The sequence below is a fragment of the Solanum verrucosum genome, unplaced genomic scaffold, assembly GCF_900185275.1.
Source record: "Solanum verrucosum unplaced genomic scaffold, falcon-dt-bn FXZP01000281.1, whole genome shotgun sequence".
NCBI lineage: Eukaryota > Viridiplantae > Streptophyta > Magnoliopsida > Solanales > Solanaceae > Solanum > Solanum verrucosum.
The window spans coordinates 498102-570190 of record NW_026020554.1 but is presented as its reverse complement, the minus strand read 5'-3'; the positions used below and the strand labels follow the sequence as shown (position 1 = coordinate 570190).

Below are 72089 nucleotides of genomic sequence, written 5' to 3'. Positions count from 1 at the left end.
ATTGCAAAATAATGGATATTTAGCAGTAATTTGTATAAATGTATCATAGCCATTAGTGTGTATCAGATTACGTGTGATTGAAAAATTGCATATCTCATACAATTAAATTGCATATCTTATTCAAAGGAAATCAAATTGAAATCACTTGATGGGATTGAGAAATATTATCGATACATTATAGAGCTTGATATATGGAAAATGATACATTATACATTACTTATGTATCAAGTACGTTTGAATTGAACATGAAACTCACTAGTCGAAGTATCAACAACATTAGGTTATGTATCAGTATAATAAATATAAACATGATACATTGCATAGAATCCACTGGTCGAAGTATCAACAACATTATATTATGTATCAATATAATAACTATAAACATGATACATTGCATAAATCTCACTAGTCGAAGTATCTACAACATTAGGTTATATAAACATGGTACATTACATAAAACACAGTCATTGTTTCGGAAAACTAAATTACGAAATAAAATAAACGAGATACATTGAAAACTTGTACCTTTGATGGAGATGGACATGATAAGGTAGATTCGACTATTTTCTCTTTTTTTGAGCGTTTTTTCATAATAGATTTAGAATTCGAAATCCTTCTTCATGAATAAGACTGAACAAACATTAAAGAGTGCAGATACATAACACCCAATTGATTTTGGTACTGTTTATATATCCTTTTAAATTTGAATACGATTGAAGATACATTATAGAACTTGATACATTCGGTAGTGTTTATGTATCAAGTACATTTACATTGAACATGATAAACAAAATCGAAGATTCAATAATATTAGGGTTCTGTATCAATATCGTAAATATGAACATGATACATTGCATAACAACGAAAGTTATTGTAGCAGTGATGTATCAGATCAGTGATAACACTAACAAAGACTAATTTAATGTATCAGAAAGTTAAAACGAAGGCATTATACATAAATTTATGAATCAAAATCAACTAGATACATAAAAAATCTGAATCTTGGGTAGAGAAGGGTGTTGAAATGAAGGCATTATATATTAAATTATGAATCAAAATCAATTAGATACATTGAAATATGAAGCTTGGGTAGAGAAGAGTGTTTAGTAACCTATTCTACTTCCCCCTTTTTTTTGGAACCTTTCTCAATGGGTAATTTAGAACTTGGAATACATCTTTCATCGATTTCGAATCACAAACACGAGGGATGAGATCTTCCTTTTGTAAACTTAATTGGGTAAGACCAATATTAAACGATGGATCAGAATCCGTATGTAACTTTCCATCGCCGTATGACAAACAACTGATTCATCTCTTCTCTTCAGTTCCTTTTGCTTCGTATTGTTAGATAATTCTTTCTGAAGATCGCCCGTACATATCTCATCCATATATATAAGAAGTTTATAGATGAAAAAGCTAAAAAGAATTTAAAAAATCGATAATTGATTAATTAGAAAGAAAAAAGTGGACGAAGAAGAAGATTGGAGAACTGGAAAAGAAAAAAGAAGATTGGTGAGTTGGAAAAGAAAAACAAAAGATTTGAAATTCAAAAATGGAGTGATGAAGATAATTGGTGATACCATGGAGTGATTTTAGGCGTGAAAATAGAAAAAAAAATCGTGAGGGTGATTGTTTAGAGTGATGTATCTGAAAAAGTGAAAGATATTGAAGAAAAGAGGGATTTTTGTAATTTTTTAAAATGGTAGAGAATAATACAAAAATAGGGTAAAAAAATTGTATAGTTAGATAATTTATCCTTATAAATGTGCAATCGGAAGTTTGGATAAAAAAAAAATTCACTGTAATCAGTACATTAATCTTTATTGCTATATTGAGGTTTTAAAATTTTATCGGACCATTTTTTACTACTGAAGTAGTAAGTTTTGTGAAATAAAGTCAACAAAATAATTGACCAATTATTCGATTACGGTAGTCGACAACTTGCTAGTGAGGTATGTTGATTGAAATTCATAGTAGTGTGTACAAAACTTCTCATAATTTAAGAGTATTTACAACTAGCAGCTAAAAGTATATTTGTATATTTCACATAATTTAAGGATGTTTACGAGATCAACTATTAACTTTTTGCAATTACTGACAGTGCGGTGATATTAATAGTTATTGTGAGTTGGGCATAGAAAAAATTACAGGAGGGTTATGGGTAGGGATGATAAATGGGCAAATTAAGTATGGATCGAACGGAAATGAGTCAGATGAAAATAATCAAATTATTTAATTCGATTCATATTTCATATGAATAAAATGTATATTCATATTACTCGTTTTATCTATTGCTTTTTATTATGTAGAGAAATATGTACTTTCATTACAATTTTTTAAATTCTTTTTCTTCTTTTAGGATGTGTTTTGGTATGAAGAAAAATATTTTTCACGTTTTTCTAGAAAATATTTTTTGAAAAATGAGTGGTCTCAAATTGAGATCAAGAGGTCAAAATTCGAGTCTCAAATCAGGATCAGGAGTTGGGGCCAGAAGTTGGATCTCAATTCTGGGACTTGTTTTGGTGGTGAGGCTTAAGAAAAGTTTTGAAAAATATTTTCCTGATTTGATAAAAAATTTATCCCCCCCAAACCCCCCAACCCTATATATGGAAGTCATGTTTTTCTTTAAATTAGAGGAAAAAATATTTTTCAAAACATTTAAACCAATCAAATATGAGAAGAATGAAAAATATTTAATAAAATAATTTTTTTTCATATTAAATACACCTTTAATAAGTGTACTTTTAAAAAAATTCCTACATCCTTACATATATTAAGGAGAGTGTAATTTAAAATAAGTTAATCGAGCATATAATCATATAATCAATCCATTTTAGAATAAATTACTTGAGCATATGTATGAGAGGAAATTTCAGAAATAGCAAAGATAATAGATATAATAAGATTTTATAGCTATACTTTCGATAATTGCGCTTCATACGTTTGCTATGGAGGCTACGGTTTGTATATTTCGCTTGCAAATATCAAACATGGTAAGTATATACATATGGAGGCTCCGATTTGTATATTTCGCTAGCGAATATACAAATAGAAATATACAAATCGGGTAACTATATACAAATTCTGTATCTATACATTTAACAAATTTTTAGAATTTTGTTTGTGTATTTCACTTGCCAATATACAAACAAGATAATTTATTATGAATTTTTCATAAATCGTATACAAATAGTTATGGTAAACATATACAAACTCTAGATTTATCTAATCAGAAACCGAATTATACAATTTTTGAATTTATACAATCAAAGAACAAATTATACAAATGCTGAGTTTATACAATTATAAAACTGAATAACAAAATTTCGTGAAACTGTAACTACTACGATAAAAATAATCGAAACAATAGTTTTATTACATAATATACTGTAGATATTTATCATTTTGCGTAATTTTCCCCATATATAATTACTCCCTCTGTCCCAATTTATGTGACACATTTCGCTTTTCGAGAGTCAAACAGTTTAAATTTGACCGAGAATTTGCTCATGAAATTTTCAAATTTTTTAAAATGAAATTTCTATATTTGTAAATTACATAAAAAGTACTATAAGTCCCAATAATTGATAATTCAAAATATTTAAAAGATATATGAAAAATTTACAATTAAAGATAGACTTGTTTGAATCTCAAAATCTAAAATATGTTATATAAATTGGGACAAAAGAAGTATAATTAGGCCCATTTTAGTCACGTGGTTGCACCTAACCACGTACACCCTTATTTACAATTATTGCTTGTAATGATAATTCCCTTCCTTGTTTTAATTTGTTTATGTTTGATTTCCGAATATGAGTATTTGTACAAAAATATCTTTATATTATATCCTAAATTTAAATTATATTTTTAAATAGTTTTTTGATAAAATACATCCTTCAAGTATTTGAAAGTCAGTAATTTTCATCCTTTTGTTAAAGATTTTTTGGCCAAAAATTAAACATCCTTAAAGTATATCCTAAACTTAAACTACATTCTTAAAATATATGTTTTAGCAGAAAATATCCTTCAAGTATTTGAAAGTTAACAATTTTCATCCTCCTATTAGAGAGTTTTTGACCAAAAACGTCCTTAAACTATACCCTAAACTTAAACCACATCCTTAAAATATCTTTTTTCTCACAGAAAACATCCTTTCAATATTCAAAAGTTAACAATTTTCATCATTCGACTAGATATCGTCCAAAAATACTACTCCTTCCGTTTCAAAAAGAGTGACCTGGTTTGACTTGGAACGAAGTTTTAGAAAATAAAGAATACTTTTGAATCTTGTGGTCCTAAATTAAAGTTATGTCAAATGTACTAAATCAGAGGCGTATCCAGAATTTCGGTTAGATGGGTGCACGATTACGAAAAAATATATCTTAAATATAAATTTGATCGATTTGACTTTTAGTTCGTAAGATGAACCATTAAAGTTTAAAAATTATAGGTCCAAAATATATTATACTACTAGTTTTAAATTTTAATATACACATTTGATGTAATTATATAAAAAATTTACAATGCTAAATTTTTTAGGAATTGTCAATGTAACACACTTGAATTTTTTTTGAAAGAATACAGGAAAAAACAAAAGAAAAATTAGTTGAAACGACAAAAGTGTAACTGATAACCACTTGGAAAAGTGTTACTCAAAGAGACAAGACAAATATAAGATTTAAATTTCTATCTGTGACGTAGAGAAGTGCACCCAATCATTATCGCATTATTATATGATACTTCGAACATGGATTCACACATCTATAGTTAAATATTTTTTAAAAAATATAACACTACTATATATGATCTAGAGGGGGGAGCATGGGTTCACATGAACCCACGACACCCCCTCTAGATACGCCTCTGTACTAAATTGCCCTTCAATCTTGTGGCTTTAAACATGCCACGTGGAAAGCTGAAATTAAAATGTTAGCAAAAAATGAAAGAGGTTATTCTTTTTGAAACAGACTAAAAAGAAAAGGAGGTCATTCTTTTTTAAACGGAGTAAGTATATATTAATTGACCGGTGGTCCTTGGCAATACACATGTATAAGTTGTGTGGATGATAGGCAATTGATTTTAAAATTAGAAAAAAATGGTTTTTTGTTTGAGTAAAATTGCCTTCATTATCTTTTTGGTTTTTTTAAATCCCATTGAAGGTCGACGATTAATATCACTACGATGCTTCAACTCTATTATTAGTTTCGGCGATTCGCTAACTGATACTGGAAATGAATTTTATCTAACTCGATACAGAAATCCTTCTCCCTATTTCGCTCGCTTACCTTATGGAGAAACCTTCTTTCATCGTCCCACTGATCGTTTTTCCAATGGTCGTCTAATTATCGATTTTATTGGTATGTACAATGTATATACAAAATTTTCAATTATGTATATACTTGTAATGATTCTGATCCAACTGTTATAAGGCTTAATTTTATACATTTGTTGTATTCGTAGCTGAGAGTTTGGGGATACCGTTAGTGCCAGCATATTTAGGAGGAAAAGATAATGTAAAATTCCCACAAGGTGTGAATTTTGCGGTAGGAGGATCAACGGCACTCGATCCTGCCTATTTGTCGAATAAGGGAGTAAAAACCACGACCAATGCGTCTTTGGTGGCTCAACTGGGTTGGTTTAAAGAAATGCTCTCATCCCATTGCAAATTTCCCTCAGGTAGTTTTTTTTTTTTTTCTCCTACAACACTTTTCACTTTAAAGAAATTAAAGTTTATATTTGATTAATTAATTTAATAGTCTGTTTGATTAAGTTTTTAAGAGGTGCAAATGTGGTTTTTTCTTCCTAAAAAAAATATTTATTATTCTAATAAAGTGAGATGTTTGGCCAAAACTGCTGAGTGAAAATAAGTGCTGTGGTTGGAAAGAAGCAAAATCTAACTTTCAAAAACTTTTTTTTTTTAAAAAATAATCTCGAAAAGTACTATTTTGGAAAATATTTTTGAAAAGAAGTGCACTTTTAAAAAGCTTGGTCAAAGATCAAAAATGTTTTAAGAATTTATATTGGTCAAACACAAACTGTTTCTCACCAAAAGTATTTTTTTTAAAAATAATTTGATTGTAAAAGTATTTAAACAACGATCAGTGTTTTGTCTAACTTTTAAAAAGTATTAGTTTCTGCTACTTCCAAAAACACTTATTTTGTACTCAAAGCTTAGCCAAACTCCTCAATTTTCTAAAATTTAACTCTCTTTGGATAAAACCTAAACATTTTTTACCAACAAACATGTGGTAATATTGGACAAAATCCTTACATGTTTTATATATGTTTAAATTGGTGAAATATTGTTTTATTATTAATAAAATGGGAAATGTTCACTATGTCAATGAAAAATATCATATCCTTAACTATATTTCAGACACTTATAATGTGTTGGTGTAAGGGCCCGTTTGGATTGACTTTTGACTTATGACTTGTAAGCCAAAAGCCATAAGTTAGGATTTCTAACTTATGACTTGTAAGCCAAAAGCCATAAGTTAGGATTTCTAACTTATGACTTTTGACTTATTTATGTCAATGAAAAATATCATATCCTTAACTATATTTCAAACACTTATAATGTGTTGGTGTAAGGGCCCGTTTGGATTGACTTTTGGCTTATGACTTGTAAGCCAAAAGCCATAAGTTAGGATTTCTAACTTATGACTTTTGACTTATTTTTGTTATTTTGACTTAAAAATAAGTGATTATAAGCACTTTTTAACTTTACCCAAACACTTCAAAACTGCTTAAAAGCTATTTTGGCTTAAAAACACCTAAAATAAGCCAATCCAAATGGACACTAAGTTTTATTCAACATTTTGTGTCGATTAATTTTTTTTATAATTCTGATCATAAACATTTCACATGTATAGAATGCAAGGAATTTCTACAAAATTCATTGATATTGGTGGGAGAAATTGGAGGAAATGATTTCATCTATGGTTTCTTTGGAAATAACACTAAAGAAAAGGTTGAATCATATGTTCCAGCAGTTATCAACTCTATTAGCTCAGCTATACAGGTAATTAACAACAATATCAATAATTAATAAATAAATAAATTTTGATACATTTTGCTAAAAATGAATTTTATTTTCAAAAGATACATTGCTTTTTATTATTGTTATGTTGTTGCTTTTTAAAACTTTTAAAATTTTATGATCTAAAGTTAATCTTAGACATTTTATATGTAGCTACACATTACTTCATTAAGATTAAAAGGGAAAATTTCAAATATAATTAGACCCTCTCTATAACAGTCATCCTTTATAATAATATTGTAATATAATGTAATGCTATCATAATATTGTAATATAATGTAATGCTCTTGTTTTATGTGAAATCGATCTTCCATGTTATAACTTATAACATATGTTATTTATAATAACATTTCACTATAATTGTCATTTTCATGTTTTTTTGTGAAACTGATATTATATATATAGAGGGGAGTAGCTATAGCCATCCAGGGTGTCCGACCAGACATCTTCGTCAAAAATCACGTTGTATATATATGTCAAATTCTACATTAAAGGATATATATTTAACGTTGTGCACCCTTGACAAAAGCTATGTTTTTGGCACAGTGGTAATGAGTGTCCATTTGAATGAAGGAGTTTCGGGTTTGAACCCCAAATAACACAATATTGTTTTTTTATTTGGACAGCCACACACTAATATTTTTGAACACCCTTATTAAAATTTCTGGCTCCGCGCGTTTATGTTTTTTGTAACAATATTTTACTGCAGTAATCATAAATATACGACGTTGTTGGGATGCAGGAAGTAATTGAGTTTGGAGCAAGTAGAGTGGTAGTTCCAGGGAGTATGCCCCTTGGATGCTCAACAGCTCTTCTAACAATATTTATGGACTCAAATAAGGAAGACTATGATCCAATTACTGGTTGTATTAATTGGCTCAACCAATTTTCCAAGAATTACAATAAGCTTCTTCAAATGGAACTTCATCTTCTTAGACAGCTTCATCCTTCTGTTACAATCATCTATGCTGACTACTACAATGCTGCCATGCAATTTTATCTCTCTCCAAACACATATGGTATGTAACAATTACACTCTCGTTTCAATTTGTTTGTCTGATTTTGATTTGACGCGAAGGGAGTACATTTTTTGACCGATCAAAAGATAATAGCGTAGGTTTAAGTATAGAGTTAAGAGTCAAAAACACATCTAACTTATCAGACTTTATTTAGTTTCATACCTGAATTATTGAGTGTATGAGTTTCCTACCTGAACTATCACCCAGTGGTTAGCAAAACACACCTAGATGTTAACTAGACCAAATGTTTGTCTAGAAAAGCTTCTAGGCATGTTTGTCTATAAAATCTCCATCCACCTGACATATATAACAACTCTATTCATTGTTACATGACATAATATATTTTTAATCGACTTCTTTAAAACTTTAAACTTTCCCCTTTCAATTAGTTGGAGATATAAAAGTCACAACAGATATGAGACCACACCAAGGAAGATGGAGAAAGAGTCGGTGAATACCACAGTTGGAATAAATTAATTTATATTGTGATAATTTTGATCTTTAACCTAATATTAATTTACTATTATATTTGCCACATTGAAATTATTTTTTCACACGTGGCAAAAACTTTTAAACAAAAAAGAAAATGTAGTCACATCATCAAAAATTAATTGAGATGTGTTTCACTAACTATTGAGTGATAACTCAAATATAAAACTCAAAAAGTTAAAAAATAATTTAAAAATGTGTTTTTAGTATACATAATCATTGATCATTGTATATGTATTTTTTACAGGATTTACAAAAGGAGCCTTAGTTGCATGTTGTGGAGCAGGAGGGCCATATAACTATAAACTTTTTGAATTATGTGGGGATCCAACAGCAAGAAATATTTGCAGTGACCCTTCAATATATGCTAGTTGGGACGGAATGCATTTTACAGAAGCTGCCTATAAATTAATAGCCACAAGCCTTTTAGAGGGAAATTTCACTTTTCCTCCCCTGCCTAAAATATGTAGTACTAGTTTGAGTCCAAATGTAAACCATTCTGACTCTTAAGTATCTCCTCCGTATATTTTTATTCGTTACTGTTTGACTAGACACATCTATTCAGAAATAATTATTAATATATGTATTTTATCACACTACTTCTATTAATTGATGTTCAGTATTAACACTTGGAAAATTTTCAGATATTATCCTTCTAATTAATTCTTTTTGGAAGTGTTTACATTTGTTTATAAAATTTGCAAGAGGTTTTTAAGGGGTGAATTAGTAAAATTATCATCTTCTTTATGATTTCTTAATGTGCATGTTAAAAGGAAAATGATCAAATAATATGAGTCGGAGAGAATATTTAAAAACTATAAACATATAGCCTAAACTATTGACAATTTAAAACAATTTTAAATAATTCTCAAATACAAGCATAAAAAGAATACCTAACTAACAAATTTAGAATATTATATTGTTATTTCATATGAACTAGAGGTGTAGAACTATAATAGTCTGCATTGAACTCATACGCCACTGATCCACACCCTTCCATCACTTAACACTTGAAAATACAAAAAAGAATAAAATAATTAAGCCTAGACCGAGGTTCGAACTCGGATCGAAGGGTGAATTTGAACTCATACGCCACTGATCCACACCCTTCCATTATGTATAGAGTGGGTTCATTTCTTTGTATACACAACTTTACAAATAATTTATATATGTATAATACAAAATTTTTTGACGGATGTGAATTTAATTGAACCCACTTGAACCAATGTGAGTCTGCCCTTGATTATGGGTGGTTAGTACGTAGTAATTGTGATAAAAGATGATGTTTGTGGGTAATGGGTTGTAAGGGTTCGCAACATCACTGTTAGTTAATAAATATAATAAACGACGACAATAAGTGCATTGATGAGATTGTTGCATTGCCATCTACAGAAGATGTTGTTTGAGGGTGATGGGTAGTAAGTGACCGCAATGTCCTTGGTAGTTAATAAATATAATAGCCGACGGCATAACAATGCATTGATAAGATAGGTGAACTGGGACCTTGTAGATATCCTTGATAGATACTTCAATAATATGGGTGAAAATCATTTGCATACCTTCTTCAACTTTACTTTTAACCCCCCACCCCCCCAAATATATGTCAACTACTATTTTTGAATTCTTTTATTCTTACATTATTAGCTTTTGTCTTTTATTTTTAATTCATTAAAATTAGGATATTTCTAAATTTATGTAATAAATTTATCTATAAAAATAAATATATATATTAGTTTTCGAGATGAAAAGAAATGTGAGAATTGATAATTAATTATTTAAGTTAGTGATGTGAGAACTAATATTTTTTCTATGAAAAAAATAGATATAGTTTTTCTACCGAAAAAATAAAAGTGAAAAATCCTAATTGAGTTTTTCCAACTCCACTATAGTCAACCTCTAACCTCCTGATCACCGGTGCATCTGAAAATCTCCTCTTTACATGTATGAATCATCTCAAAAACCTTATTATGCAGGCTTATTTTACACTATGGAATTTAAGTAAAGTATACTTCTTTTTAGTATAACAAATCAACGTCAACAAGAAATAAACTTTGTTTAGAAAGTAATTCACATTAGTTTTACTATAAAATTGAAATTCTGAATTCGCATGTGTATGTATAGTATCAAGTATCAACTGAGTACCATTTTGTTAAGATTCTTTGCTAGTTGCTGCCCACAAAATACAAATTTTAGATTTTTTTATATATATATATATATAATTCTTTTTGTTTATCAATAAGGATTGTGCTGAAGTGACAAGTATTTTTCATCTTTAACAAAGAAAACTCGAGTTTGAGTCCCCTTGAATACAAAATCACCTTTGTTAGAGAGTGTTTCACTCCAATATAGAACTTTCCAGCGTAAATATATTATTTTTCTCTTTTTGGTACTAGACAAAAAACGGAATGGGGGTACACAGTATTAGTATTTTCTTAAGAAATTAGCAATATATAAGGTATTTACTTCCTCATTATAAGGAGAATTTCCTAAATGTAGAATAAAAAAACTAACATGTTCCTTTGTTGTTGGCCATTTCAAACATTTTAACATGATAAAAACATCCAATTAAATGGTTATGCTATTATGTTGGAGGTGATGGGCAGTAAGGGACCGCAACGTCACATGTAGTTAACAGATATAATAGGCGACGGCAATAACAATGCATTGATAAAAGGAAAACTAGAAGGGATAGGATGTTATTTAGTACTTATAATATGTGGTTCCTATAATTTATACTTGATAAAATTGATGAACTTCCACCTTGTAGATATACTTGATAGATATTTTATTAATATGATTGAAAATCATTTGCGTACCTTCTTCAACTTTACTTTAAAATATCCCTTCCCCTCCCCTCCCCTCCCCTCTTATATGTCAGTTATTATTTTGGATTTTTTTTTCTTACGTTATTAGCTTTTGTCTTTTATTTTTAATTCATTAAAATCATGATATATATTTCTATTTTTTTTTGAATTTATGTAATGAATTTTTCTATAACAATAAATATATATTAGTTTCGAGATGAAGAGATGTGAGAACTGATAATTAAATATTTAAGTTAGTGATGTTCTATAAATAAATAATCAGTATAAGAAAAAATAATTTTATTAATAATAATCAAAATTTTAGATTTATCTATTTGTGCAAACAAAAATTGTAAAGAGTAATAACTTTATAAGTATATTTTAATGCACATAATACAAAACAATTTGTAAAAATAGTGGTATATATTACAATAAAATTCTAAAGATTATCTTCTTATATTGCAAATAAACTTTAAAAAATATTTCATTAACGATAATCAAAACTCATTTATCTAAATAGTAGAAAAAAATAAAGAAAAAAAAGAAGATGAAACTTAAACAGACACACATATCCATGCATATACATACATATTTAATGCATATAATATTAAAACAAAATTCATAAGGAGTAGTACTTGATTTCTTAATCAATTCATAAATAGATTACTCTACTTATAATGTTAATCAACTTACATAAAAATTATGATTGTAATGACAGGTATTTTTGGAAAGTTTAAAAAATTTACCATTTTTTCCTTCCGTGATTGACCTCAAGTCTTTCATGATTGAGTTTGATAAGTTGGTTTTGAACTTTGAGTTAAAAGTTTAGAATTTGGTAAGTTTTGAGTTTGGAAGACATATATTGTTAAGAACGTGGATTTTGGGGTCTTTTGAAGTTTCGAGTGTCAGAATGAAATTCCGTTGATTCCATCAGTCCCGAAATGTGGAATTTGAGCTTTGAGAGTTGTTGGTCTCAAATTCCGAGTCTTTTATAAGATTTGAGGTCACATGTTGTGAATTTGTGGAAATTTAGCTTGGATTGACTTTGGTCAATATTTGGGGTTCGAATGCTCGGATTGGAGTTTCGAGAGTTCCGTTGGATTCGAAGAATGATTTTAGTCCCAAGTGAGGTCTTGGTTAATTTTTGAGAGGTCCCGAGCTTGTTTTGACCTTTTTAGGCGTGAGTTAGTTTCTTATGTTTTTCACGGATGTTGGGTCAAAGAGACCTCGAATTCATGTTTTGGCGGTTTCATTGAGTCCGAAACGTTGAATATAATTGATTTGCATATGTGATTTGTATTCAAGGGGTTCCGAACGAATCCCGAGGGTCCTTTCGATGTTTTGAGAGTTGGCTTTGTTTTGTGGTGCTGCAGGCCTCGTTTTTGTGAAGGTCATGTCGCTTAAGCGACCTCCACTAAAGGGAAGGATCTGTCGCTTAAGCGACCTTCGCTTTTGCGATGCCCGAGATTCTGTGGGCTGGTCGCTTTTGCGACACTTGAGAGGGTTTCTGGCTTGCCATTTTCGGGGTTAAGCCCTATTTTTCCATTTTTAAGCTTGGAAAACCCTTGGTGGTGATTTTGGAAAGGTTTTCTTGTGCTAAAGCATTTGGGTAAGCTTCTATAATCCTAAAGCTTCATTTCCCTTTGATTATTTATGGGTTGTAACATCAAAATATGAAACTTTGATTGGTGAATGATGAGTTTTTTCAAGAACTCAAGTTCTTAGCTAAAATAATGATTTTGAACTGATTTTAAGTCCTTTTTCAAAATTATTTTCCCCAATGAGTTCCTAAAGCCTTGAGTAATATTTTCAAGTATTAAATTTCAGATTCAACCTTAATTTTGGAATTGGGTTTTGAGTTGATCGACTTATTTCGATGAGTGATTGTGAATACTTGGTTGTTATAGATTATGTGGCTTTGGAAGTGATCCGGAAGGGAAGACTCAAGATTTAAGCAGGTGATCTCCTAAATCTTGAATTCTAGTAGAATTCATTTGCTTCCTTCGTTGCTTGTGTGTTGGGAGTAATGAGAATGAGATGAAGGGTTTAATTGTCCACTTGATGTATCTAAATGAATAAAAAAGGCTTGAAATGAAAAAGACTGTGATGAGCATGATGATGTGAATTGCCTTATTGTGACCCTCGTTGATTAATGAAATGCTCAAATGCATGAATGTAGACTTGAATTGTATAATGTCATTTCTTCTTTGTGGTGTGATATTGCTTGTGTGCATTGATTATTGATCACCGAGGTCATTTCCGACAAGTGCTATCATGCCGAGGTCTTTACATTCATGCGGTATTAGGCTGATGTAATTTTCGGCGAGTGTCCGACCCAAACTGTCCTGATTGGCATCCACCCTAATTCTGAGGTGGGAGAACCATTACTACAACCCAACTAAACAATACTAACCAAAAGACAAACATTTAAAGATGTGGAAACATGTTTAATTAATCAATTTAAAAGCTGAGTTCCCATGAACTCAGTAAGTTATCAAAAACAAACATAACTAAGCGGAAATTCAACCCATAAAACCTAAAAGTCATTGTACCAAAACTTCTAACTAAACGGTCTAAGATAAGGGGATGCAACCCAAAAACAAATAAACATAAAGTAAAAAATCTGAAAGGTCTAAGTCCGAAGGAAATGGACTAAGATCCTAGATGAATCTATGGTTAGCCTGAAGAAATTGACTCACCCTTGAATTCGAGAAGTCAGTTCTCGTAGTTGTGGTCTCTCAACAGCCGCCTGAAAATGTCCTATACTTGTAACGACCCGAAAAATTAGTAGGTTGAACTATAGCCTAAACGTATGGTAAAAATCAATAAAATGACCTCCCCAGATTAATAGACCATCTAAGCATGATATGGGGGTTTAAGAGTCAAGGCCTAAGGGAGAAGTGCCAAGCAAAAGGGGCAAGCCAAAGCCAAAGGCTGCCCCAAACTTGAAGACACTGTCTCAAGCTCCACGACCACCACCACCGCTTGTGGTCATTACCACGACCAGTGGGAGGCTTCGTGGAGTTGCCTTGGCCAAATGAAGGAAGCCTCCAAGTGTCTTAGACACTGCCCCAACCTTCACGAGGGGGACCACGAGTCGTGGTCCACTCCACGGCTCGTGAAGGTAGGCGTGAAGGTCACTTGGCCACCCAAAATACTAGCCACTGCCTTAAACTTCACGAAAAGGACCACGTACGGCTCGTGGTCTTGACCACGGCTCATTGAGCTCTTCGTGAAGGAGACTTGGGCATGAGGGCATGGGGGCATGGAGTAGCCTAGCTACTGCCTCACCCTCCACGAGCATAACCATGGGGAGTGGTCCACTTCACAGACCGTGAAGGTGCTCGTGAGGGTGCCTTAGGTGATAGAGCCTTGAGCTCTAAAAAGAGAGCTACTGCCTCAACTCCACGGGTAGGACCACGGGTCGTGGTCCTCACCACGTCTCATGGAGTGAATCGTGAGACCTGGACGGGGGTCAATTAATATAGGTCCTTAGGGTCATTTCCTTTTTAGTCCAATCTAAGTGGGGGTATTTTGGGTATTTTTAGGGGTAGTTTATATATTGTTTTTAAGTCAAATTTCATAAGACTTGGCCATTATTCACAAACACCTAATTGAAATAAAAAACCTCCATCCTCTCTAAAAAATTCTCTCTCTAGACTCAAGAAGAAGAAGAAGTCATTGGAGCTAGGGTTGCTAGATTTTCAAGGTTCTTCCCCAAACTTCTTGGAGACTCTTAGACAAGGTATGTATGCTTTTCATCCTTGGGTAGCTATCACCCAAAAAGCCTCTTCAAAGTGTATTTTTAAGACTTCCAAAACCAAGGGTTTTATTCTAGTCATGGGTCATCTTCCAAAACGATTTATATTGTTCAATTATGATCTAATATGATTAATTATGATGATTTATGGTTATATTATTGTAGTATTGATGGATTTTGATGAAAATCTCTCTTGGACCCATGATTTCCTTTTCTTCCTAAATTGTGAACTAATGTATGACTTGATTGGTCATGAAAGTTGATAATTGATTATGTTTATGTTTATTAAGTTGTTGAATCATGAAATCTCTCTATCTAATGATATAATTCTAGAAGTTAGGGTTGGTGTTGGTTCATGGCCTTGAAGGGCAATTGGCTAGGGTTGGTACATGTTGATGTTGATTGGATATGAATATGTGAGTTTTCTTAGATAATAATGATTCTATATCTATTGTGTGGTTGTGGTGTTGATGCAAGATCCTCCTTCCCTACACCCTTACTCTTGAATTATGCATGAAGCATGTATGTATGTTTATGGTAAGTTTGTTGTGTTGATTGAAAGGTCATGCTCATGAATACACTATTAGTAAGATGTGAAAGGTTTACTCACATGATTAATGGTTCAAAGGGTGAAAGGAAATTCTCACCAAATGAATCTTTGAGCTCTTATGATATTATGTTGTCTTGAATGCCTAGTGCATTCTCTTATGAATATGAATCTAAGCAAAGATTTAACATAACTCTCAAAGGGAATTATGCTTAGCACCGAGCATGTATGAACAATGAGATGGAAGCTTTTACGTTAGAAAGTCCGACTTCCAAATGTAAGTGATCTCATGAGATGAAAAACTTCTACGTTAGAAAGTCTTGGTTTCTTGTAGCAATCTCCTTTTCCCATAACTATGTGCCCACATAGGTCTTTAGCTAGTGGATCCATCTAAAAGGCTAAATATGTTAGTACTACCTTACGCAAGTAGGACACCTCTTTCGGTGTGGGGGTAAGACACCAGATTCCATGTAGCTCACATGGTCTATGTCAGTTAATGCTATTCTTCCCTATATGATATGAATATGAACTATGGTAAGAACATGGACTTTAATTGTGACTTCTTGAGAGGTACTACTTAGTATGACTGGGGTATGGGACTTCACTCATGCATTGCACAAGTAGACTTTAAGAGGGGTTATGGTGAGGTTCTCTTATGATTTTGATGACTTATGAAATATGTATGAAAGGTACGTATGAATGTTAAGGTTGGCTTCATTTATTATAAGCTATGTACATGAATGTCTCCTCTCTTATGTAAGTTGGTTATGACTATGGTAAAGTATGATATGTATGTTGATGGTAGCCTAATTGTGATACTTAGCATTTGGTAGGGTTATGGGATCTTACCTTTGCATTGCACTAGTGTGGCTTTAGGTTGCTTATATGTTGGTTTGACTTATGTTTCTTCATAAATGTGCATAATGGCTTTTAAACATGAAAAGGCATGATTTCAACTAAATGTCTCTTTTGAGCATTTTTAAGGATTTTTGTGCATGACTTCCATACTTAGTACAATTAATTGTGCTAACCCATATTTTCTACTTTACTATGAGTGTAGGTTCTAGTCGTTGAGACTACTACTACTTCTTCAAGTGAAGCTTGGGTCGACTATTCCCTAAGCTTGGTGAGTCCTCAAGTTCGAGGACAAGATGATGTCATTTCTTAGCTTTTCTTGTTTTGTCTACTTTTGAGACTATATTGATGTAAAGGGCTTTTGTCCCTATTTGTACTCTTATGTTCTAGATGGGGATTGAATCAAGTCTAGACACTATTTTCATATATGCAAAAGAATTTGACTTTGGTTGTAAAAGTTTCAAATTTTCCTCAATTATTATACGTCTTTATGTTATGATGACGCTAAGGGCTTGTACGAGACCCCTTCGGGGTCAAGTATGCCGTGTCACGTCTAATGGGTACTCTTGGGTCGTGACAGTACTCAACAAAGAAAACAAATGCAGTATCAGTACACAAAAAAATGATGTACTAGTAGGATCACACGATTATTCCAGTTAGTGAGACATATACAAGTAACTACAATATAGTAAACCACACATATACAGAAAGAATAACAATCTATCAGTTCATGCTCAATATATCAGTTTCACAATATCAATCTCAAATGCAATAATCAATGATGGTTCTCTCATGGAACCCACACTCAAACTGCTAGTGTGTCGGAACGCGACACCCGATCCAATAATATGTCAGAACGTGACACCCAATTCAATCAACTACAACCACAACACAATCAGCACCACAATGAATGATTTACACATTTGTATCGTGCAATTAAGTAACAAGTTCATTGCATGCTACAAAATCACAAATAGTCATTTTATTAGATTCATGTCATCTTTTCCTATTCACATACATGCATGAATACAATAAAGCAGTTAGCAGAAATATATAACACAAACGGGAAATCAAACCATCACCTACCTCGAAACCAAGCTGAATACTTTTAAGGAATTTAAGATTTACTTTTCCAGAGTCTCTCAGCTTGTTCATGGTCTAAAACAAGTAATAATGCTTAGAATCAATAATAGTGGCCTAGTTTACCCGAATTATATCCAAATACTAACTTTTAGCCAATTCCATGATCTTAACACCCAACTAGGACTTTTTCCACCATTAAATTCAGGCAAAACCCTCCCCTAAGGATAAATAGCTAGGATTCTCAATTCTAAGAATCGATTTACGAATTAGGGGAGTAATTGACTTACCCTTAGCGCAAGAATTAGTGAAAAACAAAAAGAAATAGCCCTAGGTCACCCTTTTGCTCTCCAAGAACGAAGTTTGCAGAAAAATAACGTTTTTGGAACTTTTTTCCATTTATACTCGCAACTGGCCTGCCATAGCAGCCTCGCCATGGCAGGAATAATCCCACCTTGGTGGGTTGCACGGAGACAGAGACCCGAGATTTGTGTTTCAAGTCCCCATTTCACAACATATCCTTAAACCTTGATGTTCTAAAACCACCCTTTCACAGTAAGCTCAATTACAGAAATTCTACCCTCCCAAATTTGATTCTGTAAAGCCGTACATGCTTCTTATTGTCTTGGCTATCTATTAAAATGAAAAAAATTCATAATCAAACCCCCCATCCATTACTGTATTACCCTAGACCTCACTTGACTCAGATTTCGTCCAAGTCTGGCCTAGGCTCGAAATTTCCAGGTTACTACCTAGAAGTTTTCTAGCTCAATTCAATCTTTATTGGCTTATCCATAACGGCAGAAACATGTTGTTACGATAGATACCAATTTACCCATAACTCATCCTTAAGTGACAAACTAGGAAAACTGGGCTAAGACAAGAATGTAGTAGTACCTGAATCGTCTAATAACTGGGGATACTTGTCTTGCATGTCCTTCTTGGTTTCCCAAGTAGCTTCCTCAACGAGACGATGCATCTATTGAACTTTCACTGACTTAATCTATTTGGTTCTCAACTTCCGGACATCACGATCAAGGATTGTAACTGGTTCCTTTTGATACAGAAGATATTTGATTAACAAAACTGAGTCTCACTTGATGATATAATCTCCATCCCCATGATATTTATTCAATATGGACACATGGAACTGGGTGAACTATAGATAGTCTAGGCGGTAAAACCAACCCACAAGCCACTGGCCCTACATAGTCAAGGATCTCAAATGGGCCAACATAGTGAGGACTGAGGTTGCCCTTCTTGCTGAACTCATCACATCCTTTATGAGTGACACTTTCAGAAGAGCTTGTTCATCAGCTTGAAACGCCATGTCCCTTACCTTACGATCTGCATACTCTTTTTGTTCACTATGAGAAGCTAGAAGTTTAACTTGGATACTCTTTACCTTATCAGGAGCATGCTTTACCAAAATCACCCCAAAGGTTCCACATATCCAGCTTCAAACCATCCTATGAGTGATCTACATCATTGTCATAAAGTGCTTCGAATGGTGCCATGTCAATGCTGGAATGATAACTATTGTTGTAAGAGAACTCACACAAAGGTAAGAATTTATCCCAATGCCCGCCAAAGTCAATTACACATGCTCTTAACATGTCTTCCAATACTTGAATTATTCTCTCCGACTTTCCATCAGTTGTAGATGAAAAGTTATGTTGAAAGTGAGTTGAGGGCCTAATTCTTCATGCAACTTCTCCCAAAACTTCGATGTAAATTGTGTACCACGGTCTAAGATAATAGAAATGGGAACTCCGTGCAACCTTACTATCTCCTTAACATAAATCTTTGCCAACTGCTAGGCATTATAGTCTACTCTGACTGGAATGAAGTGGGCTTACTTAGTCAGTTCGTCAACCACAACCCAAATGGAGTCAAACTTTCTCAAGGTCTTGGGAAGACTGACCACAAAGTCCATAACTATCCTTTTCCACTTCCATTCAGGGATTGGCATTCTCTGAAGCAAACTGACAGGCCTTTGATGCTCATACTTTTGGCACTCTGCCACAAACTCTTGCTTAAATCTCGGTTAAAACTCTTTCTCAAAACTATAATATATATATTGTTTAATTTAAAAAGAAAAAAAGTAATCAGACAAAACTATAATATTTCCTAACAAAAAAATATATAATGTATTTGACTACTAATAATGAGATTGAAATTGTTCACATATATTCAATTTAAAATGTTGAGAATTAATCTTATTAATAATAAGAATGTAGCAATTTTGAAAAATCATAAATAAAATAAGAAAATGATTTAGTATAATAAATAAATAAATAAAAACACACTAACCTGACCTTCGTGTATACCAAGGAATAATTCTTTTTTTTACACAACTTGATATTTTACAAAAGAATTTACACTAAAGTACAATTGGACATAAGGACTATCCTACTACTTTTCACAATCTTTCACTTTTCAACAACTTTGATAGCTCGATAAGATTTGTGTTATTCATGTATTATATAACTTATACGACGTTTGATAGGTAATTAAAAATATTTTATTTATATATAAAATTAATACGCTGATTGATTGACAATTTAAGAACCTGCAAAACTAATGTATGTATAAGTTGTAGGGGAATCTATGTATTATTTATGCAAGATAGCAGGTAGACTAACAATACATATATAACTAACACATAAACTAATTTCTTTGTAACAAATAACTACATAAAATAATACATAAATCTTCTCACATAATATCTACATTACTTATACTTAATAATTCTAATCAGCTATCAAATGACTCACAAAAGCACTTAAAAATCAAAACTATATATATATATATTATTATTGACAAAATTATTATTATTGCCACACTTATGTAATGCTATTACAGTTTTTTTAGGGAAAAGAGTTTGAAAAATACTCCAACTTTGGCTGAAATTACTGTTACGATACCAAACTTTGGAAATGACCTTTTACCCCCTGTACTATTTAATAGTGTATTTTAAAGGTATATATATGTGCCTACGTGGACATCATAAATATTGCATCATTTTAAATAGTAATGTGTCCATGTTGACACATATATACCTTTAAAATACACTATTAAATAATGCAGAAGGTCCTTCATAAAATTGATATCGTAATAACAATTTCGGCTAAAGTTAGAGTATTTTTCAGACCCTTTTTCCTTTTTTTAAAAAACAAACTTTGCTGACTCATTTTTAATCATGGTAGCTTGTTGACTCTACACTGGTTAACAAATTTCCCTTGTTTTTTTTCTCCAAATTCCATGGAAATATGCTAAAGAAATTCAATTTTATTTGAACTTGATTTTCTTATTTGTTTCAACCTTCACATGATTTCTCTTAATTTCAAATATCTTCCATTTTATGCTACTGTAGCAATATTTCTATGTCGAACTCACATTGATCCATGTGTTTAATTAACCCATATAAACCTAATATCTCAAAGATACTTGCACATAGAATCTTATAAGAAGGAACCCTATTCACTCTTTAATCTTATAAAAATAATGTAATCATTAAAGTTTACTAGTGAATTTTTTTAAAAAAGTCATTCGAAATTTATACAAGTAGAGACTGTGACCACCAAGTGAATATTTTAAGTTTTATTTTTTCCTCAAATGAAAGTCAAAGTATTACTATAAATACTTTTTATTTTTCTGAAAAGTAAAATATAAGTTTCTTCCATATCTGTGTTATTCATTCCTTAGAGGAAAGATTTGAAACTCTATAAATTGAAAATTTATATTCTCATACTAAACACAGTAGCCAAAATAGAGAAGCTTCACTCAAACGGGAATAACTTTTTACTTCGAGCTCGATATTTAGCAAACTTTGTGGCTTTGGAAAGAGGACTCAAAGACCTTCAATTTGATAGTTGATGGGCCTCCTAACTCTCTATGTGTTAAAATATATGACCGTTTGAAGTTGATCCGAAACTAAATATTGATGGATGACTTATACAAATTTCTCTTTAGTTCTTTTCGAAACCTCAAGTGTTACACCAACCTTTCGATATCATGTCCAAAGTAGCAGTGGCGTAGCCAGGAATCTTATGAAGGGGGTCCAAACTTTGAATAGTATTTAAAAAAAAACCCGATGATTTATAGAGATTCTATTTTTAATAATATTATGATATAATTTGGGTAAATGGGTCTCCTATTTGTAGGGAAAGAAAACATTATTCCAAAAGGAAAATGTATTAAAAATTTTAAAAAATCTTATTCCACAAAGAAAAAGGTATTAAAATATAAGGAAATCTTATTCCATAAGGAAAATGTATTAAAATTTAAGGATTTTTTTTCAATTAAAACCTTATTTCAAAAGGAAAATGTATTAAAATTTAAGAAAAAGGTATTAAAATATAAGGAAGTCCTATTCCACAAGGAAAATGTATTAAAATTTAAGGAAATAATTCAATTTTAATTTTAAAAAAATCTTTATTGGAGGTGAATTTGAACTTGGGTCACTTAAGACAAGCATGACACTATTTATCACCAAACTACTGCACATTTATGTTAAACTTACGCATGTTGATTTACTTACAAACTTCAAGAAGGCAAAATAATTATAAAAAAAAGAAAACGCTTATGCGGGGAATCGAACTAGGGCAGCTAGTGGGCTTCTGACAGCTCTTGCCATCTCCACTGCGGGTCACTTTGTTATTTTAGGGTGTCCAAAATACCATATGTGTTAATATAAGTTAAAACTTTGCGTGTATATAACGTATAATTTTTCGACGAAGGGTCTCCAATACAAGGTGGCTCCGCCCCTGCAAAGTAGTCCCCAATATAATATTGAATGTGAGAGATATTATGTGCAAGGATCTTTGGCAGTATTAATTTGTACAAAATAGTCACCATATAGGTTGGGCGAATCTAGCACGTGAAAAATTTATCATACGAAAGTCTGAGGATGACAATTTATTTAGGAGAGTAGTCACATCATATACTTAATTATAAGCGTGATTTTAAACAAAAAACTTTAATATATACCATGTGGGGGTGGACTACGCGAAGATTGTGATATTTAAGGGGGTCGTTTGGTAGCTGGATAAGAAATAAGTTCTTCATATATTAATTTTTGTATAACTTATTTAATGTTTAGTAGGTAGATAGGAAAAGTTATTCATGTATAAAATTAATATGATATTTCGTTGACAATTTAAAATCCCGCATAACTAATACATATGTAAGTTGTGAGGAAATCTATGTATTGTTTTATGCAGGATGAGAGATAAAATAGCTAATACATACATGAAATAATACATAGATTTACTCATAACTTATATGAGTAATATTTATAGGTTGAACTATTGGTGGCCCCTAAAGTTGGAACCAATTTTCACTTAGACACCTTAACTAAGCTTTGTTCATTTTAGACGATCATGTTGAGTCCACTGTGTCATTTTGACACTTACTAGTTTCTCCTAATTTGACACATTGGGTGTGTTGCACCCATTTTGAGCGCGTGAGGAGTGTTTTTAAAAAAAAATATATTTTTTACCTTTTTCTTCTTCCCTCTCTATCCCTACCACTTATTCCACCTTCCACCATGAAAAATCATGATGAAAAACCTTACAAAATATGAAAAAAAACATAAAAATTATCACACTATTTCAAAAATATTTGCAAGAACAAAATTTTAAAAATAATCACACTAATTTTGAAAACATTTATTCGAACAAAACACACTTTTTTTTTTCAAAAAAAATATATAAGAAGAATGTCATATTTGTCAGAACTCACCTCACTATCGATAAAATGGTTCTCAAAATCAAATTTACAACGAAAAATGAAATAAGAAAGATTAAAATCTAATGATTTTTTTGTTTTTAAAATGGAAGAATAACCAAAAAATGGTGGGAGGGTTGGGGAGGCAAAAATGACGGAAGTAAGGCTGATGGGGTGGGGTGATGTAAGGTGGGGGTGGAAGTGGTACAAAATCGGTAATTTTATTTATTTATTTTATTGAAAATAAGTATTGTTCGAGTTCGAGTCTCCTTGAGTACAAAGTCGCCTTTGTTATGAAGCACTTTACTAAATTCAGATTTAGTCGGGCTTCAAAATAAATATCGAACACTTGAAAAAAAAAAAAAGACAACAAGGACCAGACTTTCCCTGGCTGTCTCAAACTCATATAGTTAGATTCCATTCAACTCAACATTATTAACCTAATCTAACAGCTAGATAAAATATCGAATTTCAAGGCATGTTTATTTTAATATTAAAAATAATAAAAATTCCTTGTCCTAATCGAAAAGAAATAAAATATACTTACTATTAAAATATTAAAAAGGAGGGTGGTGCCATGTCATTCGCAAGTGTATTACACACTCTTCATAATTTTAGTTGATTGTCAAAAAAAGGTCAAAATGACACAGCGGACCCCTACTTGAGGTGTTTAAAATGAACAAAGCCTAGTTGAGGTGTTGTTGACACCAAATTTTGTCCCTCCTTTCTTCTAATTTATTTCGTTGAGCTTCTAAGTTGCTAATAAGTCGAATACTTTATAATTCGCTATTATTTTCCATTTTTCTCCACTGCTATCGTAGTCATCTATATTACTTTAACTTTTATTATTTTTATGATTATCATCTTTGTATTATCATTTTTACTATTTTAAAATTTTATATTTTATTTTCGACATTACTATTATTACTTTATTGTCTTCTTCTTTAAAATAGATTGTCGTTACTTTATTTCAAGTTCCGTCCTTACTAAAAATTTTATATAATGTATTTATACTAGTTAGAAGCTCAAAAGAATTAATATAAGAAAGAAAAGGACCATAAAATTGGGCCTAATCGAATTCCAATCGGACCAAATATTCAGCCCGTTTTTTCTGTCAAATCTGTCCAAAATAGGCCCAAATTCGCTAGCCCATTTAAAATATATCAGAAAATCTTCAACCCTAATATTATTCTAAACTCATCAGCAAGACTTCTCTCCAAAACGTCACTTTCTCCTTTTTCCATTTACGTGCAAAGCTCCATTTATCTTTCAACATGGACATATTTTGGTTTCTCTATTTTGGTGAAACTCTTCTCATTCTTTGTATTTTTTTTCAACATCTTTCTCTATCAAGGCAACTTTTTCTTTTTTGAGCACTCAAAAGATTTCAAATCCTTGGCCTATTATGAAATATGTAGACCTGGAATACAAAGAGATTTCAGCATCTCTTTGACTTTATTTTGGATTATTGTGAACGGTCATTTTGAATTCAAACAGCCATGTTCAAACTCCCGCTCAAACATATCTTAATCTGAATTTTGGCCTATAAATACATCTCAAACTCTCAGCTAAAGGAACCTTTGAACATTGAAAAATTTTCACCTTTCTCAAAGGCCTAAACACTTACAAGAACACCACCATATAAGATTGAAAAACTTACAATAACACTATAAAGCAAGAACTTACAGTGGTCTAGCATCTAACACTTTCATACAAGTTTAGCCTTCGCAAAGATTGTTCATCTTTGCTCCTTTTTTTTTTGGTGATATAGTGAGTTTGGGATCCTTGACCGACGCCCCTGCTTCACTGCTCCACAAGAGGTAAAATCCATTCCCTTTTTTTTACTTACATGTTTTCTTCTTCTCCTTCATCTACTTTGGTTTGAATAAGATATGTTAATATGCAGAGAAGGTGCACTTACCATAACTAAAGGTCTTGGACTATAATTTTTAATATAATAACAGCATTTAAACATATATTTATGGAGCATGCTTTGTATATACTTAATTTGTGTTAAGTACGTGAAATATTTAGTTTGGTTTAGATGAGAATACAACATGTTGTTAGAGTTATTAATATAACTTTCGATTAACAATTATCTTTTATATAGTACCAAGAACCAGTTTTCCTCATCTAACTCTTTTTCTCATGTTTATTTGGCATGAAAACCTGAGCCGGCGAGTCTCGTTTTGAAACTCAACGACACCGCTACAACATGGAGCTTGCATATCCCTCACATGGAATCGATCATATACATTTCTTTGACACTATACCTATTCACCTTTCCCTATTCTCTATTTTCAGAGACGTGTCCAGATAAAATGACACATTGTAGCTAATTAGTTGTTTAGTCTATTGCTTACCGTTATGTTTGCTTATTTGTTTGGTTTGTTGTGATGTTTCAGGAATGTGCACAAAGTGGGTCTTTGTTTAAATGCCTTAGTAATTTACTTCTAGATGACAGTTTAAAATCAATATGATTAGGTTCACAATTTTATCACACAAGATCAAACCATTTTGAATAAAAATAGTTACCTTCAGATTTTTATATAAAAACAAAAGAGGTAACCCACTTATATTCTTTTAAGCCTAACTAACAGATTGTTTATTTTATTTTTTATATTTTAGATTAGTCCATCATTTTCTGTCCCAATAACGTTATTTTACTTTTAATATTACTACTTTAGTTACTTAAATGATAATATATATTCATTCACTTAGCATTTCAACTTGTTTCTTACCTCTTTCACTTAGCCTAATTAATAAATTTAAGTTCGGTCGGTTAACCATTTTTAATGGATCTTAAAGGATGCCTAACTCCTTCCCTTTAGATTAATTGAACCCTTACCTAGAATCTTAAGTTTAGTAGACCTTCAAATGAAGTTAACTTTAGAAAATAACTTTAATCAATTTAGGTGTCCTAATTCACCGTAATAATTAGGTGGCGACTTCTTGACTTAGTTATTAACTTTAGAAATCTCCAAAATGTTGTACACTATTTTGACCCGGTTAAAATGGGGTATAACAGCTTGACGACTTCACTGGGGACTTAATAGGTTCTAACCACAACGAATTTAGTTTAACTAGGCTTTTATGTGCTTACTTTAATTACATTATTTGTTGTAAACTGTTTTTACATGCAACTGATTGTTTGTTTGCTTTGAATTATTTTCACATGATATAAATTATTCATTAGCTATAAATTATGTTTACATGCTATAAATTGTTTGTCTGTTATAAATGATTATGTGTTACTGCTTTTCTTAACTGTCATTTCGTTCATATTTCTCCACTTCTTGGAAATTCACACTATCACACGTACACGCGAGGTGTGTTTTGCGCACCCGCAAGTTTCTTTCAAAATTCCAAAATTTAGGAGAGTTGGCATATGCGCGGGGTGTCCGGATCTTTTTCTGTGTGACCGCGTAGCCTTCTCACTCGAGTAGTCCACTCGGGAACCTTGTGTCTAGTAAACTCACTCTTAGTTTACCTAGAGTAGAGCTAAACCAACACACTTTACAAGGAGCATTCATCATTTCATGACCTAAGAGACTTTATACCCTTGGTGTATTAAGTCCATTAGTCGACTTTACCTTAAATGTCCAAGTGGGTTTTCGACCCCAAGTGACGACCTATCATTATTTATGTGTATATTTGAGAAATATTTATGCCTAAATATGGACCATTTGCTCTAATTAATTAAACTTTAGGGATGGTATGACTAACCTTTCTGTGATAGATACGAAGACTTGACGATGAAATACAATAAGTGGTGATCTCGCCAAAAGGAACCAAGAAGGACGGACATACTAGAATTTCTTTTACTTTAGGAAGTGCTTTACGTTGTATCTATTAGACATGTAATAAATAATTTCATTATCTAGTACTTTATTTTTGGAGAAATAAAATTGTTTAATTAATCAAGAGCAGTGGGATGACATATTATGACAAATATACTTCTTAAATTTACGTTAGGCCAACCTCTGGCACAAAGAGGTCACAAGCATATTAGGACACATTTACATGTTATCTTTGCGATATATTTGACTTTACTTGATGACTTGTTTACATGTTATTCTTACAACTTATTTGACTCTACTTGATGACTTGCATGCCACGTGATTTATTTGAATTATGTGAACATAACTTTACTTTTTCATTTAAAACTAACATTATTTCTGTCTTATTATTATTTTTATTTTTTCCCTACAAAAGTTGATTCGTGTTGACAATCGAGCTGGCCGGCCATCCTTACTTCACAAGGTCCAAGTCATCGACATTACCTCGACGTAGTTGGGCTATTCAAGGAAGAAAAAATACTATGACTAATCCAACCGCATCTGATCCAATTGGTCCAGGACATATCATGGTTCCTAATGACTCTCCCGAGACTTCAGAAGATAGAACTACTATTCAACATGATGAACATATCGCTCGTTTGACTCAAGAGATTGAGGATTTACGTAGTGAACTAACTCGGGTTAGGGACTTGACCAATTTATCCATCACACTCCAAAGTCCACTTCATGAACCTAGAAGTACTGCACCAAATCCACCTCGTTTTCCATCACTTGATTCATCAATTCCTGAACACTTTCCTCCACAACAACCTCCGCCTACCAACAATAACCTTCCTTCAACTACCCCCACAAATCCATCAAATTTTCCACCCGTCTACACTCCTCCACAGAGTCAACCACCTACTTACACTACCTATGCTACTCCTCCTAATCCACCACTTGTCAACCCACAAAACCAACCTCCAACTCATACTCCTCATGTTTCTCTACCCACCAACACTTATCCACTACCTACAACTAATCATGTAAACCCATCAAATACACCACCTCCAATCCAAAATACGCCCATTATCCAAACTTATACAACTCAACATATACAAGGGGCACATATTGCCACTCCTTATGTGCAACATGTTCCTCCAGTATATGCGATGGAAACTCAAGCCTTTACCAACCCAATACCGGTCAAGTTTCAACCCGAGGTAGATCAATATGAGGAAATGGAGAAAGATGTCAAGGCAAAGACTGATGATGTGTTAGCTAGAGAGATTCGTGATCTTAAGGAAGCAATGAGAAACCTCCAAACTACTAGGGGAAACAAAAGCCTAGAATATGAGGATCTCTGTGTGCAACCTGACATTGATTTGCCTGTAGGGTACAAACTGCCAAAGTTTGATACTTTCAATGGAATTGGTGATCCTCATACACATCTAAGGGCGTATTGTGATAAACTGGTAGGAGTGGGGAGAGACGAGAGGGTCAGAATGAAGTTGTTCATAAGAAGTTTATCTGGTGAAGCTCTTGCTTGGTACACACAACAAGATCTCCATAAATGGCGTGGTTGGAGTGATATGGCACAAGATTTTATGGATCGATTCAAGTTCAATACCGACATCATACCAGATAGGTTCTACCTCACTAAGTTAAAGAAGAAGTCTACTGAGACATTTCGTGAGTATGCTCTACGTTGGAGGTCAGAAGCAGCTAGAGTCCAACCACCGATGAGTGAAAGTGAAATGACTGCTACCTTTATTGAATCCCAAGATAACAGTTTTTACTATGAGAAAATGATAACCATGATGGGACAAAAGTTCACAGAAATCATTAGAATGGGAGAAATCTTGGAAGAAGGGATCAAATCAGGAAGAATCCAAGACTTTACAGCCTTGCATGTTGCAAGCAAAGCAATTCAATATGGTTCTATCAATGGGAACAAAAAGAAAAAAGAAGATGTATCTGCTGTCATGATTGACCAAGGACGCATGCCAGGTCAAGTTCCTCTTTACCCAAATCAGCCACATCAACCCATTTACCCTTACCAATATGGTGAAGCCTCACATGCTCTCTACCATCCTCCATCAACTCCTTACCATGTCTACAACACCCAAGCGAACTACTATCAACCTCGAGCTCCTACTTATAATAAACCACATTCACACCAACCACTCCAAGCTTCACCTTTTCAAAATCGACCATATACCGCACCTAGAGCTCGTCCAAATCATGAAATCAAAACCACTCGCAACTACACAAAAATAGCTGAACCATTGGCTCAATTGTTCGAGAGGTTAAAGACAGCAGGTATGATACAACCGATTGAAGGGAAAATTCCTGATCCCATTCCAAAATGGTTTGACGGTTCCAAGCGTTGTGCCTATCATTCTGGCGTTGTTGGACACGACACCGAGGATTGCTATGGTCTCAAAAACAAGATTGAAGCTTTGATTAAAGAAGGAGCAATCCAACTTACTGGACCTCAGCCCAACGTGAACAACAATCCTCTGCCTAAACATGGAAATGCTGATGTGAACATGATAACTATAGAGGAAAATGTGGTGCTGAACGGAGACATCATGCCCATTGGAAGGGTGAAAAATAATACTTTATCGGCCTTTGATGCTCATATCATGACAACCCATGAACAAGCGTTGATATATATATATATTGTTTAATTTAAAAAGAAAAAAAGTAATCAGACAAAACTATAATATTTCCTAACAAAAAAATATATAATGTATTTGACTACTAATAATGAGATTGAAATTGTTCACATATATTCAATTTAAAATGTTGAGAATTAATCTTATTAATAATAAGAATGTAGCAATTTTGAAAAATCATAAATAAAATAAGAAAATGATTTAGTATAATAAATAAATAAATAAAAACACACTAACCTGACCTTCGTGTATACCAAGGAATAATTCTTTTTTTTACACAACTTGATATTTTACAAAAGAATTTACACTAAAGTACAATTGGACATAAGGACTATCCTACTACTTTTCACAATCTTTCACTTTTCAACAACTTTGATAGCTCGATAAGATTTGTGTTATTCATGTATTATATAACTTATACGACGTTTGATAGGTAATTAAAAATATTTTATTTATATATAAAATTAATACGCTGATTGATTGACAATTTAAGAACCTGCAAAACTAATGTATGTATAAGTTGTAGGGGAATCTATGTATTATTTATGCAAGATAGCAGGTAGACTAACAATACATATATAACTAACACATAAACTAATTTCTTTGTAACAAATAACTACATAAAATAATACATAAATCTTCTCACATAATATCTACATTACTTATACTTAATAATTCTAATCAGCTATCAAATGACTCACAAAAGCACTTAAAAATCAAAACTATATATATATATATTATTATTGACAAAATTATTATTATTGCCACACTTATGTAATGCTATTACAGTTTTTTTAGGGAAAAGAGTTTGAAAAATACTCCAACTTTGGCTGAAATTACTGTTACGATACCAAACTTTGGAAATGACCTTTTACCCCCTGTACTATTTAATAGTGTATTTTAAAGGTATATATATGTGCCTACGTGGACATCATAAATATTGCATCATTTTAAATAGTAATGTGTCCATGTTGACACATATATACCTTTAAAATACACTATTAAATAATGCAGAAGGTCCTTCATAAAATTGATATCGTAATAACAATTTCGGCTAAAGTTAGAGTATTTTTCAGACCCTTTTTCCTTTTTTTAAAAAACAAACTTTGCTGACTCATTTTTAATCATGGTAGCTTGTTGACTCTACACTGGTTAACAAATTTCCCTTGTTTTTTTTCTCCAAATTCCATGGAAATATGCTAAAGAAATTCAATTTTATTTGAACTTGATTTTCTTATTTGTTTCAACCTTCACATGATTTCTCTTAATTTCAAATATCTTCCATTTTATGCTACTGTAGCAATATTTCTATGTCGAACTCACATTGATCCATGTGTTTAATTAACCCATATAAACCTAATATCTCAAAGATACTTGCACATAGAATCTTATAAGAAGGAACCCTATTCACTCTTTAATCTTATAAAAATAATGTAATCATTAAAGTTTACTAGTGAATTTTTTTAAAAAAGTCATTCGAAATTTATACAAGTAGAGACTGTGACCACCAAGTGAATATTTTAAGTTTTATTTTTTCCTCAAATGAAAGTCAAAGTATTACTATAAATACTTTTTATTTTTCTGAAAAGTAAAATATAAGTTTCTTCCATATCTGTGTTATTCATTCCTTAGAGGAAAGATTTGAAACTCTATAAATTGAAAATTTATATTCTCATACTAAACACAGTAGCCAAAATAGAGAAGCTTCACTCAAACGGGAATAACTTTTTACTTCGAGCTCGATATTTAGCAAACTTTGTGGCTTTGGAAAGAGGACTCAAAGACCTTCAATTTGATAGTTGATGGGCCTCCTAACTCTCTATGTGTTAAAATATATGACCGTTTGAAGTTGATCCGAAACTAAATATTGATGGATGACTTATACAAATTTCTCTTTAGTTCTTTTCGAAACCTCAAGTGTTACACCAACCTTTCGATATCATGTCCAAAGTAGCAGTGGCGTAGCCAGGAATCTTATGAAGGGGGTCCAAACTTTGAATAGTATTTAAAAAAAAACCCGATGATTTATAGAGATTCTATTTTTAATAATATTATGATATAATTTGGGTAAATGGGTCTCCTATTTGTAGGGAAAGAAAACATTATTCCAAAAGGAAAATGTATTAAAAATTTTAAAAAATCTTATTCCACAAAGAAAAAGGTATTAAAATATAAGGAAATCTTATTCCATAAGGAAAATGTATTAAAATTTAAGGATTTTTTTTCAATTAAAACCTTATTTCAAAAGGAAAATGTATTAAAATTTAAGAAAAAGGTATTAAAATATAAGGAAGTCCTATTCCACAAGGAAAATGTATTAAAATTTAAGGAAATAATTCAATTTTAATTTTAAAAAAATCTTTATTGGAGGTGAATTTGAACTTGGGTCACTTAAGACAAGCATGACACTATTTATCACCAAACTACTGCACATTTATGTTAAACTTACGCATGTTGATTTACTTACAAACTTCAAGAAGGCAAAATAATTATAAAAAAAAGAAAACGCTTATGCGGGGAATCGAACTAGGGCAGCTAGTGGGCTTCTGACAGCTCTTGCCATCTCCACTGCGGGTCACTTTGTTATTTTAGGGTGTCCAAAATACCATATGTGTTAATATAAGTTAAAACTTTGCGTGTATATAACGTATAATTTTTCGACGAAGGGTCTCCAATACAAGGTGGCTCCGCCCCTGCAAAGTAGTCCCCAATATAATATTGAATGTGAGAGATATTATGTGCAAGGATCTTTGGCAGTATTAATTTGTACAAAATAGTCACCATATAGGTTGGGCGAATCTAGCACGTGAAAAATTTATCATACGAAAGTCTGAGGATGACAATTTATTTAGGAGAGTAGTCACATCATATACTTAATTATAAGCGTGATTTTAAACAAAAAACTTTAATATATACCATGTGGGGGTGGACTACGCGAAGATTGTGATATTTAAGGGGGTCGTTTGGTAGCTGGATAAGAAATAAGTTCTTCATATATTAATTTTTGTATAACTTATTTAATGTTTAGTAGGTAGATAGGAAAAGTTATTCATGTATAAAATTAATATGATATTTCGTTGACAATTTAAAATCCCGCATAACTAATACATATGTAAGTTGTGAGGAAATCTATGTATTGTTTTATGCAGGATGAGAGATAAAATAGCTAATACATACATGAAATAATACATAGATTTACTCATAACTTATATGAGTAATATTTATAGGTTGAACTATTGGTGGCCCCTAAAGTTGGAACCAATTTTCACTTAGACACCTTAACTAAGCTTTGTTCATTTTAGACGATCATGTTGAGTCCACTGTGTCATTTTGACACTTACTAGTTTCTCCTAATTTGACACATTGGGTGTGTTGCACCCATTTTGAGCGCGTGAGGAGTGTTTTTAAAAAAAATATATTTTTTACCTTTTTCTTCTTCCCTCTCTATCCCTACCACTTATTCCACCTTCCACCATGAAAAATCATGATGAAAAACCTTACAAAATATGAAAAAAAACATAAAAATTATCACACTATTTCAAAAATATTTGCAAGAACAAAATTTTAAAAATAATCACACTAATTTTGAAAACATTTATTCGAACAAAACACACTTTTTTTTTCAAAAAAAATATATAAGAAGAATGTCATATTTGTCAGAACTCACCTCACTATCGATAAAATGGTTCTCAAAATCAAATTTACAACGAAAAATGAAATAAGAAAGATTAAAATCTAATGATTTTTTTGTTTTTAAAATGGAAGAATAACCAAAAAATGGTGGGAGGGTTGGGGAGGCAAAAATGACGGAAGTAAGGCTGATGGGGTGGGGTGATGTAAGGTGGGGGTGGAAGTGGTACAAAATCGGTAATTTTATTTATTTATTTTATTGAAAATAAGTATTGTTCGAGTTCGAGTCTCCTTGAGTACAAAGTCGCCTTTGTTATGAAGCACTTTACTAAATTCAGATTTAGTCGGGCTTCAAAATAAATATCGAACACTTGAAAAAAAAAAAAGACAACAAGGACCAGACTTTCCCTGGCTGTCTCAAACTCATATAGTTAGATTCCATTCAACTCAACATTATTAACCTAATCTAACAGCTAGATAAAATATCGAATTTCAAGGCATGTTTATTTTAATATTAAAAATAATAAAAATTCCTTGTCCTAATCGAAAAGAAATAAAATATACTTACTATTAAAATATTAAAAAGGAGGGTGGTGCCATGTCATTCGCAAGTGTATTACACACTCTTCATAATTTTAGTTGATTGTCAAAAAAAGGTCAAAATGACACAGCGGACCCCTACTTGAGGTGTTTAAAATGAACAAAGCCTAGTTGAGGTGTCTAAGTGAAAATTGGTGCCAACTTTAAGGGGATGTCGATGAGTTCCGCCATATTTATATTACTAATATCTGTATAACTTTTATTGTTGGGTAGTTAATTTGCCATGAATTTCCTAGCATAATTAGGTTTTCCTTTTCCTAATAAAAAATATAAAGTCCCTATATTTGGCTAGTCCTTTTACTTGTAGGGAAAAACTTATGACTTTATAAATAGAGACATATTCTTTCTAACTTGGTAGCATTCACAATGTAGTCCTAGAGGCTTTGAGAGTTTTGTGTAAAGGGGAGAATTTGCGAGACACAAGTGTTACGTTAACACTTGTGTGAACCTCTTTTATATTCCGAGTGAATTGTAAAATGTGTGTACTCTCATATTTATATAGTGGATATTGCTCGTCTCCTGTTGTGGATGTAGGTTGATTGACCGAACCACGTTAAATATTTGTGTCTTCTGGTACATTTCTCGTTTGTTTTCTTACTCATGGTCTTAACTTCTGCATGACACCTAATTATTTCGATCCTAACGCTAATCAACTACCAAACGACCCCGTTAGTTGCCCCTGAATATTATAATGAAGTGGTATATAAAGTAACACTAGTTATCCTTAATTATATATGTATGTATATATATCTAAGTTCAAATGGCTTCTTCTCAACCCATTATAATTTACTTTATTGGATTGAGTTTTTTCTTATTGCTAGCTTGTGCTACTAGTTGTTACACATCCATTTTTGGATTTGGTGATTCACTTACTGATACTGGAAACTTAGTGCACCTCTATCCACATGGTAATAAACCTCACATGTATTTTCCTCCTTATGGAAAGACATACTTCCATCATCCCACTGGTCTTTGCTCTGATGGACGTCTTCTCATAGATCTCATTGGTCGGTATTATTTACTTTTTATTTTTATTTTTATTTTACCTTTGTTAAACCAATTAGAAAGGAAAGTAAGATAAACGATTGAAACAGAGGTATGCCATATATATATTGTACTCAAATTTTGTAGCACAACATTATGGACTTCCACTTCCACCACCTTCACTTGATGGAAGAAATGTTCAAAATGGAACAAATTTTGCAGTGGTGGGATCAAGAGTAATGGATGCACAATTCTATGAGAAGAGAGGAATTTATGAAATAGTAACAAATGTTTCTATGTGGGATCAATTGAATTGGTTTAAACAAATGCTTCCACATTTATGTCATAATTCTTCAGGTACCTTATTATATATATATTTTTTATGTGTGTGTGTTTATGTGCCACCTAGTGGGATTTCACTGGGTATGTTGTTGTTGTTGTTGTGTGTGTTTATGTGCTTAATTAATCAGAATAAATTATAATTTGAGTATCTAAATTAAGAGTATACATTGACAAGAAATTTACCTATTATATTCTGGTTGTTTTGGACAGGCTGCAAAGAGTTTTTAGAGAGCTCCTTATTTCTTCTTGGGGAATTTGGAGGCAATGATTATACACATGCACTTCTTTCACACAAAACTTTAAATGACATTCTTCCCATCATCCCTTTAGTTACCCAATCTATTGCCTCAGGTGCTCATGTAAGTCTAATTATTTATCTGATTTAAGTCCTCAGTATGGAAAAATTCTTGATACAGAGTATTTCTCCCTAAATGAGCTCTTATATGGCATGAATTCAGATTAATCGGGCTCTAATGTGGGTACGAGATATATGAGTATGAATCTCCCTTTGCAGAAAAAAATATACTCTCTCCATTTAAAAAAGAATGGTTTAGTTTGACTTGACACAAAATTTAAGAAAATAAAAAGATTTTTCAATCTTATAGTCCTAAATTAAAATTATGTCAAATGTATCTAAAAGATCCTTTAATCTTGCAGTTTTAAATATGTCAAAGGGAAAACTGAAATTAAAATGCTGCCAAAATTTCAACACTAGTCCCTCTTCAAAAATTTCAAATACTATTAGTAGATTTTATAAAAGTTTAGCTCATAAGTAACTTAATCCAACACTAGTCCCTCTTTATAATTAAATGTAATTTTTTTAACTTAATCCAACACTAGTCCCTCTTTATAATTAAATGTAAATTTTTTAACTTAATCCAACACTATTCCTTCTACCGGGTATACATATAATAACTGCATTGAAATTCACCTAATTTAAATTGTCGGTTCTATGCGTTTCCCATCGAGTTAAGGCATCGAGTGTTGTCCGCCTTGGAGCATGACAAATTAAAACTTGATAGTTATCTATTTATTGAATGTAGGAGCTAGTGGAGCTTGGGGTAAAGACAATAATAGTGCCAAGTGTGTTACCACTTGGATGTACTTCATCCTATTTGACAAATTTTGAGAGCTTGAATGAAGAAGACTATGATGAATTAGGTTGTCTCATTTGGCCAAATGAATTTGCTTCCTATCATAATGAACTTCTTCAAAAGGAATTACATCGACTTAGAGAGCTTCATCCTCATGTCAATATTATCTATGCTGATTATTACAATGCTTCTATGCAACTTTATCGAGCTCCTCGAAAATATGGTAAGTTTACTTTATAGTTGTTATAATCAGAGGCAGAGTCAAGACTTTCATTAAAGATTGCGTTCAAAATATGAAGAAGTATATATATAAACCATGTATAAGAGGGTGTTTAGATTGACTTATTTTCAAGTGTTTTTTAGTGTTTGGGAAAGTAAAATATGTTTTTAAACACTTATTTAAGTAAAAAATAATAGAAAAATAAGCTAAAAGCTAAAACTTGGGTATCATGACCAACTTATGACTTTTAGCTTATAAACTTTTTTTGAAAAGTTAATCCAAACACCCTCTAAATAGTGTAATTTTCAGCTAAATGGGGGTTCGAATAAACCCATCGTCCCTATTTGACTCCACCTCTGAATGCCACTCAATGTTGTCGCGACAGGGAAAATATTCTCCATTTTTTATCAAAGGTCCGATCCATGGTTTAAGCCCCAAAAATAAAAACTACCTCTAGAAGCTAAGTGAGTGTGTTACTCTATGAAAGAGTGACTTTCTGGTGAGAATTCGGATTAATTGATCCTCAAAACATATGTTGAACATCAGTGAAAAACAAATGAATGATAGACACAATCAGTGCAATTTAATATTGGTACAGTATGGAGATAAGTATTCTTGTATCCTTAAATAGAGGTATCCTTAGAAAATAAACTTTCTTTAGTAGGAAATATTTCATCCTCTAAAGTAAAACGTTCTGACATGGATCCAAGTTAGTTGACCCTCAAAGTGTATACCGAATATTGGATAAAAATAATAATTGTGCAAACAAAGTTTTACACAACCAGCAATTCAATTTGTTGTAGAAGGTTACTCACCTTAATTTTTTACAAGTTATAAGTTTCACTAATTATAGACATTACTTTTGTTTGACATGATATGATAGAGAAAAAAATTAAATAAATTGTATAGAAGTCCGGCTACTTTTTTACACGTACCGTTGAAAAATATATAGCAAGAACACAAATTTATAGGAAGAAGAACACTAAGATAAAGGTTTGATAATATGAAGAAGGCTTGAAATATGTGTGAAATGCTTTCCTAAAAATGATATTTGCTCTCTCTCATCGGCGAGATTGCTATGGGATATATGACAATTCTATGAATTTCTACACTAAGAAAATAGTGAAGAAATCCTATTGAAAAAAAAGGGAAAATGCATAAGTACCCCCAACCTATGCTCGAAATCTCAGAGACACACCTAACATTTACTAAGGTCCTATTATCCCTTCCCCCCCCCCCCTCCCCGAACTTATTTTATATATAATTTTCTACCCCTTTTCTATAGCGCGTGTTGACAAATTTTTCAAGGATAGTGCCACGTAGGCCGAAAAGGATAGAAAATTATATATAAAATAAGTTCGGGGGGGTAATAGGACCTTAGTAAATGTTAGGCTGGGGGGTACTTATGCATTTTCCCTGAAAAAAAAGATATTTTTGATTAAAGAACTTGTGCTAACCAAAGAATGAAAGGACACACCTTTTCATTTAAAAGATTCTAACTAAAGAATAAAAAGACACACAACGACTTCTACATTTAAATTGCTTATTGTTAATAAAAGTACACACGTTAACGAAGACATGTGTGCTTGTACATATAATTTTATAACCATGTGTTATATTTTGTAGGATTTTTTAAGGGTGTACTAATAGCATGTTGTGGAGGTGGAGGTCCTTATAATTTCAATATTTCTGCTCAATGTGGCACTTCTCAAGCAACAAGTTGTGAGGATCCTAACCAATATGTGAATTGGGATGGATATCACTTTACAGAGGCTGCTTATAGATGGATGACAAAAAGTTTATTGGAAGGCCCATTCACTTATCCTCCTATGAAGAATTTGTGTCTTTTTGATGTTATTGAGGCCCGAGTTTCCCAAATTTAAAAGGCCCCAAAATAGATCCCTTTAAAACATAAATAAAAAAGAGAAAATTAGGCGGATAAACAAACATATGCTAGTTAATTAATAGTTAACATAGCTATAGTTTGAATTAATTATTATTCGCCACTTATTTATGGGCATTTATGCGGCCACATCTGAATTGTATAACTGTGTAGTTTTCGTAATTTATATAATATAACTTGTATAGCTTTTGTATAATGTAATTTGTGTAATATAATTTGTATAACTTTTTAAAGTTTAGATGTTTGTGTTTGTATAAATTCTATCGAATTTTTGAGTTTTTATCATATTTGTATAATTCTGAAATTTGAATTACTCCGAAAACAGATCCAATTTTAGACGATCTACTATTGTATCCACATTTGTATAAATCTGTAATTGTATATTCTAATTGTATATTTCTTTATTTTACTTATACAAAATATATAAGTACAAAATTTTACCAACAAAATTATACTTATACAAAATATATAAGTACAAATTAGTTGTTACGACTCACATAAAAAAAATAGCTCTATATATGTGAGTTGTTTTGTTCCTTATAAAACTTTATCATTTGAATTGCATATGTTCATTCTCTTATTCTATTTACAGTAAAAAGTGGTAACAAAACCCTAGTATAAATCCAAACATTATATTCTTGAGTGATGGGAGCCTTAACCGTTACAAAAATGGCATACAAATTACAATACCCTTTTATTAACTTATTGATCATTAGTGGGATGTGATTAACATTCGACCAATTAAACTAATACTTGAATTTGTCGCATGTCCCTAACCTTGATTCATGACTATTAATGAAAGACATTTTTATATTATTTTACAAAGTATAGATTATGTAACACCCCGAAAATTTCTAAGTTAAGATTCAAACCATTCTTCATTTACTTGTAGGGTCATATCGGGTGATTCATCAATTACCCATATGTATAAAGGTAAATTTTTTAGTGTGGGAATGATTTGGATATGAATTAAGATCACTAAAATCCCCTAGCACAAAGTAGAGTCGAAAGTTTCCTTATCAATTTAAGTTTTGATGTAAGATTCTACTTTGGTAAACTTCAAACGACCATATCTCTTAGAATATAAAGAGTTACGTGACCCATAACCTATCAAATTAAAGGTATTTGAATCTACTTTCCAATGCCACCAATTTTGCGTCAATACAATTTCTGAGTAAAAAGTTATGACCATTTTAGTAACTGATACAGTGCAGTGACAAATTAGCCGACGGGAAAACATTAAAAAAGATCTTTTTATTTTTTTACCTCCAAGGAAAACCTAAACGAATTTTTGACTAGTATAAGGCTCAAAACAATCAGATTTTCATCTTTTAATCCATCATTCTCGTCTCTCTCAAACCCTAGGGCAAAACCCTAAGGAAAAAAATCAAAGTAGAAGACTTCATTCAAGATTCTTTCAAATTTTTTCAAGATTCTTCTTCAAGGTAAGTCTTTATCCAAGAATTCCATTCTTTTCAACTCAAATTCCTCCATACATTATGAATCACTAATGAAAATCATGATTCTTGGCCTTAGAGATTTCAAGAAACTAATTCAAGAATCTTAAGAAAGGTTTTCTTGATTGTTCTCCTTCAAGCTAGGGTTTCAAGGCTTCTAATCAAGTTCTTCTTCAAGATTATTCAAGAATATTGTTCTTTCAGGTATGTAAGACTATCATAGTGTTGGACTAGTTCGTCCTCATGCCCTACATTTACTTTCAAATCAGTAAAAGGGAAACCTAGGATTCTACCCCTAGATTTGAGGATTATTGAGATGAGTTGATTTTGAGTTCTTGAGTTCATGTTTATTTTTGAAATTCTATTCCTAATTATTAAATTGCTATATGTTATGCATTAAGATTCTTGAGTAGATTCGTTCATGTCTATAATTCAGCATGAACCCTATTTTGAGTTATAAATCTTGAGAAGCTTTTTAAAGCCAACACTTGAGTTTTAAACTGAGTTTTTGAAGAAGTAAAGATGAGTTTTGAGAAAGAGTTGTATTCACAAGTTTCTATATGGTTATTGAGGTCCTCGAGTTGAGTCGTTCATACCCATAATTCTACATGAACCCTACGAATTGAGTTATAAGTTTTGAGAGTTTTTGAAAGTCAATCATTGTGTTTCAAACTGAGTTTTGAGAAAAAGTTTAAAGGTTCTATTTCATAAAGTCTTAAGATTTTCTAATGTTATTTTATTCATATATACAAGAAGTTCATTCTTGGTAATGGGTGAATTGAGCAAAAAGTTAAATTAATTATTTTGGGAGTAGTATCGAGCACTAAGTCTATTATGATTCAGAAGTCCCACAAAACTACGTAACAAGATAAGATATCATTGATTCTTCATGCGACTCATCACCGCCTCTGAGAAGGCATATAGCTGGATCCATAGTCACGATATCATCATATACCCCCGGCAAGGTATATGATGGATCCTTACAATGTGTGGCGGGACGTTGTATCATTGCTAGGCATATGGTAATGGTTGTCGGTTAGAGAAACTCCCCACAAGTAAAGTATATTATTTTCATGTTGCTTTCATTGTATATTTTATTGTAAAGCTTAAATGTTTTTCACTTCATGTTCATGTATTGATTCAGATGAGTGAGTTGCTTCTAGTAATTCAGTTCAATTATTTGTTTACTCAGCCATATTACATACTCATACATTCCATGTACTGATATCATTTGACCTGCATCTTTTTATGATGTAGATATAGGTGTTTGTGATTATCAACATGCGCTTTGTTAAGATCACTCTACACTCCAGTTAGCTTTGGTGAGTCTCCTTGTATTCCAGAGCACTTCACAGTTACTTTCCAGTTAGTAGTTTTGAGGTGTCATGGGTCTTGTCCCGACATCCTTTCTTAATAGTAGAAACTTCATAGATAGACAGTTTTGGAGAGTCTTTCAGTTTCAGATATTTTATTTAAAACTTATGTTTCATACTCAGTATATTCACAGAGTTTTGAGATTCAGTAAACTGTTTTTAAACACTTCTTCCAATTTGATGATTATGTATGCTTGAGTTCGTCTTCCGCTTGTAGTCAGTCAAGATGAGGGTTCGCTTGAGTGCCAGCAATGGTTCTCGAGTGTCGGCCACATCCAGGGTGTAGGCTCGGATCGTGATAGATTATGCGCAACTTTGACAATATTTTTATCTTTTCCTTTCACTGACTATGTTGCATCCTCCAAAAACATCCTTATAGAACCACCTTCTCACTAGAAAATCTTTCTCGATCGTAAAATACTTTGAGAAGAAAAAAAGAAGAATGATATTTACATGCTATCAAAAGTTTACATAATTGTCTCAGATATTTATATTAAATCAATAAAGATAAGACATATGTCTTGTGTATATATACAATTTTTTGACATTTAACTATGATTAAGTGATACACATTTTGATAGTCGTAAACTCGCGCCTTTCGTAATAGAAGATTAGATTATGTAAAACAATTACTTGTTAATTAATTCTTGAAAACTACTTATTTAGTTTGATGTAAATACTAAATACTCAGTAGAAGTAAGTATTGTGATGGGCTTCTCTTTTGTTTTCCAGCCCCTTTATTAATGAAAAACTACCTTATTAGACATATATATATATATATATATATATATATATATATATATATTAATATATATATATATATATATATATTAATTTTACCTATATTATTGAGAAAGAGTACACCTAAATATATTAAAACATGGAGAGAGGCGCGTGACACGTTGTTGACAGCCAATTTTGGACCTCCACAATATATATTAATCATCGAGCTTCTTAAATTCCAAACTATTTGAAATAATTAACTTTATAAAATTCAATATAGTTTTCAAGTTATTTTAAATAGTTTTGTCACTTTTTAATATTTTTTAAATAGTATATATGTTTTAAATAATCATGTATATAATTAGTATATTTTATGAATATTCGAAATTGTATCAAAAAGATTTTAGTTTTAGTTAAATATTTTGTCAATTAGTTTGGTTTAGGTAATAGTTTATATTTTTAAATTAATTAGTTTATAATGAGGTTAATTATTTTATTTTGTTAAGATGAGAAGCTCATAAATTAATTATACTATTTCATCTTATTTATGTTTAACCGAATTTTGCAAATGAGTTCAATTTGATTAGGTTCGTAATCTCAATTGGCCAATTACAATTCAATTTGACCAAATTAGTAATTCACTTGGCCATATCAAAAGAATAAAGTTTTGGACCCTACTTCTAATTTCCAGCAGCCCATATTTTCAATCTGCTCAGCCCATTTGTCCATTTTTCCTCATTCCATTTTATTTCCCAACCAACAATACGTACAACAGTCCAACTTATCAAAGATTCTCAGCCCAACATACCAAATACCCATCAACAACAATACAGTATTCCCACCATCCCACCGTCCCTTAACCCGACCCCACCCCCGCGTTTTCTTTCTGGTGAAACCAGCGAAGTACAGCAAACCCAAAAAATGGACCAGTCCAGCGATCCAGCTAATCGTAGCCCAGACCCGAGCCCAGCTCGCGCGTCTGTCTCCCTCTCTTCCTTATCCTCATCCGTTTGAAGAATTTTCCAGGTGTCGTAATCTCATTTCGATTTCGTCCTTGCACCAAATCGGACAGCTATCTTCAAAATCCGTTGGAAATTTGTACTCATTCGATTCAGCAACCTTATCCTCTTGAGATTTCAATTTTCATCAAAATTTCATACGGTTTCCCCCTCCCCCCCAAAACAACTCTAATTTTCCCGTGTAAATACTCTCCCCTTATTCTTGGTAAAAGGTCGGAAAAAAGGTTGGAAAAAGAGTCTACATTAGAGACAAAAAATACAACAAATTACTAATCAAACATCGCCATATACATACTTAGGAAATAGGTTTCGAAAGAGACTTAAAAAATCCAGATTTTACTTAGTCCCATCCTCATTCACCTCTGCTCGTTTCGTCCAAATTTTTGAAATCACATTTTTTGTGGTGCAATCGTCCTGCTCATTGGTCTCAGATCGCTGCCTCGGAAAAGGTAATCTCTTTCTTTTTCTTTTAATTTTGTGAACATGTTACTGTTGTTGGTTTTCTGATTTCCTTAGTGGTGATATTGAGTTTTTGTTTTAGTATTTCAATATAGCTGAGTGTCACTCCTCTTGCTGATAAAATATCTTATTGTGTTATTGATCTAGTTTAAGTTATGTTCGGATCAAATCTTCCCTGTTTAATCGAAGATTGTTTATTGTTTGAATATTTTGGTGTTGTAGGGCTTTTTCTTTTATTTTTTCATTATATATTCTTTGATGATTTTTGAGCTTGGTTAAGGTTTCATCGAGTTCTCTTCCTAGTGAATTTGAGTCAAACCTTCGTTGGATGTAATACATTGATTAGTTTCTATCTTATATGATTTTATGCTTTGTTGGTTCATATTGTGTCCACATTCCACATAGTTAGTTTAATTACATATTAATTTAGGGATATATACATGAAACTTGAGAATCCATGAAGCTAGAATATGCTCATGGTTTGTGTTCTTTGTTTGAGTGACATATGTATAGTTTGTTCTCTCTTGAAGGTTAAATAGTATTTGTGAGTATGTATTAAAACAATATATTTGTCCCTCTTCTCACCGTACCTAGTAAAGTGTAATTTCGAAGTCATTTGAGTTATTTGATTAGTCCATAATATTTTTATTGATAAATAATTGTCGGGTTGAGTTTAGTAATCTTAATAGTGTTGATTTTTTAGAATAAAATGTGTTAGAAGAGTATTGTCCTATGCTAATATGATTTTATCTTTCTTTTGTATGTGTCACTTGCAATGAGTTCATGTGAACTCTTCCTATCATTGGCATTTCGAGTCAGGATAAAATCCAACTTGTGTTCTACTTTACCGAGACGGCCTTCATCATTGATTGTTCGAGTTTTGGAAGCTGAAACACAATTGGAAGCTGATATACAGGAACAAAGTTTATATGAGTTTGCATACTTTGATATACATTTACTGTATACAGTTGATACAGTAAGAGAAAGGAGGTAAAAGCCAAAAATCCCCAAGTGCAGCAGCCCAAAATTTTTGCTTTAACAGGTTCAGGTCCAAGAGAACGGGCCCAAGATCATGCTGGGAATTTTTAGTATTAGGACAAGTTACTAAAGTTGGACCAAAAGACCAAATTTGATATATTTTCTCCTTTGCTCTTTATTTGTTTATTATGTAGACTAACCATTTATTTGGTTATGGTTTAATTTAATTAAATACCCATAGATAGCCATTTCAACCTATCATATTTAAATTAAAAATATTTATAGCTCTATATTTTTTATTTAGTCTTGTCATTTGAACTATTCCCCTTTAGAAATTTCCCTTTAGTTCATCTACCCTTAAGATAATTAAAAATGTAATAAAAAATAAATAAATATAATAAAGGAAAAATTGTATATAATAGAAAACTATTAATTCAAATTAAATGCTATAAATATAGTTTGATTTAATTGTACCCATAGTAAACTATTGCTATTTAACCTTTCTCTTGGTGAATCTCGCTCGCCACTCTCGTTCTCTCCCTCGCCTCTCTCGTTTTTTATACAAACGCAAGTGTATAAAGTGCGTTTGTGTTTGTATAAAGCGAGAGAAAATTTTATATATACATATATTTTCGTTCCCCTCTCTCCCCTCTTCCAGATCTCGCTCGCCACTCTCCCAAATCTCGCTCTCTCACTCGTCTCTCTCACTTTATACAAAAACCGCAAATTGTATAAAATGCGTTTGTGTTTGTATAAAGCGAGAGAAAATTGTATATATACATATATTTTCGTTCTTCTCTCTCCCCTCTCCTAGATCTCGCTCGCCACTCTCCAGATCTCGCTCTCTCACTTCCCTCTCTCACTTTATACAAAAACGCAAATGTATAAAATGCGTCAAAATTGTATATATACATATATTTTCATTCTCCTCTCTCCCCTCTCCCAGATCTCACTCGCCACTCTCCCAAATCTCACTCGCCACTCTCCCAGATCTCGCTCGCTCACTCGTCTCTCTCACTTTATACAATTGATCTTTTTGTATATGTATACCAAAACAGATTATACAACTGCTTTCTTTTGTATATGTATAGCGAAATATACATATTTATGTTTGCTATGGAGCGCAATTATGCAAAGTTTGCTATAACATACAAATATGAATTTTGTGTTTGCTATATGTGAAAGTTGCTCTATAATAAATGAGTTTTTTTACTTAGCTAAAATTTTAAAAAATTAGTCAAAATCTTTTTAGTCAAATCGTCGGTCAACCGCAAGTTAGCGGACATTTCGAGGGCCTAATACCTTCTCGGAATGTACATTGAACTTCGAACCATTTTATTTTCAATTGATTTTATCTGTTTAAATCTTTTGAAAACCTCATTTTTTCTTTATTTTTTATTAAAATTAAGTGGCGACTCTGTTCTTTTGAAAATTCGATTTCTCTTAAATCATGAGTTTAATCGATTTTTTGAAAACTTAGTTATCTTTCTTTCATTTATATTTTTTGAGTAAAACAGAAATAACGACTCTGTTGAGGACTTAATTAAGTTCTAACCATAAGATTTGACTTATTTGATTGATTGTTATTAACTGTTGAATTGATTATTTGCGCTAAATGTGTTTAAATTTTTTATAACTGTCATTGCATTTCATAGCATATTCTCTTGTATGCATAGTATATTAAGGACGATTTCTGCATAATCACAACCGAACTTTTTATACTCAACCCTTTTTCGGAAGGATCGGCGATTTATTGGTACGTCATGCGTCCAATAGTTGTCGTGAATTCCAGCCTAAGTTGTCCACTTGGGTTCCCAGTCTTTCAAAGCCACTCTTAGTCAACTAGCGTATGCGAAACCAAATCCCAAATTTAGTGCATTTTGAACTAAGTCGACCAACACCCAAGGCGTGTTGGGCCCATTAGATGCCCACCTTGTGTTTATTTGACCCATTTTGGTCAATAAAAGACAATCATGCTTATTTGTTTAAATTTGAAGGATATATACGTTATTTGAAAAATCATTGTCCTCTAGGGTAAGAGGTAGATTATAGCTTAGTCTAGCCAAATGAATAGCTTCACAAGCTACTAGTCCATCTAAAGGAGTCGACACTCGAAGATGACAAGAAGTTTAAGAACGAAGGTCCTTCCATTGAAGCATAGTTTAAGATTGTACCCCTACGTGGGACTGATTATTTTGTATCTCATTTTCCCTACTATGTATCCCCATTAAGTTTATTTACAAAGCATGTATAAATTTAAGTTTTTGGGGCAATGGAATATTTCAAATGATGTATGCATCCCTCAAATCATTAGGCCTACCCTTGGCACAAAGGGTCACATATTTGTTTAAAATGCGCAATAACTGTTTATGTGTTATAATTGTTTGTGTGATTATGTTGCTTTATTTGGAGATGTTCTAGCCTACTTTTTTGGAAATTTTCTAGAAACCCCTAAGCACAAATATCAAGTCACTATAAAAAATGTATCAAAATACTCTTCGAGTCTATAGTTTCCCAACAAAATTTGAACTTCACTTTTCAAATGTTACTCTCTCATATCAAAAAAAAATTCACCGTCTCAAATCGAAAAGAGATTCAAAGGTCAAACTACGTAGGACCTGAATTCTTCTCCGAGAGATACGTAGGCAATCATTCAAGGTTCGGTCCCCATTTTGAAAAATTATATCTCTCTCAACTCTTGCAATGAGATTTGAATTTCATCTCAATCGAAAATCAAAAGTATGTCAATGAAAGATGCAAAAAATCTTGGCTCGACTGAAGTCTATCTTTCTGTCACTAATCCCAAAGTTAAATAGACAATTTTTTGTGTATTAGCCATTTTTTCTATATCTGTAGGCAAGTCTATCTTCGAATGAAGCAATCATTGTCTGTTTGCATCAATGTGTGATATCTTACACTATTTATCACATTCAGACACTAACACGTTTACCTTTTGAGTAATTTTTCTTCTGTCAGGTGCTTAGAACTGATCTGTGTTGATAAACTAGCTGGTCATCCTTATTTCACAAGATCTAAGGCCCCCAAAGATTTCTTCCCCATTCAAAGTTTGCACAAAGGAAAGGTAATAATGGGTGATAACAATGACGAGATTAGCTTGACTGATGTTGTCGTGGCTCAGCCCGCCACCACTGATAAAAATGAATTTATTATACAGTTGATGCAATAGATCACCGAGATGAGGGTCAAAAAGCAAAGAATGCAAGATTTGCCTAATCCGATTTTTGCTTTTAATACTCCAGGAGATGGGAGACCTCCACTCTACTTTCCTCATTCGAACGCGGGACAGGCTCAGAACCCTCCCTCCAATTTCGCTCAAAATCCCCCAATCATCGACTTAACCACCCCAAATCCCCATTATGCATCTGTCTCTTACCAAGCGCCACATCCTCCTCAAGGTACCAACCCCCAAACCTTCTTTCCTCATCAAAATGTCAACCCGCAAGCTCGCCTTTCCACTCAAAATCAAAATGTTAACAATTCCCAAACTTCCCATCACAAAAATCAGTATACCAACCCCCAGACTTTTCCCCAAAATTACCAAGCCACTCAAAATACCCAGAATCCTTCAATTGCTCCGCCATTGAGGTCAAAATACTACTTTTCAAATTCCAATCCCATGAGACAAAACAATGATCTAGCTGGAATGCACTAGCTAAAGATTTCATTGAACGGTTCGCCTATAATGTGGAGATCGTTTCTGATCGTTATTCTTTGGAGAGAATTAAGAAGAAATCCACTGAAAGCTATCGTGAATATGCATATAGGTGGAGGAAAGAGGCCGCTCGAGTTCGACCTCCCATGTCTGAGAAGGAGATCGTTGAAGTGTTCATACGCATTCAAGAGCCAGAGTATTATGACAGGATAATGTTTCTTATTGGAGCAAAATTTGAGGAGATAGTCAAGGTAGGCGAGGCTATCGAAGATGGGATTAAAATCGAAAAGATTTCTCGCGTTACCGCCTCAACTAAATCTTCAGGATTGTTGAAAAAGAAGAGAGAAGATGTGTCTTCTATTTCCTGCACATCTGATGGAAAAGGACACTTCAGAAAATCCTCACCTTACAAAGGTTATCCTCGAGCTCCATAAAATTCATATCCAGCTTGTTGTACCCAATCAGGTTATCAAACTCCACCACCGAGTTACCAAATTCTACCTTCTAATTACCAAACTCCACCACCGAGTTACCAATTTCCACCTCTTGATTACCAAACTCCACTTCCACATTACCAAAATACCCATTCATATTACCTAGCTCTATCAATTAATTGTTCAAATATCCAATCAAGTTACCAAACTCCACCTCCACACTACCAAGACACCCCTCTTAGTTACCTAGCTCCACAATACCCAAATTTCCAAACGCATGCACAAACTCACCAAAATCCTCCAAACTACCGTCAAGTACCTTCATATCCAGGAAATAATTACTACCCTTCTCGCCGAAATCTTGAGAAGAAACTTTCTAGAGTCTTTACTCATTTGGTTAAGAGTTGAACACAACTTTTTGAGAGATTAAAATCAGTCGGCTTGATACAGACAATTGATCCAAAAAATATCAATGTCAACTCCAAGCTTTACAGACCCAATCTTCACTGTGCTTACCATTCAGGAGGTGTTGGACATATTACCAAGGATTGTATCAACTTGAAGCATAAAATTCAGGACTTAACAGATCAAAAGGTCAGCACTCTTCAAACTATCACTCCTAATGTCAATAGTAACCCCATGCCGAATTATGGAGGGGTAACTATTAATATGGTTGAAGTCGAAGAAGATTTGAATGTGAAGAAAGTTCTCAGCCAACCTTGAAAAGCTTGAGAAAGTTGTAGCCTCTCCAACCAAAAGAGAGAAATCCAAATTTGTGATCATGACACCTCATCAAGCTTTTGCTTTAGTGCCGAAGAAGGATCAGAACAAGCAGAAGTCCAATCAAGCTTTTCCAAAATCATTGCCTCACTTATATCAGTTTTTTCCAATGTAAAATAGTCTAGGGGAAGGAATCGAAAATTGGTTCAAAAAAGGTGATATTGTGCTTGAAGAGATGATCGAGACACCAGTCATACCATACAGTGAGTCAAAGGACAAAATGCCTAATTGGACATCCACTTCGCTCTTGATTCCTCGCTCGTTTTGGTAAAAATAGACAATTTTCTATGCTATTTCTAAAATCGGTGGTGTTCCGAATGAGGCTCGAGACCCATCATTTACTCTATTTTTGCCTCACTATTTTAATCTCCCTCCTAATATTTTGAAAAGGGCTAAATGATTTATCGTCATAGCCAAAGTTCTAATTTCCTTGTTTCAAATAAGAACCTCCTTTAATGCGAAAATTTGCTTTACTTGCCTTATATTTACTATTTAATAGTATCTATTTATGATTTCAGTGAAAATATTTTCAAATCTGCCAATAGCACGTCATGTCACAAGCTGAATGAACAAATAAGGGTAGATGCAGATGAATTTGAGGACTACAATGAGAAGATCATAGTACCCAAACACCTGATTGAGGAGTTCAGACAATTCAAAAGTCACGATAAGCCGAATTCAGAAGAGATCAGAATAATGAATCGGGAAAATGATAAACGCATCAAAGAAACCAAAATTGGTGCCTATCTGACAAAAACACAGGAAAGAGAACTCATCAGTTTGCTTGGAGAACACATCGATACATTTGTTTGATGACATCACTTGGTTGAGCATGAACATTGGATCTCACAAGTTATCGATCTACTTCAATGATGTCAAAAAATAACATGTTTGAAGACTCATTTTCTATCATTTCTTTGTAACCACATTTATTTGCTTGCAATTGTTTATGCTTAGAATTTATCCCTTTATATGAACTACGTCTGACCTGAATTCTCAAGAATGAGATAGGTAGGCGGCCTATGTCAGCCTTGGTCACCCATTTATCCCTTTTTAATGTTTTCCTTGTACTTGAACTACATTTGACTTGATTCCTGACTCAACGGAATACGTAGGCGCCACGACGGCTCGGTCATATCTCCTGTAAGATTTCTATTTTTCTTTACAATAGAAATTGGGACAGAATTTTTAAGAGGGACTCAAAAATTCTCCAGACTGAAGATACATTGAGAGTTGCAACTGGGACATAATTTTTGAGAGCCTAAAAAATTCTACAAGTCATATATCAACAATCGAGATACTCTAAGACATCTAATTGGGACAGAAATTTTTAGGATGCCCTAAAAAATTTCTTCAAGCATCACTAGAAGTTTGTAGTAAGTTTCAAATATTTCGAACATATTAGAAGTTTAAAGTTAACTTCAAATGATATCTGACATCGTTAAAGTTCATAGACAAGTTCAACAATCTCATGCATCGTTGAATTTCAAAATCAACTACAAAACTTTCCGATTATAATAGATTTCGGGAGAACCATGTCAGAAATTTCCAAAGCTTTATGGATTTTTGAATTCTCCAGAGCAAGCTATCGGACACACCAAAGTTTCGAACCAAGGACGATCATTTAAGCTTGACGTGACATGACACTTGGCAGTGACCTTTTTCAATTACAGATTTTTGAAAACGTTTTTCTTAAAGATTTTATCTTTATGTTTCAAATATTTTTGCATAAAAAGTTTTGTCTTGTCTATCGAGAAGCAAGAGATCAGAGTGGTCAACTGAAGATAGCAAGACAAAGAGCAAACGATTGAAGATGGATCAATATTGTCTTACCGACGAATCTTCATCATCATCATCCTATAGACGGATCTTTATTATCATCATTATATTAATTGATCTTCATCAGTATTATCCTATCAATGGATCATTGTCAATTATCATTTTATCGATTGATCATTATCATCCTATTGATGAAGTAGCATCATCATCATACCAATGGATCAACATCACTCTACCAATGGATCATCGTCATCCTATCAATTAAGCATCATTATCTTACCAATGGAGCATCAACATCATCATCATATCGATAGAGCAGTATTATCATCATATCGATGGAGCAACATTATTCTATCATCATCATTATATTATCAATGAAGCATCAACATCATCATCCTTTCGATGAAGCAGCAATATCCTATCGATGAAGCAACATCATCTTATCATTATCGTCATCTTACCAATGAAGAATCATCATCATTATTTTCTTTGCAAAAACGACATCAAGAGAATCATCAACAATGACATCAAGAAAATTGTCAACATATTACATCAGCATATTTTATTACTTTGACATCAAAGGAAGAACATATTGAAGATTATATTGCAAATATGAGACACAAGATTTATTTGTTTTACGTCAAACTCGATGGAGTTGACGTCATATATTCAAGAAGAGCAATTAAGTGTCAACACGGTAACATACACCATCTCCCATTTGAATTGCATTTTATGCTAATGAATTTTATCTCAATTTTTGTCGAGAGCATCCGAGAGGATGAATCATCAAAACAAACCATAGGTGTGGACGACATTAGAAAGGATGCAACACAACGTGGAACCTTTTCTTAGCAGCGAACTGGAACATAGTCCAAAGAGGAGTGTCAAACTCTTAGGACGCGAGCAAAGAAGTGACTTCCACCACAATCAAATCACACCCTGGTTAAAAGGCATGTGAGTTTTTCTTAGGTTTATCGATTTCAGTTTCGCATCCGAAATTTTTTGGGTTCACCGGAGGCATCTTTCCAATCCAAGTGATAATGCGCCGAGAGCTTTAAAAATTACGTTCGTGTAAGTTCTTAATTATGGGTGTGAAGCGCGCCACATTTAGGGCCAAGAAGTTGCAAGCCTCCTTTTCATACTCGATTTATTTTGTCGCTCTTCTTAAACCAAAGATTATCTTACATAATAGATTTATTTTTCAACCGATTGAGTCAAACTACAAGCAGCCTGATTCCCTGAGTTGACGGATATGTAGGCGGAATCGATGATGAAAACTCAGCTGTATTCCAACATTCACTCTCAAATCTTATTCCCGAGCATTTCAGTCCCTCTATAATTCGATATTAGGATGATTTCTGAATTCTTTTAAAATCGTGCATAAAATCAAGCGTATCGAACTACAAGTGGCCTGAATTCTCATATAGCCTGAGATATGCAGGAAACCCATTACCAACGGTTCGGCCATAATTTCTAAAAGTCCGTACCAAATCCTTTTTTCCAAAAAGATGAAGATGTAGTCAATCAAAATTGGATTAGTCAATTTATTTTCCTCGGATTTCATGCATCAATCCAAGAAAAATGAGGGACAACTGTTGACACCCAATTTTGGACCTCCACAATATATATTAATCATCGAGCTTCTTAAATTCCAAACGATTTGAAATAATTAACTTTATAAAATTCAGTATAGTTTTCAAGTTATTTTAAATAGTTTTGTCACTTTTAAATATTTTTTAAATAATATATATGTTTTAAATAATCATGTATATAATTAGTATATTTTATGAATATTCGAAATTGTATCAAAAAGATTTTAGTTTTAGTTAAATATTTTGTCAATTAGTTTGGTTTAAGTAATAGTTTATATTTTTAAATTAATTAGTTTATAATTAAGTTAATTATTTTATTTTGTTAAGATGAGAAGCTCATAAATTAATTATACTAATTCATCTTATTTATGTTTAACCGAATTTTGCAAATGAGTTCAATTTGATTAATTTCGTAATTTCAATTGGCCAATTAAAATTAGTAATTCACTTGACCATATCAAAAGACTAAAGTTTTGGACCCTACTTCTAATTTCCAACAGCCCATCTGTCCATTTTTCCTCATTCCATTTTATTTCCCAACCAACGATACGTACAACAATCCAACTTATCAAAGATTCTCAGCCCACCATACCAAATACCTATCAACAACAATACAATATTCCCACCAACCCACTGTCCTTAACCTGACCCCACCCCCGCGTCTTCTTCTTGGTGAAACCAACGAAGAACAACAAACCCAGAAAATAGACCAGTCTAGCGATCCAGCGAATCGCAGCCCAGACCTGAGCCCAGCTCATGCGTCTGTCTCCCTCTCTTACTTATCCTCATACGTTTGAAGAATTTTCCAGGTGTCATAATCTCATTTCGATTTCGTCCTTGCACCAAATCGAACGGCTATCTTCAAAATTCGTTGGAAATTTGTACTCATTCGAGTCAGCAACCTTATCCTCCCAAGATTTCAAATTCCATCAAAATTTCATCTGGTCCCCCCCCCCCCCTCCTCCCAAAACAACCTTAATTTTCCCATATAAATACTCTCCCCTTATTCTTGGTAAGAGCTTAGAAAAAATGTTGGAAAAAGAGTCTACATTAGAGACAAAAAATACAGCAAATTACTAGTCACACAACATCATATACATACTTTGGAAATAGGTTTCGAAAGAGACTTAAAAAATCCAGTTATTCCTTAGTCCCTTCCTCATTCACCTTTGCTCGTTTCGTCCAAATTTTTGGAATTGCATTTTTTGTGGTGGAATCATCATCTCTTGCTCGTTGGTCTCAAATCGCTGCCCCAAAAAAGGTAATCTCTTTCTTTTTCTTTTAATTTTGTGAACATGTTACTATTGTTGGTTTTCTGATTTCCTTAGTGGTGATATTGAGTTTTTGTTTTAGCATTTGAATAGAGCTGAGTGTCACTCCTCTTGCTGATAAAATATCTTGTTGTGTTATTGATCTAGTTTAAGCTATGTTCGGATCAAATCTTTCCTGTTTAATCGAAGATTGTTTATTGTTTGAATATTTTGGTGTTGTAGGGCTTTTTCTTTAATTTTTTCATTATATATTCTTTGATGATTTTTGAGCTTAGTTAATGTTTCGTCGAGTTTGTTGTGCCGTAATTGTCCTATCTTTAGAAAAATCACTTTTTTTGAAATATTCTAAGTATAAAACAATTGGAAAAGGATACTTAGAAAAGTGTCGTCACTTAATTTTTTAAAGAAATTAAGAAAACTTATAATTTTCAAAGATTTAAACCGAAAAAATCATTTGAAAATGCCCAAGGGGGTTCGGGGTTCAATTTACACTTCGAGACGGGTTTAAGCATTCGAAGTGTCCGCTAACATGCGGTTGACCTGCGACTTGACTAAAATATATTTGACTATTTTTAGAAAAATAATGATTTAACATAATAATAATAACTTACAATTTTTTATTAACTTTGAGAAAATAATTAAATGAATGACGCATTTTTATTTTATTTTTTTATTTTTTTTAGAGAAAGGGACCCAAAAATGAAACATTTGACTCGAAATACAAGTGATTAGAATATTGATAAAACTTAGACTAATATCGAGTGACCACCTCAATAGTTGGTGTCATTTCAACATCTACGAAGCGAAACACCATCCTCTCATCATCCCAAAATCGAGTGACCACCTCAATGAACTTAGGCCAGACTCTAAGATTCATTATCGACGGAAGGTGACCTAAGTGAATGAAAAGTTCTCTTTTCTGATATGCATTGAGATTGTACCACCATACACGGAGGAGGTTTGGCGTCTCAGTGACCATTTTGAAACTCAAGTGTTGCTTAGCCATCTACAAAAACATACAAATAATTAGATACCCCTCAAACCCAAGACACAACACTTTGTCAAATAGCGCATACATCCTTTAAACACGCAAGTATGAGCATCCGTTCGGGCCGTGGGCCCTTTGAACTCAAGGTGGTCTTTCTAATGGACCCGACACGCCTTGGGTATTGGGTTATCTTAGGCCAATGCGCTAAATTTCAGGGATTTGGTCTTGCTCTATCCTAGTATGACTAAGAGTGAGTTTTCTTTAAAGTGGATTGGTGACCCAAGCGGACTACTTGGGCTGAGACAATTAACGACCGTTGACTATCCAGTAGCCAACTACATTCGTCAGGGTGTCTCGAGAACAATTTGGTTAACGAACGACTGCGGCCCGCATAATCGTCCTTTAAGTGAAAAGAAAAAAAAGTCATTTGACGGAATAAATGATATGTATGCAATGACAGTTGAAATCACAATTTAAGCAAATAAGGCACATTTGAGGTAAAAGATTCAACAAATATTAGCAAATAGTCAAAGAGAGTCAAGTCATTATGGTTAGAACCTAATTGAATCCCCAGCGGGAGTCGCCATTTCTGTTGTGCCGTAATTGTCTTATCTTTAGAAAAATCACTTTTTTTGAAATATTCTAAGTATAAAACAATTGGAAAAGAATACTTAGAAAAGAGTCGCCACTTAATTTTTTAAAGAAATTAAGAAAACTTATAATTTTCAAAGATTTAAACAGAAAAAATCATTTGAAAATGCCCAAGGAGGTTCGGGGTTCAATTTACACTTCGAGACGGGTTTAAGCATTCGAAGTGCCCGCTAACATGCGGTTGACCTGCAACTTGACTAAAATATATTTGACTATTTTTAGAAAAATAATGATTTAACATAATAATAATAACTTACAATTTTTTATTAACTTTGAGAAAATAATTAAATGAATGACGCATTTTTATTTTATATTTTTATTTTTTTTAGAGAAAGGGACCCAAAAATGAAACATTTGACTCGAAATACAAGTGATTAGAATATTGATAAAACTTAGACTAATAAGATTTTATTTAGTTCATTTTAAAATAAATTAAACCAATTTAATAAATTAAAGTATAAAAGATCATTTTTGAATTAATTGACTAACCTTTTTGAGAAAATAACTAAGTAAGTATTATTTATTTATTTACACTATTAGATTAACTTTGAGAAAATAGTTAAACAAATAGCAAATTTTTATTTTTTAAGAAAATGGGACTTTAATTGAAACATTTGAATTAGAGACAAGTAATTAGAATTTAAACGAAACAAAATGAGTTGGTTTTTATTTGAGTCATTTTTGGTTTATGAAAAAAACTATTTTAAACTAATAAAAGAAAAAAAGAAAATTTTGACTAAAGATTATAAATGACAATACAAAAATTGATAAAATAAGTTTTGTTAGAAACAAAACAACTCAGATGAATAGTTCGTCTTTTGGAGAATTCAACTAAGTTAATTAAAAATTCTAAAGTTAGAGTTAAACAACAAATAATAAGTAATCGCAATTAAATAATTAAAGCGTAAAGGAGAAATTGAATTTGGGCCTTTCTTGGGCCAAATTCGCTACTTTTTGGGGGTTTAAACAAAACCCGTTTTTGGTATACAGCTCATGTATATCAGTGTATATGAGCATGTATATCAGCTCTTTTCATGTGTTTCTTGCTTCCAAACACTTGTATTTCACTCCAGCCCTGTATATTCACAGTTTTGGCCTATAATTCGCTGTACTGGACCTGTATACCAGTATACATTTATTGTATACAGGCTGTTCACAGCCTGCTTTTGCCACCCGAACAACTAGTTTTTTTTTAAAACTTCCAGCCCTTTGCACACCTGTTCGTCAGTGTCTTTTTTTTTATGCCGATCAGTTTGAAGGGGAATAGACTTGGACAAAATGAGTTTTGGGCCTTTACAACCCATTCGGAATGCAAAGGGAAGAAGGATGGAGTCCGAGATGAACTCGAGTTGATATCACATGTATCAAAATAAAGGGAAAAGATTAGGATCCATCTGTGACACAAAAATACAAGCATTAACTAACTATTCTAGCATTTTATAAACTCAAACAAAAGACAAAACTGAAATAAAAGAAGTAATATTTCTTTACTCCCACTGTAAAGAAGATAAAGGGAATACTTAGTACCACCCTAAGCTACTTGACCTCATAATCAAACACATTTGGACTAGAACAAATAATATTTCAAAGATACATAACTTTGATCCAAAAATAAAATCTTAGCAATAGCCATGTTAAAAGCTTGACAAACTTTGATGCATAATTTCCAAGGAAAAAACAATTTAACTCAAATAAACTGGATAAAATTCATATTGGGCTATATCTTAAGGAGAAGACAATGAAAAACCAAAGTTCAAATCAAGATATTGCTAATCTGTAAATCAAGAACAAACTATGACTTCAACATGTCAATTTAGCGGCAAAACTATGAGAAACACCATTCATTATCAATTCTTGATAAACTAAACTCAACCGTGAAGCTAGTAAGAATTCATATTAAAATCAATAGCGGAACGTTGGTCTAAAGCAAACCGAGAAAATACATGAAACAAATTGAAATGACATACAGTGAACAAGACACCATGGCTTCACTGTGTGGATGAGTGAATACATCCCAAATTCAGGCCAATATTCGTTACTTGGCAGACACCATGAAAAGAAGGATAAGACAGTAACTACAACTCACATGACTTACTAGCAAGATTATTGAAAACCTCCTTATTTTCGGATCGAAGAAAAAAAAAGACAACTGGATTTAGCAATTCGGATTCAAATTGGCAGAGAATGATACTATAGGGAAATCACCAAGACTTCAAGCAAAGAAAACAAAGAAACATTTGAATAGTAGACAAGGATACTACAATGAATCGCAACACTTGCAAATACCAACAATTAAACATCTCACAATGATCAACAAGCAGACAGTTCTCACATCAGTTTAGCAGAAAGATCACACAATCAGACCATAAAACTAAACTACTGTTGATTCACGACAAAGAGACTAAAATCATAAAAGGAGTGTTACCTTTTCGGGGGCAGCGATACTAGGATCAATACAAGCTTAAGAACAACTTCAACACCAACTTCAAACCTCGAGCAATAAAATCAAAATATTCAAACCAATCTTAGCCGAAGACCCTTTTAGAACCTAGGACTAAAAATGCATTCAAAATCTCTTAAGCGTAAAAGTCAATTGTTCAAGAAACTTTTTTTTTTTTTTCAAAAGTGATCATAAGAGAGCAATATATAGCTGGAAATTCGGAGGAAATCCTCGTGAAATTTCGAATTTTTTTTCGAATTTTCATTCTGCCCCTTTTCAATCCAACAGTGGTAAGCTTTTGAAAAAATCCCTAAAAATGGGGGAAAAGGGACGTGAGGGTGATGGGGGGTCTGCAGGGTATGGGTTTTGCAGAGAAGTTGGACGAGATTTTCGGATTTGCTGGGATTTTTCTGGGTTGCGTCTGGAGGAAGAAGAAGAGTATGGGCGGTGGGGTTCTGTTTTTGGATATGTACGCTACTGTATGTATTGAAATTAAAGGGAAAAATGGGTTGGGTCGGGTCAGTAGGTTAATGGGCTGGGATGATGTTTGGATCGCTGGGAGTTATTGTTTGGATAGGTTGTATGTGTATTTTGAATTGGAATTATGGGCTGGGCTGGAATATGGTTGTTGCATTGTTGTTGGGCTGGAAATTATTTCTTGTCCAGAAAATTGGAATTGGGCCTTTAGGAAATGGCCCAATATTATTCTTAAAAGATGGGATAAGCAATTGACTAAAAATTGTCATTAAATAGTGGATTTCAATTATTGCCGAATAGAATTTAATTGGTGAATTCGGCTAAAATTTAAACAAGACGAGTTAATACAAATTAATTAATGAGCTTCTTAATTTTAACGAAATAAAAAATAATTAACTTAATTATAAACTAATTAATTCAATTACAAAACTAATTAACTCAAAATTATAACTATAACTTAAAGTAAATTAATAAAATATTTAACTAAAATGTAAAATCTTTTGTGATGATTTTCAAATATTTATAAAATAACGTGATTGCAAAAATATACATATTTATTAAAAAAAATGACAAAATTACTTTAAACATAGCTTGGAAGTATTTAGAGTTTCATAAAACTCATTAATTCAAAATTATAACCATCCCTAATATTTAAAATATAAAATATTTTTTGAGACGATTTTCGAATAATCATAAAATATACTAATTATATACATAATTATGTAAAACATATATATCATCTAAGATTTATGAAAAGTGACAAACTATTTAAAAATCTTGCAAACTATATTATTATTATTATTATTATTATTATTATTATTATTAGTACCATTTATTTTTTTTGAAATTTATAAAAACTAATTATTTTAAATTGAAGAAACTCGAAATGATTAATCTATATTGTGGAGGGTCAAAATTCGGTGTCAACAGAGTTCTCTTCCTAGTGGATTTGATTCAAACCTTCGTTGGATGTAATACATTGCTTAGTTTCTATCTTATATGATTTTATGCTTTGTTGGTTCATATTGTGTCCACATTCCTCACAGTTAGTTTAATTACATATTAATTTAGGGATATATACATGAAACTTGAGAATCCATGAAGCTAGAATATGCTCATGGTTTGTGTTCTTTGTTTGAGTGACATATGTATAGTTTGTTCTCTCTTGAAGGTTAAATAGTATTTGTGAGTATGTATTAAAACAATATATTTGTCCCTCTTCTCACCGTACCTAGTAAAGTGTAATTTCGAAGTCATTTGAGTTATTTGATTAGTCCATAATATTTTTATTGATAAATAATTGTCGGGTTGAGTTTAGTAATCTTAATAGTGTTGATTTTTTAGAATAAAATGTGTTAGAACAGTATTGTCCTATGCTAATATGATTTTATCTTTCTTTTGTATGTGTCACTTGCAATGAGTTCGTGTGAACTCTTCCTATCATTGGCATTTCGAGTCAGGATAAAATCCAACTTGTGTTCTACTTTACCGAGACGGCCTTCATCATTGATTGTTCGAGTTTTGGAAGCTGAAACACAATTGGAAACTGATATACAGGAACAAAGCTTATATGAGTTTGTATACTTTGATATACATTTACCGTATACAATTGATACAGTAAGAGAAAGGGGGTAAAAGCCCAAAATCCCCAAGTGCAGCAGCCCAAAATTTTTGCTTTAACAGGTTCAGGTCCAAGAGAACGGGCCCAAGATCATGTTGGGAATTTTTAGTATTAGGACAGGTTTCTAAAGTTGGGCCAAAAGCCCAAATTTGATATATTTTCTCTTTTGCTCTTTATTTGTTTATTATGTTGACTAACCATTTATTTGATTATAGTTTAATTTAATTAAATCCCCATAGATAGCCATTTCAACCTTTTATCATATTTAAATTAAAAATATTTATAGCTCTATATTTTTTATTTAGTCTTGTCATTTGAACTATTCCCCTTTAGAAATTTCCCTTCTAGTTCATCTACCCTTAAGATAATTAAAAATGTAATAAAAAATAAATAAATAAAATAAATGAGTTCTTTTACTTAGCTAAAATTTTAAAAAATTAGTCAAAGTCTTTTTAGTCAAATCGCCGGTCAACCGCAAGTTAGCGGACATTCCGAGGGCCTAACACCTTCTCGGAATGTACATTGAACTTCAAACCATTTTATTTTCAATTGATTTTATCTATTTAAATCTTTTGAAAACCTCATTTTTTCTTGATTTTTTTTAAAAAAAATTAAGTGGCGACTCTGTTCTTTTGAAAATTGATTTCTTTAAATCATGAGTTTAATCGATTTTTTGAAAACTTAGTCATCTTTCTTTCATTTATATTTTTTGAGTAAAACACACATGGAGGGAGGCGAGCGAGAAAGTGATGTATCTCAAATACATGTGAATCACACTTGATACATGTAACTTTGTGATTCGCATGTTTCTAGAATATCATATACATAGGAGAGTGACGAACATGATGGGAAGGAGGTTAACAAGATATGTCTATGTATCCACATACAGTGGATACAATGTATCTATATATAACAAATTATATCTAATTTTGATCTCATGTATTCTGAGATACATATATCTGGATGCACCAAAATATAGTAAGATTCTTAATATTGCAAACTAGATTATATCTAAGTAATTAGCTTCTAAGCAAGTGAGAATTTTGTAAATTTGCCATTATTAATAGTAAGATCCCGTTAGAAATTAGGTTAATTTAAAGTTCTTTTTTTTTGGAAAAATTACCTAAATACACAACTTATTTTATCATTTTCTTAAAAATTCCCTACCATTTGAGAAAGTTACAAAATCCCTACTCTCTCCTATTCTCAGATACATCACTTTACGCGATGTATCGGGATGTTGAGTGATGTATTTGAAACGGAGATGTGATGTATCAGAACGTTGAGCGATGTATTCGAAACTGAGATGCGATGTATCAGAACGTTTTGGGATGTATCCGGATTCCACCAAATTTAAAGATTTTTTTGTAATTTGAAAAAAAGATAGGGATAAAATATAATTAGCTCTTAACACTATGAGATTTGTGTAAATTTTTTTTATTTTTTTTTTATTTTTTTTGTCAAACGCCTATTATAAAGAATTTATTTTGAGAGTTTTCTAGATGGATGATGTAATGTTCAAGAAAAATTTCACTCGAATTCCGGCCAAAACGTCACCACAAGACACCCTTCATAGTTGATTCATCGAATTTTATGTACTAATTATTTTGCCCAAATAATTGTTTTATTTATTTACAAGTTGTTCACAAAAAAAGTAGGTATAAGCATGATGTAGGATTTGTATTTGCTTCAAATAAAGTAAGACATGAGCGTGTTTAAGATTGTATAATGTCTTTCCTTCCATGATGTCATTTATAAGATATTTATAATAATTTTTTTTGTGATAATAATTATTAATTAATAATCTAATAAAAATAATGAAACAATAAGTTATAACATGTTAAACTGCACTAATCTAATCGTATAAAAAACATTTATGTTGGTTAGTACGTATAATTTAATCTTCTCTATATTTTTTTTTCATTTTGTTTGTATTAGGTAAGTGAACAAAGTCTTATTTTAATAGTTGAAGAGATTGAAAAACTATATATAAGGTGTAGAAGTGTTTTTAATGAAGATAAAATCGATGAAAACTGTATGAGTTTGACATAAAGGAAACAATGTCAAATCATATTAAGAGTATCTTTAGATTGATTTAGTCTAACAATTAATCAATGTCAAATCTAGTGATTCGATGAATGAGTATTGAGATGGCGAATTAATGGTGTGAGACTAGGTTTATTATCCTTATCATGTCAAAAATAGCTTAGAGGCGAACACACAAAAAAAAGCAAGCTAGGATTTAGTGGCCATAAAATGCTCAATTATGTGAGTGGTACATAGTGAAACTAAAAAGGGAAAATTGTATGAAATAACAAACTATTAATTCAAATTAAATGTTATAGCCAAAGTTTATTTTAATTGTAATTCGCAGCAAACATCCCCTTTTTTTGCCATCTGATTGGGTATATAATTAGCCATTTTCGGTATACAATTAATCATTTTATACATTTTTGGTATAAAATGTATAAAATGCGTTTGTGTTTGTATAAACCGAGAGAAAAATGTATATACAAATACAAATACATATATTTTCGTCCTATACACTTATAATTATACAAATATGTATCTTATTATACAAATTACAATGTATAAATGAATTTATATTCTAAACTGAACAATTTGTATAAAATTGAATGTTTGTAGCGAATTATACAAAACAAAAGTTCCATAGCAAACATAAAATTTGTTATGGAGCTCAATTATGCAAACTATAACTATAACATACAAATATGATTTTTATGTTTGCTATATATGAAAATTGTTCATCTAAAAATTCAACGCGTGGATTATGATAATAGGCCATATGAAACTTAGGTCGATCGAAGTGATGGGCGTCATGAAACTTATGTTGAAGGAAGAATCATTGGGTGCGCGAAGAAAGTTCTGTTGAATTTTTGTTTAAATTAAATTATTAATTAGTATTTTAAATAAAAAGATATGTCATTTAAATGAAAAAGTACGTTCTTTAATTCTTTGGTAATCACCAATTCTATCTAATGTGTTTTAAATAAAAGGCTATGTTATTTCATTCTTTGGTTGCCATTTAAATCTAACTTATGCAGATTCAAATATAACTTCAATAGAGTATCTTTCGTTACAACATTCTCTAAATTTTCTTCTCCATAAAGATCAAGTTCAAGTTCTTGCTTTCCAAATAGGATTTCTTCACTATTTGTTTAGCGCAGAAATTCATAGACTTGTCATATTCACTAAAACTATTTGTGTATATTTCCACAACAATCTCGTGGGGGAGATCAATGAACAAATATCATTTTTAGGAAAGCATTTTGCACGGGTTTCAAACCTTTAATCATTTTTAGGAAATATCATTGTTCATAGTATCAAATTTTCATCGTGGTGTTCTTCATATAAATTTTGTGTTCTTGATGATATATATTTTCCAACAAGTTCTACATAATAATTGAAAAAATTGGAACGCTACATCTAAGGTGCATGTATAAATATTTTTAATGATATTTAAATCAAATGACAAGTGAGTAGACATTAATCCTCCATTAAGAGCAGAACTAGAAACTACGTACTAGGAAAGACAGTAATCCACCATTGAGCTAAGCAAATCACAAGTTTTTATTTTAATTGTAAGAAATGTGAATTGCATGTCTAAGCTTTGATTGTGATTTGTGAGGGCGGCTATAATTTCCACTAGCCATAAGAATTGATGACAATCCCTTTTAATTTAAGATAAGATCATATATATTTAGTCAATATGAAAAGCATATGCAATGTAATTACAATGACCTAGCTTGCCTACCATAAAGAAATAAGAAAGTGACATATATGGTCATGAATAAAAAGTGTTTCTACTTTTATATATGTAAGGCATAATATAGAAACATACATTTAAATTTGGTTTTAGCTGATAAATAAGTATTTTAATCTTATAATAGTTGATAAATAAGTATTTTAATCTTATCAGCTACGTACTACAACTAATAAGCTATGCAAGATGATATGTGATGCATGCAATTGTAATTTGATTAGAATTGACAACTAAATATTTCAACTCATTTCCTTTGAATTTGACACCCAATACTAATGTGATATATAAATTTTAAAATTTTTTAAATAATCATTTTATGCGTTAAAATGTCCAAGTGACTTAATAAAGATAAGTATCAATCATTATACTATTGAGGTACATTAAAGGGAAAAGAGTTTGAAAAAATACTTCAATTTTGGCCGAAATTGTTGTTACGATACCAAACTTTATGGAGGACCTTTTACCCCCTGCACTATTTAATAGTGTATTTTAAAGGTATAAATGTGCCCACGTGGACACATTACTACTTATAATGATGCAATATTTATGATGTCCATGTGAGCACATATATACCTTTAAAATACACTATTAAATAGTGAAGGGTGGTAAAAGGTCCTTTCCAACGTTCGGTATTGTTATAGCAATTTCGGTCAAAGTTCGGATATAGTTCAGACATTTTTCCCTACATTAAAACACATCAAATGTCACTACATAAAAAATGGTCTTTAGCGGTAATTAATTAATGGCAATAGCTCAATTACCGATAAATATGTATTTTTAGCGGTAATTAACACTCTTTGTATATGTCCCTAAAGCCTTTAGCAACATTGGATCTAATGACACTTAACTAATGCCGATTAAGACTTTAGTACTCTTTATTAATGTGTCTATTTATTGCCGCTAAAAAATGTTTTTATTGTAGTGTGTATTAGTTTTTTATTTATTTATATATAAAACATAAAACTCATGATGAGACATATTAGTTTCTTCTCCATCACATGATTGTTATGAGAAAAATGTGTATGCCAATTGCCAAGACAAAAACACACTCTTTAGGAAATTCAAAGTTTAAAAATATTTTTTTGAAATTTTGGTAACTAACAATATATTGAATTGCTCTTGTACGCAAGCTAAAGGTGGCCTATATGTAAGCTTAGGTTACAAGAAATAGTTTCTAATTTTTCTAGATCAAAAGTAGTTGAGCAATTTACTTCCTTAATTCAAATGTTACATCAAATTATACATTTCGTTATCATCATATATTAATTTTTTTTGGATTATCATATCATATTTGTTATTAAAATTTATTACATGTTATTTTAGATAACTTAACCTGATAGTATAAGAATATTGTACGTTGTCTTCGAAAAAAAAAATTATATTCAAAAGAAGATATAATGTAAGTAAAAAACAAACAGTTGGCAAGTATTCATAATTTGGAAAAAAGAAAAAAATAACATGACAAATATGGCTCATCTAATTAAACTTAAAAGGAAATGAAACAAAAAATAAAGAAGAGATACAAACGTTTTTTTACAGTGTCAATATTACAACAAATCATCAAAATTTAAACTCTCTGGAATTTCAAACTTCATGAAATTATTGAAGTTACTGCAATAACTCTCTTTTTCTTCTTCCGCGCCTGACAAAGGCGTATCAAAGCTGAAATTCTGACTATTCTGATTGTTGTTGATGTTGTTGTTGTTGTTGTTTAAGAACTGAATTATTGAGTTCTCAGATACATCAGACGTAGAATAACTATAGTTTTGAAGAGGTAACATCACATTTTTTTGGAACATTTGGTCATTATTCATCATATAGTGTCCCATGATACCTTGCATGGATTGGGAAGATGAAGATGAAACATTTTGTGGGGTGCAATTTGGTATTTCCGAAACTTGGTTGTGCAATTGATCATTATGTTGGGAAATAGAGGACTGATTGTGCAATAATTGATTTTGTTGAAGTTTTTGGAGCAAGAGTTCTGGTCCTTGAAAGTTTTGATTTTGTAATAATAGTTCTTGATTTTCATGAGAGTGGGATAGTAAAAGGGAATTTGCAAGTTTGAAGATCTCAGGGTTTACAAGTGCTTGTAGTCCTAGCAAGCTTGAAAGATTAAGTTGAGTCGAGTTAAAAAGTGATGATAAATCTAAGAAATCAAGACGAGGGCTATGAGTTACTGGATCAATGCCCATCCTCAATAGCCTTTTTCTTATATGCGTGTTCCAATAGTTTTTTATTTCATTGTCTGTTCTTCCAGGCAAGCGTGCTGCTATAGCTGACCACCTGAACACAAATACAATGAATCAATGACATTGTACATGTGAGCTAAATGTTGAGAATATAGTTAAGTTAAAAAAATAAAAATATATCATGTCTAATAATCAGAATTCTTAGATAAAATTATCGCGTAATTCAACATGTTATCATATCTGACAAAGGTCATTGAGTTCAAGTCTTAATTATTATCACATATTATGAAAAGAGGATTCCACATCCTTGACATTGAAAAGAAATCAAATTTGCATATAAGAGGCATGTTAGAAATATAATTAAGAAATAAATATGTTATTTCTAACTACTTAAATTATTAAATGTGTGTGATCACACAATCTAACAACCAAGAGTAGTAATGATTAAAGAGAGAATTAAAAAGGGAAAATCTAATGATGAAAAAATGAATTATATTTTTTCGAATCAATCAGACATCAAAGTGAATATCGGAAAAAAATATTGAAAGAGAAAGAGTGATAAATATAAATCTTACTTGTTACCAAGAACACTATGAAGTTGGATAATAGTTTCTTCTTCTTCAAAAGAGAATCTTCCTCTCCTAATATCAGGCCTCAAATAATTCGTCCACCTAAGACGACAACTCTTGCCACACCTTTGAAGTCCTACAATTTTTTTTTTCAAAATTGAAATATTAGAAACACCTATACATTATTTTTAATTAAGGGCGGAAGGGATTCAAATAAACCTCTTTATCGAAAATTCACATGATATAGATAAGGTTAAAAGTTTTCTTTTATTTATCCTTTAATGAAAATCTTGTTTCCATTGGTACAACAATTAATTATGTATTATTCTTATGGGGGAGATATAGAAGGGAGGAAAAGGCTTTATGAACCCCTTTGCTGGAAAATCACACTGTATATAAAAGATTAATTTTTTTTTGTATATATATATATAATAGATATCAAATCTCTTTGTCGGAAAATTACACTGTATATAAAGAATTAATATATATTGTTTACCAGCATTCTTGGGGAGGTTTCTCCAATTTCCAGGGCCATGAACTTGAATATATTGAATGAGTTTTTGATCTTCCTCTGGAGTCCATGGACCTTTCTTCAGTCCATTTTTATCAGAAGATGGTGTTCTTCCCATTGTTTTTTATTTGTTGGTCTTTTAGGAATATTGGTTTAGAAAATTGTAAATGTTTGAAGAAAATAGAAAGAAATGTGTTAATTAAAGAAAGAGGAGAAAGTGAGTATTTTGGATACAAAAGTGAAGTTGTAGGTCCCTATAGCTAGGGGGATTAATGACACTTATTTATAGATGAGAAATAAGTGCTTAATTTATAAATATTGAAAGTCAATAGGATTTATGCGCCTTATTTATTTTAATTACTTAAACCCCCCCCCCCCCCCACCCCCACTCCTCTTTTGTCATGATACACATGAGTTGAAATGTTTAGAAGATGTAAAAGTTAAAGAAAGAGAATTTAAAATATAAAAAGTAAATATTGAAAAAAGCTAATTAAGAAAATTTAACATCAATGATATATACATAAAAAATAAATTAATCTTAAATATATAGTTTAGTTTCTTATCTAAGAAAATTCGGATGAATCCCTTATATCCATGTGACTCCACCCCTGTAAAGATTGATTTATGTCGTATACTCTGTATATGAATATGGAAAATTTTATCTATATGATTATGTTAATCTATTGTATCAAGTTATACTGCGAAAATCTCACATATAAAGAAAGATCAAAATTAGGAGTTATATAAGAGTGAATTCATAATTCAAATTGTTGAGATACTTTTTGAATTAAAATTCAAAGAAAAACATGAAAATGGTATAATAATGATCTCACTCCACGCATTACCCATTTTGATATCCTTTGTTGCATATCAAAGGGAAATTTTGAAAAAATCATTTTTTAAATCTTGAAAAAAGAAAATGTGAAATTTTGAAAGAATAGTTAAGGACAAGTGGCTGCTAACTAATGGTTTTGACTTTGCAACAATGTCTTCAAACAAAGACTCATTAGTTGGTATGGTTGGTAGATTTCCCCTACCAATTATGAGGACAATATTTCATGTTCAATTTTTAGGAAAGTGTTTGCTTCTTTGTAATGAAAAATGCCTTTTTGAATTAAATTTATATAATACTTCACAAAAGATATGTATATATTTCATTTATTACGTTGGATATCATCATCATTCTAACTTGTCACCTTTTGAAGGTTGGGACCAAATCTTGGAGACCAAAGTTTTTGTATAACTTAAACTGAAATAATAGTCACACCACTCTATAGGTGTCAATGACAATGTTTATCTGAAAGTTTCATTAATTGCTATAGTAAAGTGATGTTATATATGTATATTGATATTTGAAATTTAAATCTCATTATACATAAAAGTTTACAATATTAGTAAGAGTATGAATGTTAAAAAAACACACATTAGTAGCTTTTCTTCATGAAGTTATGATCATAATAAATATCATTTAAATATAATTTATTTTTCCATTTTAGATATTTGTACTTGAAATCTACTATATATATGACATTAATGATGATAACCCATAGATTTTTACTTTATACATACTATACTTCTTACAAAATATTATATACAGTATTTGAGTATGACTATTCTAAAAGGATAATTTTACAAAGAGTGTACAACTATAATGAATGTGTTATTGTTAATGTTATAAGCATAACATTGTTATAAAGAAGTAAAGTATAATATGAAAAATCAATTTTGAGAAAATTAGACTGTCAAAGCGAAATATCATTATAACGAGGTTTGATTGTCATTGTAGTAGTTGAGGACCTTGACATGTCCCCTTTCAAGGAAGCCACTCTCTATGCTAATTAGAGTAACAAGTGCTAAAATGTGGGAGTAAATAACTCATTATATAAACGTAAGCTTAGACAAGCGTCACACATTTTGGTGTTTATTGAAGTGAGTGTCATAAAAGTTGTTTTAAGGCCCCCATCGACGAAAGAACAAAACGAAAAATATTAAAGTTAATGAATATTTATTTTATATGGTCATATCAATAGGAATATAATGATATCAAAAATAATATTGTCATTGTAGAATGTTGAAATTGATTTACGAATATCACTAATGTCGTCTATTAAATGAGTGAAGGCAATAGTACCGGGGCGTGGACATGGGTGGGCGGAGCCAGATGATCTGATGCTTATTCTTTGTCGAAAAATTATAAATATTACTAACTATTATAAATATATATTTAATTTGAAATACGCCACTAAATAAATACAAAGGTGGTCATTGTATAAAAAAATACAAAATAATTGACAAGTACATTTTTATTGATCATTTAGAGAGAAACTTAGATAATATTGTAATCATTTATCTCGCAGGACTAGTATTTTAAGTTGTGTGAAAGAAATTCACATTATTTTGTTATTGAAACTTAGCATAGTGGTGCTGCTTCCATAAAATAAGTCAGATAGTGATCAATTCAAATTTAATCGAATTTCAACATAAATATCAGACACAAAATGAGAAATAGTCAAGACGCCAACTTTCTAAATTGGGTACAAAGTGAGGTCATTTAAAATTATCCAACACCATACACGTACCCTAAAGTATAGTACAGGTGTTAATTTTAATATTTATTTCAATGGTATAGTCAATCAATTAATTAATTAATTAATTAGTTAATAAACCAACAAGGATCCTTATTTGGTCTCTCATAGCCTCATTCCTACTGTCAGCAGTCTACAATTGTTGATTAAAAGTTTATAATTAATTAATCAGATTAAATAATTATCCTCTTCTCAACCACATATACTACACATGGCCACAATGTAGACAGTTTAATTTTGGTTATCCACATTTCTTCAACTTTGAAATTTTGCAAGTTCAAATTCTTTAGTATATAGTGTATACACTAAAGAATGATGAATTTTGGTGTATATGTGTACTCATTTCGCACTCTAAAATCTTAGTCTTTATCTTGTTGGAAATATATAGCTAAATTTACCTTTAACTTCTATATCGTTCTCTTCCATTGATGGCAAAGTCAGAATTTTACTATTTAAATAAATCTAAAATTACAAAAAAGTTAATACATGAATAATTTAAGAGGCGAGATTCAGTATATAGTGTATATACATTTTATTTTAAAAGAGACTTAGCTACACAATGCAATTTTCTGACGAAGAAGTGTACATCGAGTCATTGACCCTTTTTTTGGACAAAAATAGCTTTGCTCTTGCATCCGTTCCAATTAATTATTTTTTTAGTCTTTTCCCTAAAACTGTCATAATTTTTTATTAAAAAATAATTCAACATTAAATTTTTATTTTATTATTTATAACCTCATAAATTTTTAAACTTCTCATTTTAATTACTCGATAAAACTTTTTGGTACTTAAAGAAGAAAAAGAAGGCAGTTAAAATGTTTAATGCTTATAAATTGACCATTTATTATCTTTTTCACTTACATAAACTAACATTTAGCTAGTTCTAAGGTCAAACTCTCTTTCTTGTTTTCCTCTTCCTCTTTATTTAATTTTATAGTATATCCTTACTATTCTAGAAGATACTCTTCACATATTTTTCTCTATTTTACTACTTTCTTTCTTTATTTTTACTTGATCATTCGACGCTTCAAACCAATTGTTGCTAGAATGAAATGTAGCTTTGAAATAGTTTAAAAAATTAAAATATAATTTATCACTTAATTCGCCTAATTTTATTCTTATTATTGATTATGATTATTTTTCAAAACATTAAATTTATTATTATTAAAATTGTCTTGCTATTTATTGTTCTTTAAAAAATATGTCAAGTCAATACTAAAAAAATAAAAATAGATAAAAAAAAGTATTTGACTTAATATTGTAATTGCGTGAAATGTTATTTCTTCCAATCCTTTTCAATGAATTTGGAAAATGTGTTTTGATATACTAAAGGGAAGACGTACATGCTTGAGTTTTTAGCAACATGGTAAAAAAAAAAAAAAGGTAAAAAATTATCCACACTTGGTGTATGCATCAAATTAATGTAACTTTTTATGGTTACGTGATTTAATGAAATAAAACATATGTTAATTAATTAAGATTAAATAAAATGAACTCTAAATTTAAATACATAGCATACATATATTGAATTGGACTATATACATTAGGTGCGGATAAGTTTATAAAAGAAAAATATAAAGGTTATTATGCGAATGTCGTTAGGTTATTGTTGTGAGTTGTGAGGTGTACGTTCAATAGCCTTCAACAAACTTTGAATTACAAATCTTCTTTTTATAGTACATGTGTATTATCTCCAAAAACTTATTATTTAATTAACTGGGAGAAGTCACATTGTTATATATATGTGGATGCTCTTGTGATCCATGAATATTTGTTTAATCTCATGGTCATGGCTCATGCATGTCTCCATATAATTTTGGAATTTTTATATGATATATTCGTTTACTATAATAATAGTTGATAATATATATGTATAAATAACATATTTCATATATATTATTAGTGCATATGTAATTATTTTTGATGGACCGCCAAAGTGTATGACTTATCTAGAAATAATATGTAATTTTCATAAAAGTTTTATCTTATGTAATTTTAAATTTAAATATTTTTAGTATTAAATCTATTGATATTTTTCAACTTATAAGTTTAAATATATTATTTATTACAGTTTTTTTAAATAATTTTTTACATATAAATTTATGGAAAAATCTTTTTGGCCAGAAAATATGGCCAGAATGATATTTTATCTATGTTATTTTACCTTTTAAAACATT

At 31.7% G+C, this 72089-nt stretch overlaps 4 protein-coding genes across 4 annotated transcripts; 3 read left to right on the top strand and 1 right to left on the bottom strand.

The window, feature by feature from the left end:
- The first annotated feature begins 5095 nt into the window (after positions 1-5095).
- LOC125810082 (GDSL esterase/lipase At1g28580-like) lies at positions 5096-9090 on the top strand. The gene is made up of 5 exons (XM_049489599.1): positions 5096-5357; positions 5461-5676; positions 6873-7021; positions 7782-8058; positions 8795-9090. The coding sequence occupies exons 1-5, from the start codon at positions 5096-5098 to the stop codon at positions 9055-9057; spliced, it is 1167 nt and encodes a 388-aa protein (XP_049345556.1). The 3' UTR covers positions 9058-9090.
- An 18554-nt stretch (positions 9091-27644) lies between these two features.
- LOC125810122 (uncharacterized) lies at positions 27645-29795 on the top strand. Its single transcript, XM_049489648.1, has one exon. The coding sequence runs from the start codon at positions 27645-27647 to the stop codon at positions 29793-29795; it is 2151 nt and encodes a 716-aa protein (XP_049345605.1).
- Positions 29796-34773: 4978 nt separating this feature from the next.
- On the top strand, positions 34774-38536 carry LOC125810053 (GDSL esterase/lipase At1g28610-like). The gene is made up of 5 exons (XM_049489568.1): positions 34774-35020; positions 35145-35354; positions 35550-35698; positions 36383-36656; positions 38280-38536. The coding sequence occupies exons 1-5, from the start codon at positions 34774-34776 to the stop codon at positions 38534-38536; spliced, it is 1137 nt and encodes a 378-aa protein (XP_049345525.1).
- Positions 38537-65602: 27066 nt separating this feature from the next.
- Positions 65603-67463, bottom strand: LOC125810058 (transcription factor MYB41-like). The gene is made up of 3 exons (XM_049489574.1): positions 67313-67463; positions 66823-66952; positions 65603-66341 (listed from the first exon to the last, which is right to left on the bottom strand). The coding sequence occupies exons 1-3, from the start codon at positions 67443-67445 to the stop codon at positions 65603-65605; spliced, it is 1002 nt and encodes a 333-aa protein (XP_049345531.1). The 5' UTR covers positions 67446-67463.
- Positions 67464-72089: the final 4626 nt, after the last annotated feature.

What these genes read in the sequence shown, in the direction of transcription:
- LOC125810058 (XM_049489574.1), bottom strand. Translation starts at nt 67,445, where the DNA reads ATGGGAAGAACACCATCTTCTGATAAAAATGGACTGAAGAAAGGTCCA. An exon ending in AAACCTCCCCAAGAATGCTG is followed by an intron (nt 66,953 to 67,312) that starts GTAAACAATATA and finishes AAAAAATTGTAG; the next exon opens with GACTTCAAAGGTGTGGCAAG. An exon ending in CATAGTGTTCTTGGTAACAA is followed by an intron (nt 66,342 to 66,822) that starts GTAAGATTTATA and finishes ATTTGTGTTCAG; the next exon opens with GTGGTCAGCTATAGCAGCAC.
- LOC125810053 (XM_049489568.1), top strand. Translation starts at nt 34,774, where the DNA reads ATGGCTTCTTCTCAACCCATTATAATTTACTTTATTGGATTGAGTTTT. An exon ending in TTTATGTCATAATTCTTCAG is followed by an intron (nt 35,355 to 35,549) that starts GTACCTTATTAT and finishes TGTTTTGGACAG; the next exon opens with GCTGCAAAGAGTTTTTAGAG. An exon ending in TCGAGCTCCTCGAAAATATG is followed by an intron (nt 36,657 to 38,279) that starts GTAAGTTTACTT and finishes TATATTTTGTAG; the next exon opens with GATTTTTTAAGGGTGTACTA.
- LOC125810122 (XM_049489648.1), top strand. Translation starts at nt 27,645, where the DNA reads ATGACTAATCCAACCGCATCTGATCCAATTGGTCCAGGACATATCATG.
- LOC125810082 (XM_049489599.1), top strand. Translation starts at nt 5,096, where the DNA reads ATGGTTTTTTGTTTGAGTAAAATTGCCTTCATTATCTTTTTGGTTTTT. An exon ending in CTATTAGCTCAGCTATACAG is followed by an intron (nt 7,022 to 7,781) that starts GTAATTAACAAC and finishes GTTGGGATGCAG; the next exon opens with GAAGTAATTGAGTTTGGAGC. An exon ending in TCTCTCTCCAAACACATATG is followed by an intron (nt 8,059 to 8,794) that starts GTATGTAACAAT and finishes TATTTTTTACAG; the next exon opens with GATTTACAAAAGGAGCCTTA.